The 68,790-nt window shown below is 47.3% G+C and overlaps 6 protein-coding genes, 1 long non-coding RNA gene, 1 other non-coding gene and 2 pseudogenes across 12 annotated transcripts; 4 read left to right on the forward strand and 6 right to left on the reverse strand.

The window, feature by feature from the left end:
• Positions 1-12,676: 12,676 nt before the first annotated feature.
• LOC136456956 (uncharacterized) lies at positions 12,677-15,081 on the forward strand. Its single transcript, XR_010759620.1, has 8 exons — positions 12,677-12,823; positions 13,051-13,420; positions 13,493-13,622; positions 13,707-13,912; positions 13,987-14,280; positions 14,366-14,458; positions 14,532-14,828; positions 14,908-15,081. It is a non-coding gene; the product is annotated as an uncharacterized lncRNA (long non-coding RNA).
• Positions 15,082-19,602: 4,521 nt separating this feature from the next.
• Positions 19,603-20,893, forward strand: LOC136461218 (uncharacterized; annotated as a pseudogene).
• A 4,010-nt stretch (positions 20,894-24,903) lies between these two features.
• Positions 24,904-25,822, reverse strand: LOC136461219 (probably inactive leucine-rich repeat receptor-like protein kinase At5g48380). Its single transcript, XM_066460606.1, has 2 exons — positions 25,438-25,822; positions 24,904-25,328 (listed from the first exon to the last, which is right to left on the reverse strand). Exons 1-2 carry the CDS (start codon positions 25,820-25,822, stop codon positions 24,904-24,906), a joined length of 810 nt encoding a protein of 269 aa, XP_066316703.1.
• A 2,149-nt stretch (positions 25,823-27,971) lies between these two features.
• Positions 27,972-29,411, reverse strand: LOC136456953 (probably inactive leucine-rich repeat receptor-like protein kinase At5g48380). 3 transcript variants are annotated; one of them, XM_066456969.1, is made up of 2 exons: positions 29,327-29,411; positions 27,972-29,029 (listed from the first exon to the last, which is right to left on the reverse strand). In XM_066456969.1, exon 2 carries the CDS (start codon positions 28,984-28,986, stop codon positions 28,204-28,206), a length of 783 nt encoding a protein of 260 aa, XP_066313066.1. In that variant the 5' UTR covers positions 28,987-29,029; positions 29,327-29,411; the 3' UTR covers positions 27,972-28,203. The 3 variants fall into 3 exon arrangements, with proteins under 3 accessions (XP_066313066.1, XP_066313067.1, XP_066313065.1); XM_066456970.1 differs by lacking the exon at positions 29,327-29,411 and adding an exon at positions 29,235-29,326 and having other exon boundaries at positions 27,972-29,024; XM_066456968.1 differs by lacking the exon at positions 29,327-29,411 and adding an exon at positions 29,235-29,318.
• Positions 29,412-31,366: 1,955 nt separating this feature from the next.
• LOC136461220 (inactive LRR receptor-like serine/threonine-protein kinase BIR2) lies at positions 31,367-32,004 on the reverse strand (annotated as a pseudogene).
• Positions 32,005-33,417: 1,413 nt separating this feature from the next.
• LOC136456954 (2-alkenal reductase (NADP(+)-dependent)-like) lies at positions 33,418-40,534 on the reverse strand. The gene is made up of 5 exons (XM_066456971.1): positions 40,233-40,534; positions 39,932-40,109; positions 34,561-34,727; positions 34,390-34,472; positions 33,418-34,022 (listed from the first exon to the last, which is right to left on the reverse strand). Exons 1-5 carry the CDS (start codon positions 40,476-40,478, stop codon positions 33,644-33,646), a joined length of 1,053 nt encoding a protein of 350 aa, XP_066313068.1. The 5' UTR covers positions 40,479-40,534; the 3' UTR covers positions 33,418-33,643.
• LOC136462110 (small nucleolar RNA Z247) lies at positions 35,644-35,782 on the forward strand. Its single transcript, XR_010760630.1, has one exon. It is a non-coding gene; the product is annotated as a small nucleolar RNA Z247 (small nucleolar RNA).
• Positions 40,535-44,025: 3,491 nt separating the features above from the next.
• Positions 44,026-45,700, reverse strand: LOC136456951 (polygalacturonase-like). The gene is made up of 3 exons (XM_066456967.1): positions 45,248-45,700; positions 44,863-45,152; positions 44,026-44,507 (listed from the first exon to the last, which is right to left on the reverse strand). The coding sequence occupies exons 1-3, from the start codon at positions 45,698-45,700 to the stop codon at positions 44,045-44,047; spliced, it is 1,206 nt and encodes a 401-aa protein (XP_066313064.1). The 3' UTR covers positions 44,026-44,044.
• Positions 45,701-48,514: 2,814 nt separating this feature from the next.
• Positions 48,515-53,412, forward strand: LOC136456945 (beta-hexosaminidase 3-like). 3 transcript variants are annotated; one of them, XM_066456960.1, is made up of 15 exons: positions 48,515-48,626; positions 48,810-49,157; positions 49,250-49,324; positions 49,792-49,827; positions 49,926-50,037; positions 50,136-50,206; positions 50,350-50,480; positions 50,632-50,697; positions 50,874-50,974; positions 51,208-51,267; positions 51,361-51,394; positions 51,526-51,624; positions 51,707-51,766; positions 52,119-52,369; positions 53,014-53,412. In XM_066456960.1, the coding sequence occupies exons 2-15, from the start codon at positions 48,855-48,857 to the stop codon at positions 53,178-53,180; spliced, it is 1,566 nt and encodes a 521-aa protein (XP_066313057.1). In that variant the 5' UTR covers positions 48,515-48,626; positions 48,810-48,854; the 3' UTR covers positions 53,181-53,412. The 3 variants fall into 3 exon arrangements, with proteins under 3 accessions (XP_066313057.1, XP_066313056.1, XP_066313058.1); XM_066456959.1 differs by having other exon boundaries at positions 48,599-48,702; XM_066456961.1 differs by lacking the exon at positions 48,515-48,626 and having other exon boundaries at positions 49,055-49,157; positions 49,255-49,324.
• A 225-nt stretch (positions 53,413-53,637) lies between these two features.
• On the reverse strand, positions 53,638-57,192 carry LOC136456941 (TPR repeat-containing protein ZIP4-like). Its single transcript, XM_066456954.1, has 5 exons — positions 55,787-57,192; positions 55,502-55,691; positions 55,389-55,421; positions 54,688-55,305; positions 53,638-54,587 (listed from the first exon to the last, which is right to left on the reverse strand). The coding sequence occupies exons 1-5, from the start codon at positions 57,130-57,132 to the stop codon at positions 53,874-53,876; spliced, it is 2,901 nt and encodes a 966-aa protein (XP_066313051.1). The 5' UTR covers positions 57,133-57,192; the 3' UTR covers positions 53,638-53,873.
• Between the last annotated feature and the right edge of the window lie 11,598 nt (positions 57,193-68,790).

The raw sequence follows: 68,790 nt of genomic DNA on the forward strand, positions 1-68,790 counted from the left end.
GCCTTGCCTTGCCCTGCTGCATGTCTTGCAGCTGGTCCCTTAGGTCTCCCTTCATCTCGGCGCAGCGTTAGGATGAAGTTTTTTTTATCCCATTCAGCATGGAATGGGATTTGCTCGAAAGCATCATGACTCTTCTCCTCAGGTTAGGGCGTGCTCCCGAATCCTTCGGGTAGGGAGCGTCTTATCCTATCGCGCGAGGGTTTGAGTCTGCTTCTTTTTTGTGCATGTTTGTAAGCGACCTGAGGTCACACCCAACTTGTAAGACTGTCTCCAACGGATGATGCATTACGTGACCTATACCTAAAATGCATCGTTCACAGTGAAAAACCACCCTTCAACGGACGACGCAAACGGACTACCTATTTTGCGTCCACGGTGAGAGGGCAGCCAAAACTGCGTCGCCTCGCGCACCTCCGCCTCCGCGCGCGTGAGAAATAGGGCTGCCACGAGCGCGAGCTCCGCTCCTCCATGGCTGGCGGCGCTTCTTTCTCAGCTCCATGGCCGGCCACCGGCGCGAGATCCAATCCGGTGGCTTCCTCCAATGGCGCTTCTTCCCCTCCGACTCTGGTGTGCGCGAGTGCTGCCCTAGACCCAGATCCGGCGGTCGCGCGCGCAGCCCCTTCAGGCGGCTTCGCGGCACCGGCCCCAGCTCCGCCGAGCGCGGTTGCGGGCGGGTGCGGGCGCGGCCCGGTCCCGGCGGTTGAGGGCGCGACCCCTTCGCGCGGGCGCAGCCCCGGCCCTGGTGGGCGCGGTCGAGGGCGCGGCCTCGGCGGCGCCAGGTCGGCCACTGCTCCATCCCCGGCGGCGTGCTTCGCGAGCTCCGGTGGCGGATCGAGGTAGATCGAGGCGGATCGAGGCATATGCGACGGCGTGCGGCCGGATCCCTCCTTCCTCGACCAGATCCGGCATGGAGGCGAGCGAGGAGGAGGCCAGCGTGGAGGTGGGCGGCGCTCGGCGAGGAGGGAGGCGGCCGACGCTCGGCGGCTCTCTTTTTGCGTTCGCTGTTGGAGTTCGTCGATTTTGGGTGCCTTTGTTTTTCAGTGTGCGTGACCCAAACGGTAAAATAGGTCATGTGTTTGCGTCGGCTTCGTTGGAGATAGTCTAATTGCTCATTATGAATTCAAGTGGGTTTTGTTTGGGGTGTTGTGATTCCTTTCTCAGGCTAGGGCGTGTTCCCGAGCACTTTTTGCTGGGCTTGACTTATCCCATCGTGTGAGAGTCTGAATCTAACTTCCCTTATGGGCGTTTATGGTTGACTGAAGCACTACTACAAAAACTTTACTGGAGGCGGACGTTTTCGGTTTTTCGCGGTGGGCAAAGCCGTCCGCCGCGGCCTAAAGGCCACGGTAAATCGTGGCTTAACCGCGGTGGGCGGCCTTGCCCACCACGGATAACCGATTTACCGCGGCGGGCGGTGTAACGTGCCCGCCGCGGTAAATATAATTTTACCACGGCGGGCACGTTACACCGACCGCCTCGGTTAATCGTTTGGAAAAAACAAAAAAACCAAGCCCACCGGCGAGCCCATTGACTGAGCCCACCGGCGAGCCCAATCCCAAACCAAAACCCTAGGGCCACCATCATCGTCCCTTGATCCAGCTGCAGCCGCCTCTGCAGCGCCGCTACCGAAGATGAGGTCGGAAAGGAGGAGGGCGCCGAGCAGCCGCACATCCACGTGCGCCGCCACCGTAGCTCCAACGTCCGTGCCAGCTCTAGATCTGGGAAAGGGGAGAGGGCACAGTGAGGGAGACGAAGAGAGAAGAGTGAGGGAGACGAAGAGAGACCTACACCTGCATTGGCAGCGCCACCGTCGCGGCATTCACCGGATCCGGCCGGGATCCGTCAGATCCAGCTGCCCTCCTATAGGATCCGGCAGCCCTCCACCTAGAACCGCCCGCCGCCGTCGTCAGGGAGGGATGGGGAGGCCGCCTCCCACCAGATCCGGCCAAGGAGGAAGAAGGGGGCCAGATCCACACAAGGAAGAAGGGGCCAGGGAGGAAGAAGGGCGTGCCACCAGTGGATGTCGCGCCGCCGCACGAGGAAGGGAGCCAAGTCCCGCGCGCCCCATGTCCCCAGCGCCGTTGGTGGATGTCGCGTCGGGAGAGGAGTGGAGAGGTGGTGACGATGGAGTGGAGAGGAGACTGCCTCGGTCTCGCGTGGAGTAGGGAGTGGGAAGGTCGCCTCGCCTCGGACTCAGTTACACGGAACGGAGAGGAGGTCAGGCCGACCGGTGGAGGAAGAGAGAGACAGAGGAGTGGGGTAGAAAACCCTAACTCCTCGTATATATAGTTCAAGGTTAAAATCGGGCCTTGCTGGGGATTTTGGGCTTGGGCCTTTTCCGAGGCGGGCCATATAGGATGCCCGCCACGGTAAATCGATTTACCGTGGCGGGCATCTTAAGACGCCCGCCTCGGGAAATAGGCTATTTTCGAGGTGAACGTCTTAAGACGCCCGCCTTAGAAAATAAAAAACGCCCGTCTACGTAAATCGACAGGCATTAACCGTGATAGGCAAAAAGATGCCCGCCACGGAGGCCACCCGGGCGACGTCGCGCAAATTCGATTATGTAGTAGTGAAGGTCACGCCCATTTGGGCGGTGAATGAGCTTTATCGGAGTTACCATGGCCTTAGCTCTCGAAGTGAGGCGCGCCCCTGTGCTTCTTGGCTAGGGTCGGCTTACCCTATCGCATGAGAGTTCCGGTCACGACTCTCCTTGTCATTCCGCAGGGTTTTCCTTGGAGTACCGTGTCATTTTCTTTTGAGGTGAGGTGCGCTCCCAAGCCCTTTGGCCGAGGTCAACTTATCCTTTCGTACGAAAGGTTCTGTCAGGGTTATCCTTGGTGTTCTGTGATTGATCGGGGGCTTCCCTGTTTGGCGTGGCCAGCAAATAGGCCTGTCAGGATTGTTATGGCTCCTCCTTACATGATGCGGTGCGCCCTCATCACTTTCAGCGAGGTCGACTTATCCCATCGTGCGAAGGATTTAGCCACAACCTTCCTGTTGGTGGTCGTGGGATTTCCTTGACCAAGCGCTGGCTCTAGGGTCATGGTTCCCTTGATCATGATTCGAGGATCGGGTTTTTGCCATAAGGCAATAAGGCGAAGGTGTTGACCATGAGAACCCCCTGCTGTTAGCTTGCTTGACCTCGTCCTATGGAGGCACCACCCTCCTATCTAGGTTTTCTATCGATGGAGGCATCACCCTCCCATCCAGACATCTACGAGATCCTAGCAAAGCCTTGGGCCGATGATCACGGTTTACCTAGGGTGGGACGAGAGCCTTCACCTCTTTTGAGGTCACAAGGATCATCGCCCAGGATGAGAGCCTTGACCTCTTTCGAGGTCGCAAGGGTCATCCTTCTAGGATGAGAGCCTTGACCTCTTTCGAGGTTGCAAGGATCATCCTTTTGGGATGAGAGCATTGACCTCTTCAGGGGTCGCAAGGATCATCCTCCCCAGACTGACCTAGGTGATCATTAGGGGTTCACGGCACCTTAACCACGAGTGCTTTTTTGGGACAACATCGTGTCCCATGAAATTTGGCGTCACTTCACAAGGAAGATGTCGCCCTATGAATCCCTGCCCTTTTTTGGTCCAGGTTGGCTCTCCCGTAAGGTGTAAAAACCCCTTATCGGTTTATGAGCTTTTGGGCCAGCCTTTGTTGCGAACTTAGGGAGGAATCGGTCGAGGCTTGGCCTTGACCTCTCATGAGGTCATAGGGACCTAGTTCCACAATTCTTGAGCGTCCGTTTGACCCTAAGAGGTCGTGATGCCTTTTTACGGGCAAGTGTGATTTTTGTTTAGTTTTCGCCCCACGTAGGGTGAGACTATCCACCATAACCTTGCCGGTCGATCGGTGCATGTAATACCCTAGCTATTAAGCATGCATTTGGCATTGGCATTGCATGAGCACAAGCATCATTGATCATTCATGAGCATGATCATCTCAAATTTTCTTTATGATTGTTTATATCACATGTGTTTGTTACTAAATGCTTTACATATGCTAGGGTTTACATGTGACCAATGTATAAAATACTTGTGGGACCCTAGGAGTACCTTTAACATGTCTAGAATGTCACATGGAACAACTTTATTATTCATGACTTGGACCCATTTGGCCTAAGTCATGGTTATAGTGTAAGTTATCATTTTTAAGTTGCATGTTTGACCTAAGTTGAACTATAGCATAGAGTGTTTGCATGGCAGTGCACCCTTAAGCAAAGTTATAGTACTTGACTAGAGTAACAACTTTTATTTTTGGTTCAAGACCTAATTCGGTGCATAGCATGCTCAAAAATAGCTCACAAGTAGCGAGAAATGTTGTTTTGGACTTGCTAAAAAATTTCTAAGTTTTAGTGTTGTTTACAGTTTCAATGTACCTCACTTGGGAGCATTGTAACTGGCTAACCATTGAGAATTTGGGGATGCTTCTTAAAGCAAGTTTGTAGATTACATGTAGCTCTACAATTTCTATTCAGGGAATTTTTGCTAACTCTAACTGGTTTGGAAGATACAGGGGATCAAAGTTGCTCTGTCAGTCGTGTCATCGGGGCCTAATGGCCGTGGACACCGCGCCGTCAGTGGCTGACCGGGGGTAGGCCAGGCGTGCCACATGGCAGCCATACGTTGATGCCACTCTGGCCAATCAGGCCAACGTGGAGGGATAAGTCATGTGCCTCTGCTACTCGCTTCATTTCACTCTCGCACCGCGCTCTCTCTCGCCCACGCCTAAGCAAAGCGAAGCACCGCGCCGCTGTGCCATCGCCATCGCTCCGCCATGCCCGCTCACCGCCATTGCTACACCACCGCCCAATCTAGCTCGCCTGTAGCTCCGCCATCGTCACCTCTTCCACCATGACCCGCTAACCCCTCTTGCCGAGCCAGGGTAAAGGCGCATTTCGCTTCGCCACCATCGCGCCATCATCAGAGCACCGCTGCGCTCGCAGCTCACCGTGGCTCGGCCATTCCACTGCCCTGCATGCCTCCATCTCCTTTGGTCCAGCACCCCGTTAGAGTCTTGTAGCTTAGGCCAAATCTGAAGATGACGCCACCGCATGTCGGTGCCGGAATGGGTCACCGCTCTACGCACCGTCGCCAATGCCATCGTGGCACTAAAGCTTGTTGCCGTCGCACTAGTCAACTGTATCCCTCCATCCTCTCACGTCTTTAGTAGGGTAACCCTAGGTCTAGTTAACAGCATGATAGAGACCTCTCTTCCACCGCCATCTCGCTAGAACGGTGAGCGCACTGCCGTGCACCGAGCGTCATCGCGCGGCCATGCACGCGGACCAAGCTCGTCGTCACATCACCGGAACCCTAGTCACCTAGGTTAGCTCTAAAAGGTTACCACAAAGCTGTAGAGCACCTCACCAGAGCGTATGGTGGCCAGAGCATGCTACCATATCGCCGCGCAACCTCCGCCATCCACGATTACCGCCGGCGAGCTACTTCCGGTGAGCTTCTGGGCAAACCGAGCACACCAACCGACGCGGCTCGACGTGTAGAGTGCAGCGGTGTAGATGCTACCGTTGGAAACCTCACCGATGACGAACTCTCATCGGTCAACCACCGTGCTCTGCTTCTGTGTATCTGAGATGCAGGTCCCACTAACTTCGGGCCCCAGCTGTCAGTCTGTGATGGTTTGAATTTCTTATTTATGTTTTCAGATTTGAATGCTTGTTTAAAAAATTCATATCTCAAGCTAGGAGTGTCCAATTTTGGTGGCACAAATTTTGTTGGATTCATCATGAAGTGTAGTAATTGATAAAAATATGCAATGTACTATTTCGGGTGTTTTTCTAGGAGAATTAAATGGAGCTAAATAAGTGCTTTTAAATTATTTGCAATCTTGTAAAATACATAACTTGAGCTAGGGAAGTGATAAAATTGTGATTCCAATTTTCCTAATCTTGTGTTGACATGCTCTAGCTAGGGAAAATACTAAACTTATAGTGGTTATACTTTGGATATGGTCTTCTTATTTAATCCTAAATAAATGCTAGTTTCTAGTGAAAATAAATAAGGCAAAAATACATAACTTGGGCTCATGAAAATTTTTGTACAATGTTCATGTGTTATGGTGAAGCTAAAAAAAATAATAAATCTGTTGCTTGAGACTTTTCAATAGGGGTAACTATTTTCACTAAAATAAACCTTGCTAGCTTGTAATTTTGTAAAGGATGTTATACATGTTTAAATGGTATGAAATTTATACAGTAGCCTATTTGGAGTGCTTGGAAGCTACTATAATTTTCTGAGAATTTATTGTGCACATTTGGTATATGTTTGTTATTTTACCTAATTATCTAATTATATTAATAAAGGCATTTAAATAAATAAATTAGGCTTGACCAGTATGTTTTCTAGAGTGTATTTGAGGTCTATGAACTATTGATGCAATTGGTGATGTCCAATTTTGAATGCTTATATGCAGTGAAAATATTATTGCTCTATAACTCCATCATAGAGGTTGTTTTGGATAGATTCTGTCACTTGGTGAATTGCATTGGCAAGATGAGATTTGTTGTAAAAATAGTTCATAAAAAAGATGTAGATAACTTCTTTATCTAGCTTGTGTCAAAATTTTAGGGCAATAGGCCAAATGGTTTAGGAGTTATAGCTGTTAGAAGTCTGTTGTTCGAATTTGCTTGTCTAATAGATAGATCTGGATGATTGAATTGTTTAACCTAGATAGATATTAAATCATCTTGTGATTACTAAATAAAAGTTGTAGCCAATTTTATAAACTTTCCAGAAAGTCCTAGATCACAATAATTAGTTGAGTAAAACTCCAGTTATGATCTAAACTTGTTGCTGCTATGTTGTGGTTCAGAAATAGACTTAGTGTGGATTCTTGAAATTTCTAGAGAAGAGATATGCACCTACTCAGTAAATAAGAATTCTACTTGGTTATCATCTAAGTAACTTGATATAATCATCAGCATAGAATCATGCATGTTCTCATGTCATATTATTCACAATTCTTCTTATGCATCCATGATACTTACTTTATGCATATGCATGCAATAGGTGCAGCGGAAGAAATCACGTTGGTGGAACCCGAAGCCGAACCATAAGAGGAGAACCAGGAAGCTCTGCACCAAGAAGCTCTAGGCAAAGGCGAGCCTAAAGTTGATCATCTCCAAGAGTGCCCTGACCACCAGTCGACCACGTTTGTGAAAGGCAAGCCCCGAAGCATTCTAAGTCTCCCATGTTTTACAAAATATTACTTGAGTCCTTTATGTTTGATGCATTAGGTTATAAGAGTTGATTGGAACCACTTGCTGCATATACTTTCCTTATCTAGAAATATCTATCTTGAATCCTATGTAGGTTCGGGATCGACCTTTATGCTTAGTCATACTTAGACCGGTAGAAGTCGGGTAATTTCCTGTCACCTACGAGCTATAGGTGGTGACTTGATTACGATTGGCTATATTGTGCTATCGTGGAACATAACCTGGTGATGTTGAACAATTGGAGACCGGATGGAATCTTATATGTTAGGTGTGGTGACTTATAGTGATTCCGTCTGTGTCATTTAAGGATCGGCCATTGGAGGCCCTCTTGTCATGTTGAACGCATGCCTCTCACATAGTTGGCCGAATAAGTCGTTCTGACTGCGAAGACAAGTAGCTCAACTTAGGCTAGGGACATGAGCAGTTAGAGTGCGTACCCTGAAGGTAGTAAGGATGTGCGGAGAGCCAATGGCTTAAGTCCAAGGGCGGGTTTGAGTCCCGAGCCTCCTAGCAGATTTGTAGTATCTTTGAGGGTGCGGCGCTGGTCTTACCCACGATTTGGACCTGAGTTGTACCAAAGGTGACCCAATGCGACCCTTACGGGAGGAAGTATGTGTGTGTGTTAGGAATAATTCCTCAGCTGGGTAGGAATTAATTCGAATCACCGTCTCTTCCGGATAGTGAGAACTTGATATGAGCCCCCTTCATCATAGTAATTGATGAAAGTGTTGGTTATGTGGATTATGGAAATGCTCAACTTGATACGGTTACTATTGTGATGATTTAATGGTACACAACATGTTTGGCATAGGATAGATGATAATCTAGAGTGGGACAAGAATAATAAACTTGTTATTTCAAAGTTAAAAGATACTAGATAAATATTGGCTTGTAGGCAAATGATGTCAACCAGCTCCACTTATAAGCCTTGCATGATCCTTTGTGTCTCTTATTTTTGGTTTATGACGGGTAAATCTAGCTGAGTACCTTCTCATACTCAGGGTTTATTTCCCTATTGTTGTAGATAACGTGATGTACCACGGCTACTGTAAGCACTGCTTTGCTCTTGCAGTGGATGAGGAATAGGACCATGGGCATGGTCATTCTATATATCATCTCACCCTTGTGCTTTTGTTGGAGATGACTATGAAAACTGGCTATGTATCTAAACTACTGTCGATGTCGTTCTGAACTATGTTCCTTCCGCCACTGTTAAATTGATGTTGTAATAACTATGTTGGAACTTCGATGTATGACAAACTATTTGTGAACTTGTTGTAACATGTGGCTTGTATGTTGAATCATGTACGATCACGGCTTGTATGTTGGTTGATTCGAGATCCTTCGTAATACTCGATGGACTACCGAATTTATATGGGCTCAAGTGTGATGGTTTGACTGTCTCGGTGGTTGCTATTGTACTTATGCTCTTATAAATTAGACGATTCTGTTATAGTGCGCCTCGTCGAGCTCAATGGGTAATTTAAGTGGGAGCCGATACCTCCCCAATTGACGTAGAGTTCGGCTATGCCTCACGCGAGACGTCCCATAAATCGTTGGTCGTCAATCCCATTAGTCCCCGACCACTTCCACAGCGGCTAGAGGGTGAGACGCCTTCCCCTCGGAGGGGGTTAACCCGGGAGACTTCAAAGCGAATGACTCGAACACAAGGGGAGATGGTCAAGTGGCTCCGCACCACTAATAAGAGCCACAGGGCCCACCTCGCCTTGCGCTAACTCTTTGTGGCCTCGAGCCCTACTAAGGCCGTCCTAAAAGAAGGGTCCTTAAATGCGACGCGTGGTCGTGGAGGCGATGGGTCGCTCAGCGCGTCAACCTAGGGGCTCTTGGGGCCTCCTCGGTCGTGTCACGGCTTAATGGCACCCACTCACGTGCATAGTGTGCTGAAGTTATGAATGTGAATTCATAGATTGGGGTGTTTAATTCCTTTCCCTAAAATTTACATCCAATCACATCGGATATTTGGATACATGCTTGGAGTATTAAATATAGACTATTTATAAAACTAAATACACAGATTAAGACTATTTTGCGAGATAAATTTTTTGAGCCTAATTAGTCCGTGATTAGACAATATAGACTATTTAAAAAAATTATGCCTAATTAATCCACCATTAGCACATATTTACTGTAGCACCACATTGTCAAATCATGGACTAATTAGGCTTAAAAAATTCGTCTTGCAAATTAGCCATAATCTATATAATTAGTTATTTTTTTATCTATATTTAATACTTCATGCATGTGTCAAACATCCGATAAAACAGGGACTAAAATTTTCATGCACTAACCAAACACCCCCCTTTGTTTGCCGTGGCCTGAGCAACCGTCACTTCATCTCGTGTCCATCCGCCTTCCTGTCTACGAGTTTCCCAATGCGGTTAATAATACGAGAGGGGAAAATATTGCGTGAGGCAACCGTGGCTATAAATCCGGGAGAAGGTCGAGTTGAGGTCGACAGCCGCTCTTGACTCTCTGTTCCACCATTTCCTTCTCCTATCCTTGTGCTTGGGGACCTGTTCTTCTGATCGGAGGTATGGTTTGTGGCGAGCGTCCCTGGGAGGAGTTGCCGGAGGCCAGGGGACCTCCGTCTCGTCTTCGGCCTTTCCTGCATGATCAGGGGTAAGGAATTTATCTAATTTAGGATTGAAGTTGACCTATGTTGATGGCTTGCATCTCTGTAGGGCTGCTTCTCGGATGGTGCCGGCGTCGGGTGGTTCCGCCGGTGGCGATCGCTCTGGGACCCCGTCGGACGAGGGGTCGATTACTTCTTTATCTTCTTCTACATCCTCCGACTACCGGTGGCGTACGATGAGGCAAGAGGCGGATAGGGCCCACGACCTTTCTTGGGATGCCTCCCATAGGGTGGAATGGTTCCGCTCTTCCCTTGACGCCACAGAGTCATCCCTCTTCGTGTCGAAGGAGGAGACCGCTCGGCGCGAGCCTCGGCCACCAAAGCTGAGACTCGGGTAGTAGGTGAGAATCTTCCTCTACGTCGAGGCCTGACTCCGCACCCAGCGGCTCTTGACCCTACTCGCTCTGTTCCAAAATAAAAGACGTTTTGAGTTTTTGTGCCACAAATTTAATTCGATTTATAGAAAATACGTGTAATATTTATATCTTTAAATAAATTTGTTAAAAAACTAGATAAAAAATCTTTTCGATGATACTAATTACTTAGTATAAATATTTATATATTTTAATATATAATTGTTGGTAGTCGTTTCTCGGGAAGCGAAAACGTCACTTATTTTGGGACAGAGGTAGCATGTTTCTTTCGTTTGGCAGTGACAGCGTTCGAGGGGCTGTTAGCACTTGCTGCCACGTAGCTGCGATCGGGTCGCAATCTCCGTTGTCTGGAGCCATTTTTCGGCTCATGTCCGGCGGGAGGACCGAGCGAAACTGGTCATGGTCAGGGATTTTTCTACCGCTGCGGATGTCGTAGTGGCGGTAGTAGATGTAGAGGGCATTCTTTGTAACGCCGAGCAGGAACCTTAGTGTGTTTTCAAGGCCCGCGTTTAGCAAGTTGGCCTTGTTTCGAATGCTAATCCTCCAACTTTGCCGTCAATTTCATAATGTCGTGTGTTGTCCAGCCACTGAGGTTGTTGTCTGTGTGTGCATTCATGCATGTGCGTGATCGTGTCCCGGGGTCGTTCCTCGGGCTTTTATTTTGAGCTGACCCGTTATCTTTCTGGAAGCGGTGGATGGTGGTGCATCTCTAAGCTTTAGGATGTGGCCTCGCACCGCTAGTCGCCGGTCAGCCTTGCCATCATCGGCGGTGGGTTTGCGTGATCATGGTAGCTGCCGCTGCTTTGGTGTAGCTGGGGAGGTTACAGTCTGCCGGCGGTGCGGCCGCCGCCTGCGACTCGTCGCCGGTCCTCGGTTCCCATAGTGGGACGCCTGGGCGGACCGCGGGTGAACGGTGGGCGAGTACTCGTCGATGCGAGCGAACGTGCTATTCTCAATGCAGCCATCAAAGGTTGTTTCGCGTGTGATTTTTTTTTATTTTTAACACTTTTTTAAAACTATTTTTAAAACTAACACTGTTTTTTTTTTCAAATCTAACACTTTTGGCCGAGCCTATTCCTATGGCGCGGTGAATTCAAGCTGTCGCGCCATGTATGGGGGCACGACAGAGCTGCCATCATAGTAGGAGCTGCCGCGGTAGGAGCTCACATGCCAGGAGCTACTGCGCCGCACATCTTGGTGCGGCAGTGCTATGCCATGACCCACGACGCGGCGACGCCCAACACAGGAGCGCGCCTCGGCCTCCCTCTCCTCACTATCTCTCTATCATAGAACGGATCGAGGGGGAGATGCGCCCGCCACCACCGCCACCGCCGCCCGTGTCCACCCGCCGGCGCTGCCGGCACCGCCGAGGCCAGCGCCCGCGCCTCCCCTCGCGACCACCCGCCTCCCTCTCTCCCCATTCCTCCCTCTCTAGGCTGCTCCAGGAGCGGTGCTCATCGCCGGCGCAGCGGCCCCTTCCCCACCGCTAGCTAGCCTCTCACCCCATCATCCCCTTCACCTGTGCCTCCCTATCCCTTCCTTGCCCGGCCGGTGGTGTGCCGTACCCCTCTCCTTCTGTCTCCTGCTCCTAGAATAAGCCCGCCGGCGGCGGGCATTGCTACCGGCGGCCACCTCGTCGCCATTGGTGGATTTGGCTAAGCCCCAATCTTCCCCTCATTATCAAGGTACTCCCCTTGTGTATTTGTTGATTGAATCAAAATTGTTGTTACTTAGGGTTAAGATGCAAAATTAGTTTGAATGATTAGTTAGTATAGTTAGTAAAGTTAGTATAGTTAGTAAAGTTAGTTAGTTTAGTTAGTATAGGTAGTATAGTAAGTTAGTATAGCTAGTAAAGTTAGTTAGTTTAGTTAGTACAATTAGTGAGTCTAGTTAGTTATAATATTTAGTATAATTAGTTATTGTAGTTAGTCTTATATAGGTGTTAATATTAGATTAGTTAGTATAGTTACAGTAGTCTTAATGTTTGTTCTAACACATCCATTTTAAATTTGAACTAGGATGAGGGATCATCATCCGCAGTACCCTATTCTTCAGGTGCACTACGACAAGGACCACCGAGCCAAGCACCTGTCGGAGCTTCAGGAGGACTTGCTACATCTTAGACGACGCATGCACCAGCTGCACCGCTGGGATGAGCAATACCGACCATACATACAGTGTGTTGGCTTCCTTGAGATCGTCTGGGTCTGCAACACTGGGCTACCGATCCTCGACCCTGCACTTCTCACTACTGTTGTCGATAGGTATGATTTGATACATGTTTGGTGAAGTACAAAGCATTTATTTGTCTCATTGTTTGAATTAAAAAAACTTCTTGTATTGAATTAAAAACCCACGGTTGGAGGCCAGAGACCCACACCTTTCACATTCCTTGCGGCGAGATGACTATCACAATGCAGGACATGAAGATGATTCTGTGTCTGCGGTTGGGGGTCTTACAGTGTCTGGAATCCTTGATAACGATCACTAGATGGACTTGGTGGAGCAGTTCTATGGCAGAAGACCACCCGAGGACGAGGATGCTAAGATAGCAAAGTAAGAATTTCTACGTTCCAAACATATACCATTTTGACACCAGCACATGCAAGTCTTTGGTTGGTCTCTTATATCACAAATATATGTTATGGTCTAAGTCTGTCGTTGATCTATATATTCTGCAAATTATTTTGCTATTTAAATGGAGGGTGTAGTACATAACTTTTATGATGCGTATTGTTTTTTTCTAATTTCATGTTTATTTTTGTGTCCTTCAAAAATTTTAGGACAACATCCGGTGTCAGTTCATTCTAGATAATAGAAAACTTCGGGGCGCCGCTGCACCCAGACGCTCCAGAGCAGGAGATCGAGAGGTATGCTAAGGTGTGGTTGTGGCACTTCTTAGGCACCTTCCTGTTCCCCAACGCATCGGGTAACACCATCAGTTGGGCCTTCCTCAACATACTGAGCTAGCCATGGGAGAATATAAGAGCGTACAGCTAGGGCGGCGCGGTCCTAGCATGGATCTATTATCAGCTCTGCGTTACCTGCTGACATAGTACATGAGGTGCCAACCTAGGAGGTTGCTCCCACCTACTATAGGTTTGGTGTTGGGAGCGATGGCCAGTCGGAAGGCCCGTTGTTCACGGTTTACCTGTAAGTGCGTCGATTTTTTATTTTCCTCAAACTTGATGCCGTACTTGTGACTGACTATCCTATTCAATGTAGGCATGGAATCACGTAGACGTAGGACCGACTGCTCTGTACGTCTAGCAAGAAGCAGAGGTAGTTAGAGGGAACCCCGAAGCGGCGGTACAGGCAGTACTCGAACACGCTATACGTCCTGACATAGCACCAGGTAACGACCACTTTGATACTGCTAGTCGGTGTTGTTGTTGTTTCTATTATTCTCAAAACCTAACTGTAGTTACCTAACTTTCAGGTGAATTAGTGTCTTTGGTCCAGATTCGAGCTAGAGGGGTACCTGAGTCCTCGCACTGAGGAAGAGTCAGACGAGTGGCTTTTTAATGGGCCACTAATTTTCTTCCACGTGGTCGAGATGCACTACCCTATAAGGGTGTATAGGCAGTTCGGAAGATTGCAGCCATGCCCACTGCTACTGTACACAACGAACAGAAATTTGCACGGGTGCGACGACTATAACATAATAATTTAGCAGTCATGTGCATACATACAACCACTATCTTACGTTAAACTTGTAGGTACAATCGAAGGAACATGTACAAGGAGAAGAATTGGGCCGTGATGCATGCGGGGTACATCTATGACTAGGAGAATAGGCAAAGGGTCCTGATCATCGAGAAACTGCCGCATGACCAACACAACTTCGCCCGCTACCTCCAATGGTTTCATAGGAGTACCTCCACACATATGCAGGCGCTCTACACTAACAAGCCAATTGATGAGGACGAAGACAAGGATGACACCACTAATCCATACAATGAGGCGACAAGGATGAAGACACAGCTTCAGAGAGCCCACTACAGAGATACGTGGTAAGAAATTTGAATTTCAATACAACTGCATGTTGGCGTTCCTATGAATTGTAGTGATACGAACTTACCTCGATTGTGTATGTAGGCAACACAGTTGACAAGTCTGTCCAATGAAGTAGCCATGTGACTTCACGAGACCAGAGGAGAGCCGCACGACATTCTACACGTCTTTGTCGATGTACATTCTATTCTCAAAGCCATGATAGTGGTTAAATGGTTCCCATGACTCATTCATCCGTATTTTTTTACAGAAAGTGAGAAGGAGCTGCAAGAAGCTGGCATAGAAGCTCAGCTGCGTGGATACTTCGTGGGATATGCCCCATGATCCGGACCTGTCTAGTTCCTTACGCACAAGCACTATGCCGACACGAGCAGGTTCCTCTGACATGACGACTGCTGGGACCTCTTATGTTCGTACTCCCGACAATTTAGGCAAGGGTCCTGCGGAGCATGACATTGAGGAGGACGAGGATGAGGAGGAGGACTACGATGAGATTGGGATGTCTTAGCTTGGTGATGCACCATTTCCTACACAGTTCGACGAACAGGTACTTGAAACAACCTTTCGCCATATATGTTACAATTACTTAAATATTGTAAGTAACGATGCTTATATTATAATTGCAGGGTCCTAGTTACACTCAGCAGTACCACCGTGTGTACCGCCAGCGAGACCGTACCGATGTTGGGTTCACCCCTAACGTGCTGCCTTCATGTCCGAAGAGGTAGCGATGTTCGTGGTACCCATATACTCCTAGGTCGTAGGAGTTCTTTAAAATGACATGATACACTTGTACTCGGACTCCCATATACTGATGGAACATGTAGTATGTCGAGTAATGTCGAACTTATGTATTAATGAACTTGTGTTGTAGTTATGACTTGTTGAACTTATATCGAACAGAGGTATTGTCGAACTTGCGATGAACTTAGGACGTGTATAAGTTAGTATTGCAGAACTTGTGTATTGATTGTCTCATGCACTTAACCTTCCTGCTGACCTATTGATTAAATCAACACGACAAAATAACTTGGCTCATGTGAGAACATAATAAAAGTGCCTTGTTCCATTTGCTGCCACTTTGACTGCCGCACCATGGCTGGGGGCGCGTCAGCCTTACCGCGCCATGATGCACGGCGCGTCGGACCCGCCACGTCAGCGGTCGCTGCGGTCGTTGACCGCCCAATGCCGTGCCGTCATGCATGGCGCGACAGCTTGAATTTGTCGCGCTATGAAAAAGGCGCGTCCAAAAGTGTTACTTAAAAAAAACAGTGTTACAATTAAAAATAGTTTTAAAAAGTGTTAAAAATAAAAAAAATATCACGTGTTTTGTGATTGCAGGCCCTGGATCCTGAACGTCTGAGTCGTGAATTCGGGACTGAGTTAGGCCTCGTTCGCTTTCTCCGGAATGCGTCGTTTCTGGCCGGAATTATTCCGGTCGTTATACAAATTACACATGCATTCCTGGCCGGATTGGTTCCGGGTCTTCATTCCGAGATAACCGAACATGGCCTTAGTGTTGAAAGGAGGGATTATCCCTCTTGCATGACCGAACTCCGGGATGCAGCCACGGGTGACCGTTCTAGGAGCTATTCCACCATAGGCCATGAGGTTTCGGTCTCCCATGCGAGAGAACGGACTGAGGCCAGGGACGGAGATGAACGTTGGCCCGTGGAGGTTGATGGACTCGGTGTTCCTGAAGCGAATGCGGCCGTCGCTGGCCGTTTCGCGGGTGAACCGTCCATAGACACGAGGAGCCATTACCTCCTTGTTAACAAGGAGAGTGCGCGACTGTCCCTCTACCTAGCGCGCCAACTGTCAGTGTTTTAAAAACCAACGAGTGAATTTATACGTGTGTCACGCTTCTCTAAGGAGGCAGAGGGTAGCACTAAAAAAGACCCAAGGATTTATACTGGTTCAGGCCGGAGCTCTACGTCTAGTCTCAGAGATAGCTCGAGTTCATGTGCTCTAAAGTTGTTATAATGGTGAGGAGAAGTGGAGGTAGGAGAACGTTCCTACGGAGGTGTGGATGCAGTCTGACTGTGTCCAACTGAATCCACCTAAAGTCTCACGTCTAGAGGTGCTGGCCTCTCTTATATAGAGTTCGGAGGCTAGGCTTACATTGCGTAGAGGGTTCCCCTGGCCTGAGGGGTCGAGGGACCGAAGGAGGGGGAAACAAATAAGAAAACTTGGTCGCTACTCCAGCCGGTCTTGTCTTGGTGTCGTCGTACACTTGATCGTGGCTGTCGTCGTCATGTGGTCGTCATGGACTTGCTTCCCACGCTGCGACGTGGCATGGTGTGATGCCACAGTGCCAGCCATAGCGGCACTATTGGCACACTCATGGTTCACCAACCGTCCTCGTCGACATGGGTGTTGTTGTAGTCTTCGTCATCGTTTCCTGTCCTCCTGATGGCGTTGTGGTGATAAGATGGGAGTTGGTAGCCACCCAAGGTGGTTGGCTACCTTTCTAGGTCGTAGCGCCGTGAGCCTAGACCTGATCTGTTCGGGTCGAGGCTCGGGCGGTTTGTCCGCTTCCAAGCGGGGATGGGGTGAGTCGTGCTACCCATCCCGTAGTGGGTGAAGCCATACGGCTGTCCCGTCGGCCTGAGTTGGGACGGTGCAGGGCCGTATCGACTATCACTGTCATGATGGTGTTGTCTCATCGGTGCAGGGACGTGCAGGGTTTGCATCTTCCCCAAGTCACGTGTTCCCTCAGCCTTAGGCGGGGTGAGCTGAACACGCATGTCTGGTTAGGTGTACGTCTATCAGTTCTCGTCCTTTTCCCATCCCTCCCGGGGGGTCGAGACAGGAAACGGGGTCGAGACCAGTCGCTTACCATCGAAGGAAGTGGAGAGGGGTCGAGGCCGACTCCTCTCCCAGCTACGTGACCTGACGCTCCTGGAACTTAGACGGGCCATAGCCGTCTGTTTCCGACTCGTTGGGCCGGACCGAGCATTTACTTATTTGGTGCCACGAGATACCTAGGTATTATAACCCGACAAACATGCTTCTGACGAATCCAGTTAGTGAAGCTGCCATGGACCCAAATTAATAGTACTAGAAGCTAAAGCTACTCCTAGTGCAGTACTAGAAGCTAAAGCTACTCGTAGTGCAGAACGTCCATACTCTCCTGGGGATGTTTGGTTACACCTGCTATTTTTAAGTCGCTATCCCATCGAATGCTTGACGTATGCATGAAGCATTAAATATAGACTAATTATGAAACTAAATGCACAAATTGAGACAAATTTACGAGACGAATTTTTTAAGCCTAATTAGTCTATGATTAGATAATGTTGTGCTACAGTAACATGTGCTAATGATGAATTATTGCGAAGTACCGATGGAATCTGTATTTTTTTTATTAGTTTTCAAACACCCTATGCGACGCTCTGTATAATATTCATGTGACACCATATCCATCCAAACAACCGCTAAATAAACAGCGCATGCAGCAGGAAGTACAGTACAGGTCGACCAGAGACCCGACCCCGCCCACAACAGCAGCCACGCGTGGCGCAGGTCGTCAATGAAGGGAAGCTAGCTAGCGCCCGACGATCGCATGCAGTTGCAGACTTGCAGTGGGAAGCCAAGCCACGATGAGCACCAGACGCCGGCCAGCCATGTCCCATGAGCCATGGACGCAACGTCAAACTCGAATTTACGCCGGGCAGTCAGTCGCCCATGCCCCGCGGCAGTCCCCCACAGCTTCCACTTCCATGGACCTGGACCCTGCTGGTCACCGGCCTCGCTGCGCGCTCCAGCGCCCGTAGTACTAGTAGGAGTAGCTTTCTACTGCTGTGCTGCACTGCGTGCGAACGTAGGCCGAGGACGAGCTAGCTCTCCATCCATCGGAAGCACATTCCCTGCCTGCCTGCCTTGGATACCCTACTACTCCACCTCGCTCGCTCAGCCTGTTCGGGAGGCCGTATCGTATCGTGGATTATTTACTGCTGGGTGGTTTGGTGTGAGAGAAAAATACTGTTCCTGGCTGGAAATTTACGATCGTTTACGAGCAAGCGAACAGGCTGGCCTCACATTCACATCACACACACCGCGGCCGGCTTCGCGCGCGGCGCGCCCTGTTCAATTCATTCGTTTCGTTCTCTAGCAGTCTAGCTCGCTCGCTCTCTCGCCTTTTAATTTATTACGGCTAAATACAGTACAGGCTCGCACGTCCATAAAATGTCGGTCCATCTTGGTTCACTACCACACGGCAGCTGGCCAATAGGGCGTGTTTGCAAGGGTGGCCCGTGGGCCTGGCTGCGCCCCAGGGAGCCCATTCTGGTGTTTAGTGGCGTTTTCTCCTTCGTTAGCCTGGCCCACGCGGTGCAAATTCTACTCTCTCTCATGGCCCTCGGGAAACAGTGAAATCGGTCGTTTTTTGGGAGCCTGGCCCGATGGAGCGACGGGCGAGTCATTGGGGGCGATTTGGATCACCTCCTGCCTCTCACCTCTCACCGCTCTCGTCCTCTCCCGTCTTCAAGCCTAGGGTCACCATACTCTTCGGTACAGCCAACCAAACACGTTCTCAACTAAGCTCGCCTCTGCAGGTACAGGCAACCAAACACGGATACTTGTACCATGTCGACCGAGCTCTCGCTGGCCATAGCCAGGCTAGCCGCCCAGGCCTGCCAGATAGAGGACAGCAAACACGCCCGTAGGCTTTCCCACTCTCTGACCATAGCTCTCTCGCTCGCTTGTGATTCCTAGCCTCTCCGATCCTTCTCTCATTCTGTCGTCTGCCCCTGTCACCCCCGTGCGCTGCGGACCCAAGCAAGCAAATGGAGGTAAGTGAACAAGTCAAACAAGCTTTATGTGTGAAAGCAATCTGTCAGGACTACTAGGCGGGCTCGCCTGAAGACTAAAGCTCTGATGGCCGGTGCGTCGTCTGATGGAAATCCGACAATAGACGTGAAGCGCGGCAAGCAGTCAGTAGTGGGGTGAGTTGCCGTGGCGGCGAAGGCAGCTGGCGTTGGCTGTGTTGGCGGTTGATTCTTGCGTCATTGTGTGGGCCCATGGTGGCAGGTGTGCGCCGTATATAAGGCATTGTAACTAACTGAATCGGCATCGATTGAATAGAACCTGAATCCCGAACCCTCTGTTCTGTTCCCCAATCCAATTGCTGTTCTTGCTTCTGTCCCAAACTCCAATTCCTTCCCAAATTCCCTTCAGTTATCCGACAATTCCTTGGTGGATCGTCACACAATCGTTGTTCGACCATGAAAAGTTGATTGATTGTATTGCTGCTCTAGTTACCTCTATGTAATGATTTGATTGACGAGCGAGGCTGCTATTATGCATGATGCATCATTCCTTCGCGGCGCGTGCCGGCATTCGGAGAGTGGAACTACAACTACTACGGCAGCGCCGAGCTGGTAGCCACGCCCACGGCGGCGGCGGTCCCCTTCGAGAGGTACGCGGCGGCGGTGCCGGAGCTGGAGGCCCGCAGCGACGTGTGGTTCAAGTACTCGCCGCCCCCGCGGAAGCCACCGCCCGCCGGTCAGCAGGAAGGTCCGGAGGCCGGCGGAGAAGTCCTACGGCGGCAGCAAGCGCCCCCGTGCTGCTACGCCTGCGAGGGCGTCCGACGGCGTGGTCCCGTCGTCTGTGCCGCGCACGCCGGCTAAGAGCACCGGCGCGGCCAGGGCGGCGCGCGTGGTGCAGCGTGTCGACGCCGACCTGTACCAGGTGCCCCCGCCGGAGTTCGTCCACGATGACGACCTGAGGCCAAGGGTATGTAGGTCGCAAATATTGTGGCACTCGTTTTAATATGTAATGTAACTATGATTTGTCGATTGATGTCATCACATCTCGCATGCATGCAGCGGAAGCAGCGGCAGGGTAAGAAGGCGTCCAGGAGCCTCTGGATGGGTTGCTTCGGGTTCAGCTGCAGGCCGGCTGAATAATTATTTTCTGTATTTGTTTTTGTTCTACGTATGTATCTACTAGTTGAATTCTACTCCTTTCAGATTGTGCAATATTTTTGTTTTTTTAATTTCTAGACTCTAGAGTATTGTACAGTGTGGAACTGTGGATCGAAAGAAAATCTATGCATGGTACCGTATTCCCAATCATCTTGATACGCATCCCAAAACAATAAGTCTTCTGATTCCGGCTGTTTCAATAATATTTTGTGAGGCTGAAAAGAGCAGACGAACAGGGTTGCGTGCCTCCGTGCTTCAGGTTCAGAGCCGGATGTGGCTACATGAAAATTACGATCCCGCCTTCCTCGTCTGCGTCCTCCGCATCGTACTTGGGTCATCGGCAGTGCAGTGTCCATGCCGTCGCTGGCCTCCCCTGGCAAGCAGCAGCGACAGATCGATGGATCATGGACGTGATCAGGTTGGACATCAGATTCAGATATGTATCACCGTCGCCGTAACAGGCGGCGGAGTCGATAGGTCAGACTTGCCGTTGGAGGCTGTCCCTTGGAGTCCACAGTCTAGTTGAGCAGCAACGACGGGCGATGGAGATTACGTTGGATGGCTTCAGGGAATTCCTGGTTTCAGTGCTTATTGCGGACTCTAATTGGCTGAATGAGAGGGCTCTAACTGACTCCGAAGCATGTAAGAGCAGATTGCATATATGCCTGCGGCTGGTGGGGAAGCATGCCACGCATAGACTCAACATTAGGGCACTTACAAGTTACTCATTCGGTTCACAAAAGAACGTAGCTATAAAATTTATGCAAGTTAAATTAATTTAAATTTGACCAGATTTACAATGAATAGTATTAATATTCATGTCTTTAATTAGGTTTACTATGAAAAAATATTTTTTACGATTAATTTAATAGAACTTATTTTGTATCATATATGTTAGTACTTTTTATATAACTTTGACTAAATTTCATGTCGCTTCATACCTTGAAAAGTGAGAATTAGGTCCTTCTGTTGACGGATGGAGTGCAACTCACCGAATCATTCTAGAATATTTATTGACGCTAAATCCGATCACACACTAGCAAGGGCTTGATTGCCCAAGCATCACACTGCCAAGATACGCAGCGGAACTAGGCCCACTAGCAGGTCAGAAAGATCCGTCAGGGAGACGCACAATGAGGATACCCTCACTACCGGATTCAGGCGCTTTGCCCTCGGTAAAGCCTTTGCCGAGTGCAGCACTCGGCAAAGAGCCTCCAGTAAAAAATCCATCGGCAAAGAATTCTTTGCCGAGTGCCTTTTATCGGGCACTCGGCAAAGTTGGAACCGAAAAAAACCCGAAAAAATAGAAAAAAAATGGAAAAAACCCCCACCGGCTAGCGCCCGCCCATCTCCGGCATTTTTCGCGTAAATTTCGCAGCAACGCGGCCGACAGGATTTGAACCCACGACCTCCCACTGCGCGCGAACCTCCTCTACCACTACACCACATTGTCACTTGTGTCTGGATTCCGTTTTAGTTCATAACATATTATACTAAGCCGAGTGTAAATTGCTTGTTTGAGGCCCTAAACGAATTCAAATAAAAAAATTGTAAACTACAAAGTTTCATAACTTTTCGAGATCTACACTTTTACTTTAGGAAGTTTTTTCATCCGAGGTCGTTTGAAAAGTTCGAATTTTAAAATTTTAAAATTCAAACACAGTTTTACATGACAAGATGATTTCAAATTAAAAAGGTGTCAGTTACAAAGTTTCATAACTTTTCGAGATATACAAAGTTTATTTTGGTTGTTTAGTCATCTGTTCATCCGACATGGTCGTTCTAACATTATTCACAAATCTTATATATCTCTCTTGTAGTTTCATAAACTACAAGAGAGATATGTTAGATTTGTGAACAAATTTACTTTCACTTTGTCATATGAAGAAAAGACCAAAACAAACATTGTACATCTTGATGAGTTATACAATTTTGTAGTTAAAAACTTTTTCATTTGAATTAATTTATTGCTTTAAAATATGCTTTGAATTTTTCTTTGCCGAGTGTAAAAAAAACATTCGGCAAAGAGCTTCTTTGCCGAGCGTCAAAAAAAAAACACTCGGCAAAGGCGTCTTTGCCGAGTGTCCGGAAAAACAACACTCGGCAAACCACTTGACACTCGGCAAAGAGCCGGTCTCCGGTAGTGACTAGGGTCAACGATGGGGGTATCATGCAAATTGAGTTGTCTTTACTGCTCTACACAAAAATTAAGCTCCCGTTGCTGAAAATCGATTCTGCAGTAGGATAATGGCAAATCTTTCGGAGAGAAGTGTTGGACAGTAAGGGGATTTAAAAAGCTTGAGGTACAGGATAAAAAATATGCAGCCTGTTCGCTTGCTCGTAAACGATCGTAAATTTCTAGCCAGGAACAATGTTTTCTCTCACACCAAACCAGCCAGCAGTAAATAATCCACGATACGATACGGCCTCCCGAACAGGCTGATGATAGATTGGTTTTTTGACGATTCGAAAAGCTTGAGGAATATACAAAGCGACAGCAGCAAGCAGTGCGCGAGCTAGTCAACCAAGTTCGTCTGGAGCAACACCGCACCCCCACTCCCGACTCCCGAGGGTTTAGTTCTGATGTGGTTGCTAGTTCAGGGGAGGATCTAGTGCCGTGTTAACCTCTACCGGAAGAAGGTTGTGTCTGGTACTACATCTCTCTTTTTTATTGCTGCCATGCGAAAACATTTGGAACATTGTCCCTATAGCTACCGGGTTAATCCCTTCTATTCTAGATCCGCTGCTACCCACATGCTTGGAAGTTGACTAACGGCCATCGAGAGGGTGCAAAGAAATTTGATTTTGTGGGGTTTAATGCTACTATTTAGGTAATTTGGTGCACTTGTAATGACATTATTTTGAGAAAATACCGAATACTCTATTTGTTTCAAATTATAAGATATTTTGGTATTTCTAAATATATTCATTCTACTACGTTTCTAAACATAGTGTATATTTAAGTGCATAACAAAACTATGTTTCTGTGAACTGATCATAGATCAGTGGAACCTGCCCACCAGGGTTCAAGTCTTCGACTTGGCACTGGTGATTGCATTTATCCCATATAATTTCTATAAAACTCCTGCGTTTCAAAGAGGCCTGCCTTTTTTTTAAGCCTGGAGAAGTGAAAATGGACGTAACAGGCCAGGGCCAGCAGCCCAGCTTTGCCTAGACAGGCTTTGCTGATTTTCCAGGCCCACGCGGTCAAACCGACGGGAGATCGAGGGCTCCAGGTCCTGCCACCCTTACGCCTTGGCAGGTCTTGGCGGCTGACGCGGTAACACCTTGGCTCCCTCGTCCATTCATCTACAGCAATTTCGGAGCTATGGACTGCCGGAGTCTCGCCGGCCTGCCGTCTCGGTTCTTCAATCCTCTAGGCGCCCAAGCTGCAAGGACGCGACTAATTGTGATCGAGAGATCGAGGATTCGCCGTTGCTTGCTGGCTGCGCGTGCACGACTAACGCACAATGCCTAATGATCTGAACCAACAAGGTGAGATTCAAGCTTTGCTCTTTTCTCTTCTTTTTTCATGTAGAAAAATTATGTCTACTTTCATTGCTAACATCATCGGCTCATCCCTCATGCAGCAAGATTGGAGCGCATCAGAGATGATCAAGATCGATCAATAATTTAATACAATCTAATCTCATTCATTAAACGGGATATTTTCTTTGAAGTAGACGAAAGATGATATAATTGAGATATTGATGTCACTTAGAAAGCGTTAGCTAAAATAGTCACATAAGTAGTATTGTAAGTCTCTTACTCTCTTTTATGCTTATGTTTAAAACTATTAGCATGGTGTTTGAACTATGCATATTGTAATTTGTGATTGTTTTCAACTTAATAGTCACATATGGTTTTATCGAATTGTATAAGATTTTTTTGGTCGGCATATCGTTAGAAAAGTCAAAACGCCTTAAAATTTGAAACAGAGGGAGTACTTCTTTTATTCAGGTTATATTCAAGGGGCGTCATACATCATTTTTGAAAAAAAAAGATACTTCTTTTACGCAGGCTATATTCAGGGGTTCATACTGTCTACGGTTTTAGACGCTGCTACAGCATCAGAACACAAGGGAATAAAATATGTTTGGCAAGTAAAGTGGTGGAGTTGTCGCCTTGGACGTCTTCTCTCTGAAACAAGCGTTTGAGATAGAAATCTTTTAAGAATTAGCTGGATACGGATGCAAAGGCTGAATATTTCCATTATATATATATATATATATATATATATATATATAGGGAGAGGCTATTCAGTAGCCGGCTACAAAATAAGTTATTCTGTAGCCACCTCCATTTACTATAATTTTATATACTAATTTACCATAATGTCAATACATATTTACGATAGTTGGGTTACTATAACACATGGAGATATTTACCATAACGTTATATTAAACCACTTAGTAAGGAGTTACTATAATCTCGTAAATTAACATAGTAATTATCATAACTCAAAGTGGCTACAGAATAAGTTATTCTGTAGCCAGCTACAGAATAACTCAAAGTAGCTGGATACGGATGCAAAGGCTGAATATTTCTATTTTATAAAAAAGGCTATTATATGTATAAATTATGGATACGCAGCCCAATCTTTATATTGAATAAACATTCATTCATAAGGATACATGCATAATGTATCACGTTTGGTTATTTGGCCACGTCTAGCAAGAGTTGAGCACTATTATGTCAGGCGCACACAGGAAAGACGTAGGGCCGGAGACTCCCGCAGAACACAAAGCATCGCGGGAAGTAGAAAGCCACCACGAAGCCCACGACGAATCCCACCGCGCCGCCGATGCTGGACGCGTCGTTGACCCTACGCAGCCTGAGATGTATCCGCACCGGCCGCGCGCGTATCCGCACATGGAACCGCCTCTTGCACTTGCCCAGCGGCGCCCCGCACAGCCCGTCGTTGCCGGCGAAGTCTTCGGCTGAGAACTTCTGGAGAGAGCCCGGGATGGGACCTGACAACGAGTTATCCGCAACATTCAGCAAAGCTAACCGTGAAAGACGATCGCCCATAGTCTCCGGGAGCCGTCCGGTGAACCTGTTGTGCTCAAGGCTCAGCTGGTACAGGTACGACAGGTTTCCGACGCCGCTTGGGATTTCGCCTGAGATGCTTCCGTGCGTTAGAGAACAATACAATCCCATGTGCTTATCATTTGCATTTTTATATAGGAACAAAAAGTTTGGAAACAGAGGTTAGTTAATTTGTGCCACCTGAGAAGCTGTTGTGCGAGAGGTTGAGAGATGTGATGAACGGCAACTGCCTGGCGATGTCTCCGGGGAGGGGTCCTGAGAGGCTGTTGTTTGACAGGTCCAGTAACGTCATGCTACTGCAGTTTTGAACGCCTTGAGGGAACGAACCTTCAAGCCCCATGTTGCCGAGGTTCAAGAACAGGACTCTGCTTTCAGACGGATGCCAGCATTCAACGCCGTTGAACTGGCATATGTATCCTACGGTGCCGCTGCTGTTGAACTCCCATGACGAGAGTGCACCGTTGGGATCGAACAGTGATTGTTTCAGGGTCTGAAAGCACAGGACGTCACTGGCGGTACCAGAACACGAGGATAAGCCGCTTAGGAGCAGTATCCAGATGATCATGAGGTTCATCATCATGTAACCGCGCGTAGGCAAAGGCCACAGCTTAGAACGAGCCTGCAATGGTGTATTCAGAGTGTTGGAGTTACAAGCTTGCAGCTAGTGATCTCACAGCCGGCTAGTGGTATCGTTCCCGTCCATTTTATAGTGTGTTTAGCGCAATAGCACTTTAGTTTTATCAACTCTTTTTTGAGTAAATCTTAGAAAACGCGCGTGTTGTATTTGTATGTATCTCGTGTAGGGTGGGACCAAGAAGTAGGATTTTAAACATGAATATAAAACCGTTATACAAACAAATAACAAAAGCAACTTATTCTGAAATTTGTTCTATTCAGTAATATTTGTGACCTTCTCCTTTTATATTTATATTATACCTTTTATTTTATTTTATTTTATTTTTTGTGCAGGAACTATTATACTGCTGCTAAGCGATATTGTTTTCATGGATAAGTAAACCATGCCACCTATTTTCTCTGTCTAGTCTATTGCCGGTCTGCTTCTACCAAACTTCGGCCCTGTTTGGATACTCTAGCACAGCTAGAGGTTAGAGTTAGTTTCTAGCTCAGGACTAGCCCTGAACTAACTCTAGCCTAAGAAATGTTTGGATACAAGGGTTAAAATGATAATAAATGTGCTTTCCAAATTATTGGTGCAGGTGAAAGTAGAGAGAAAACAGTGGACCCCACCTTAAATAGCCCCAGCTAACCCAAATAATCATCTCTTTGGGGGGATAGTTTTTTAGGGTGGGCTAGTTGCAAATAACCCACTCTAGCCCTCCTGTTTGGCTACTTTAGGGCTAGTTGAGCTCCAACTAGCCTAAACTAGCTCTAACCCGTGGATCCAAACAGGGCCTTCGTAGCGTTTGCAAGGTGAGAATGGGTCAGAGAAATCAGTATCATCATTTATTGCTTTGGAGAAAGAAGTTGACGAGCACGGAAATTGGTGAAAAGCTAAATGAATAATTTCTCCTACTTGTAGCGCAAGACTCAGGCCTTTTGTTTGGTTCATCGGATGTTATATATATATATATATATATATATATATATATATATATATATATATATATATATATATATATATATATATATATATATATAATTAAATATAGACTAATTAAAAAACTAAATATACAGATTGAGATTAATTTGTGAGATAAATTTTTAAGGCTAATTAGTCTATGATTTGACAATGAGGTGCTACGGTAAACATATGCTAAAGACAAATTAATTAGACTTAATAAATTCATCTCACGGCTGACGGATTCTGTAATTTGTTTTTTTATTAGTATCCGAACACCTCATACGACACCTCATATGACATCCGATAAGACACCTCTTAAACTTTAGTCCCTACATCAAAACACCCCCTAAAGTTTAGTCCATATCCTATCGGATGTTTGGACACATGTATGGAGTATGAAATATAGACTAAAAAATAACTAATTGCACAGATTACGTCTAATTTGCGAGACGAATCTTTTAAACCTAATTAGCCAACGGTTTGACAATGTGGTGCTACAGTAAAGCTACAATACAAGTGCACACCATCGTGCTGGGCACAACTGTATACGACTCGGGCCTTAGCAGCACACGCACACATCAAAGATTTGGGATCATTTCCCTCTCTCGCCCGTTTGTAACCCTTACTACAAACTTTCAGTGTCAGTAACACGAGCAGTAGCGACAAACTGGACGTAGGGACTTTCTGTCCGAACCAGTATAAACCTCGTGGCCTCTAAACACATCATCCAAACCAGACGCACGATACAAAATTTACTAGTCGATAACTCGAAACGCCGACAAAGCTCTTGACCAGGCAGACCATCTCAACCCCACCTAGCGACACTGCCTGGCCCAGCCCAGGCAAGTTTTCCACGCATAGAACCAAACATGCCCTAGGTTCAGGCTGGGCGCGCACAGGCACAAGTGCACAACGTCGTGCTGGGCATACCTGAACACACTATAAAATCTAAAAAGATTATATATATATATATATAATCTTTTTAGATTTTTTTTGAACGTAATAATTTTTTTAGATTTAGAACAAAGAAAAGTGAGTTTTTAGAAGAAGGTGTCTATTTTGGCTTCCAATAATTTCTAGGAGCATCTCTCTAAATAATAATAACTTGTAGGAATCTTTTTTTACCAAACACTTAGAGATGAACTGTGATAGAGTTGTTCAAGAAGGCGTTTTGCAAGCCTTACAAATTACAACGCTGAAATGTGCATTACAAACAGAACCCATCATTTGCTAAGTTGCTGTGTAGATAACTTTAGTGAAAACGAAGTGCCTTCAAAAGTTTAAGGAACTAGTATTACAATTGAAGTGCTTATTTGGCCTCTGGAGGTTGATGTCAGACAAAAGTTTGAGAGCAAGCAAGCGAATCATATGCGGACGACGTAGGGATGGAGCCTCTGGCAGACGACGAACAAGCGAGGGAAGTAGAAGGCCACCACGAATCCTACCACGAAACCAGCAGCCGCGCCAATACTGGACTCGTCGTTGTTCCTGCGGCTTCTAGCGTCACATTTGGTCGACAACGGTTCACCACAAAGCCCTTGGTTACCAGCAAAGCTCCATGCCGGAAATTTCGTTAGAGGGAATGGAATAGGCCCAGACAAATGGTTGTCCGCAACATTGAACTTTGATAACCGATTAAGAAAACTAAATTCCCATGGAATTTCACCGCTGAGTCGGTTGCGCTGAAGATTGAGTGTGTTCAGGTATGACATATTTGAGACAGCAAGTGGGATTTCCCCTGAAAAGCTATTGTATGAGAGGTCCAGAGTTGTTAGAAACGGCAGCTGGCGTGCAATGTCTGAAGGGATTTGTCCAGAAAAATTGTTACTTGACAGGTCTAAGATGTCCATGCGTGAGCAATTCTGAAGACCTTTAGGAAATTGGCCTTGAAGACCCCAGTTACTGAGACGCAAACCGAGAACCCTATTCTCATCAGGGTGCCAGCATTCCACGCCCGTAAAACGGCATATGAAGCCATTGGTGCTGTTGTCAAAAATCCAATATTTCAGTATGCCGTTGGGATCAATCACTGACTGCTGTATAGTCTTTAGGCATTGGACATCAAGATCAGAACCAAAACATGAGGACGAGCCGCTCAACAGCAGCAACCAAAGGACGAACTTGGTATTATCAGCCATCCTAGACATGGATTCTTGGCCAAAAATTGCAGCTTCTCAATTCCCACCTGAGCTGCTCGAACATGTGTAAGAAACATAGAATACTCAAATATACACCACTTGCAAAGAAAAACAAAGAAGCAGCAGACGGACTACGGAGGCATAGGACTCCTACTTGTTTTGCTTTTCTAGGTGACGCTACTGACTGAATGGGTGTGCAACTGCTAGCTGTTTCTTGCTAGTGTATTGGACAAGATCAGGTGTAACAAGAAACTCACCAGTTCCTCCTCGCGAAGCAGAACTGCAGAAGCCACCACTCACAACAAATCATAGATGAGTGGACAAGATGAGGTGTAACAAAGGAACTCACCGGTTCCTTCCTCCACGCGAAGCTGAAGCTTTAAACGCCGGAGGGGAACAATCAGTGTTGACTTGAGACTTTGCAGCAGGAAGACCGAAGACGGACCCAAGCGGTCTGAGACTGACACCACGACAAAAGTAGGCGAAAAGTAGGCGGTTCATGTTTGCGTGTAAGTAGGGATGAAAACGGTACCGATATTTTCTGACCGTATTCGAAACCAAATCTGTTTAGAGGGGTTGAGATCTGTCTGTATCCGAGTCCGGATATCCAACATCCGATACCGTATCCGTATCCGAATACTCAAATCGCATATTTATGATGTCGATATCCAATCGTATCCTATCCGACATAGTTGACACTATTCGTATTCGAATCCAAATCCGGACGGAAATATGAAAACAAATGTAATATCGGTGATATCCGTGCGTATCCGATCCGTTTTCATCCCTACGTGTAAGGTAAGTTCTACTATGCTGCGCGTGGCAGGGTAAGTCCAGTTCTGCATGTTGTCCGATCGGAGGGGGCGGTAGCCGACGCAGCTGTGCGGCTGCTGTGAGCAGTCGGCGCGTCGATGCCCCTCTGGAGAAGCTTCTGTGGGATGGCAGTGACGACGACGGTGGCGACAGGCTACGGTCCATCATCTTGGCTCGACATATGTGCTAGGGGCACCTCGGGCGAAAGCCTTGGCGACGGTGACGCCTGTGGGCGTCGATTTCCTTGTTGGGGGCGTCGTGTTCTTGTGCCCCTAGCTATGTCTTCCACGGGTGAAAACACGGTCCATTCCTGGACAAGTGAGGACGACGCAATCGGCGTCGTACCCTTCCTAAAGACGTCGCTGTGGAAATTCGTCTCGGCCGTCATGTCTCCTTCGGCGGATGTCCTCCGCCTCTCGGTGCCCGGTTGAAGCATTAAAATACATTGTCATCAGAATTAACGTTTTCTGGAGATACGATTTCCTCTCCAGTCGCAAATGTTGGAATTATTTTCTTTTTCTAAAAAATGACGATTCCCTCTCCAAGACGGCATACGGTGGAACGGGTAGAACCCGCGTCAAGTCAAGATCAAGAGTCAGTCTCCGTTCTCCGGCATGGCGGCTGCGTTGGTCAGAGTTCATGTCAAGATAGTAACAGGCGCGTCTAGTAGCTTGTGCTGATAAATTCAAAATAACGGCTATACTCTTCCATCCAAATATTTTTTTGTTTAATTAACTAATTTTATCTAAAATTCTAAACGCTTTTATGTTTCTATAAATAAAATGCACTATAAAAATATATTCAATGACTAATCTAATAATATTTATTTAGCATTTAGTATTTTTTATATTTTTAAATTTATTTTTTAGATAGAGAAAGATCCAGGTAAGAGAAGGGTGTGGTAGACGTCAGTAGGGGTCTGTTTAGTTACTGCCCCCGCAAGCAGTTTGTCGGGGACCAATAGCAGGGTACCTGAAGAGGAGGAGTTAATAGTCATCAACATTGATTTACCCAAGCGTTTAGTTACGCTGGGAGAGGGAGATCCGACAGGAAGAGGTAAGGAGAGAGAGGGGGGGACCAAACCAAGGAGGGGATGATGCGAGGACCGCCAGGAGCAGGCTGCGCCGGGGGGGGGGGGGGGGGGGGGGGGGCAGCTGCGCGCTATGGCCAGCGGCGGGGCTCGCGGGCGCCGCGTTGTGGCAGGAGGCGGCCACCACCGGGCCCGTCGGCGCGGCTGCGGCGCACACCGGTGGCGCCACCATGTCGAGAGAGAGAGAGAGGTAGAGAGGGAGAAGGAGAGAGAGGGGAGGCGGGGAGGGGACGGGGCGCGAGCGGTGGAGGCGGCACGCCATGAGAGGAGCGTGAGCGAGAGGAGCGGGAGGGGAGGCCGGGCGTGGGAGGGAGCCTGTCTTTTTTTCGAGAAAGGGAGGCATCAATTTATTTGGGGTGAATTGGGACGACGTGGCTTGCTGCTAGCCAAGCAAAGCAATTTCGGGCGACGTGGCTCACTGCCTGAATTCGGGGTGACGTGGCCGCTGTGAAAAACCAGGGAAAAACATTGGTTTGGAGGAGTTAATTAATTAATTAATTGCCAGTCATCCAACGGTGGACCACAGAGCCCTCTGTTACCAGCAAAGTTTGATGCCGGGAACTTGGATAGAAACAAAGGAATAAGCCCAGACAACCGGTTGTCTGCAACATTGAGCGATGTTAACCGAAGAAGCCCATCAAATTCCCTTGGAATTTGACCACTGAGTTGGTTGTGCTGAATGTACAGGGCGTACAGGGCCACATTGCCGATGCCGACTGGGATCTCACCTGAAAAACTATTACGAGAGGTCAAGAGATGTCAAGTATGTCACCTGCCGTGCGATGTTCGAAGGGATGGGTCCTGAAAAATTGTTGTTTGACAGGTCCAGCACATCCAAGCTTGTGCAGTACTCGAGACCTCGAGGAAACTGGCCTTCAAGACCCAAGCTGCTGAGACGCAACGCGGAGACCTTATTCTCGTCGTCGAAGTTCCAGCACTCCACACCTGTAAACCGGCATACGAAACCGTCGGTGGTGTTGTCGAAATTGCATGATGATTTCAGTATTGCCATTGGGATCAATCACTGATTGTTTCACGATCTTGAGGCATCTGATGTCGAGTTCAGAACCAATGCACGGTGATGATGAGCTGGCCGCGCTCAAGAGGAGCAGCCAAAGGAGCATTGCAGACATGGCGTGGAAGCACTAGAAAGCAAAGCTTCACTCAACCAGAGAAATGCTCAACTGACTACAGCTTTTCTTGTGACAACCGGACAACTGACTCCAGCTGATAATAAGAAATACTGTTCCTTCAGGGGTGCCACGGAGCAGACTCCAGATGTAATAAGGGGAGGTGAAATCGCAATAGTGCGTGCCGGCAGGGTTTGAGGAGCACGGCGGAGACGGGAAGATCGGATAAGTGCCACTCTGAATGAATCCCTCCAGATTGCAACAAGTAGGTTGAGGCCTTGAGGGTGGTGGCGCAGGGTAGTTGGCCGGATCTGATCGATCGCGGCGGCGGTTGCCGGAGTGTGTCAGAGGGAAGTGAGGGAGATGGGATGTGATGCACCGGTTGGGTGAACTCTGCTATATGCTCCTACTTTCTGGCGCGAACTTCTGTAGGCGCGCATTATATTGGCTGCTCGTTTGACTGGCACCGCGCCGGTCGTGCGTCGTGCCACACATGTCAGCGTTGGTGTGCCACCAACTGCGCCCGTCGGCCCGTGGCCTCACTGCACTCGGCCGTCGAACCACGGAAGTGCCGGAGGTAGATTGCCACGATGAGCTGAGCGGCCACGCTGACGCTGGACTGGACGCGTCCATGATCCTGCGCGGACCCGGAAGTTGCCACTTGGTGCGCTTCTTCCGGCAAGATGTCGGTGTGGAAAGCGAGCGTTTCGGCAGGTCCACACGCGCTTGCTTCCACGAAGGAGCTGCCTTCGGCCTTCCATCGATAACGCACCGCAGTGAGGCTGGGAGAGTCTCCGGTCCTGGCTTGACACTTACAAGCAGTTGACAGCGTCTCCCTTAGATGAGGGGCAGCCAATGCCTCCAAGTGGTGTCAATCGTTTGTACCCAATGTAAACTAATCAATTTCAAAACTCAGTGGTCAGTGGGGCATTTTGTGATGGATGCCGGCATGCATTCTTGCCGGCCTCCATCCATTATGTGCCAGATGGTGGACAGGAGGAGCCCTTCCTCCCTCCCTCCCTCGCTGAAAGACAAAGGTCGAGTAACCAGTCTGAAACTGACAACACTAGAAAAATAGGTGGTACCTGCCGTACAGGGTCAACGTTTTTTTCGCATAAGGTCAGTGCACTGATGCCATCACATCGTGACTAACAGACTAAGCAATACTATATGACTGGCAGCCAAGACTGGAAATTGAGACATCCTCTGTATTAATGGTCTCCGGAAATGAGCAATTTTCTAAGACTGACACTACCTTGGAAACACTGATGCCATTGCAATCACCGATTTATCAGGACACTGATTAACCTATATGTGACGGGCAGCTCAAACATGTGAAGAGTAAAGACAACGTCTCTCCTAGCTAGTAAGCACTCGAATTCATTCAGAATAAAAAGTATGAATTCATAGTTAAATACTTTCACTTGATATATTCAATGGGACAACGTACTGTCGTACTCAGGCAAGGTCTGAACAAGATCATGCTACATCCAACGGAGCATGTCATCCAACAAGAGATGAGGCTTCCCTTTATTGTTCAATGCAACAGAGGTTCTGATATTACTATGCTCTTCTAATATTGACTAGAATGCACACGATTTTTTTTTTTTTTGACGAAAATGCACACGGTCCTTCAATCCTGCGACACACACACGACCTGCTTCCCAATATTTTTACCACTGAACAGACCAACAAAGGCAGCCAGTCCGCTCTCCAGCCCAACACTCACATCTTCCACATACACAATCTTCCCATCTCTGTAATGCTTGGTGATGTCATCCACGAACTGTGGGAACAGGTGTACATAATCACTCTGGATGAATCCCTTCATCTCTATCCTCTTGCTTATCAAGGAGAACAGGTTGTGGATCCCAGTAGAAGCAGTTACCCCATGCTGGGAAACCATACCACACACTGCAATGCGGCCGTGTGTTCGCATGTTGAGTAGTACCGCATCAAGCATTGGCCCACCTACGTTCTCAAAGTAGATGTCTATGCCTTCAGGGAAGTACCTACATAGGAAAACATGCATTTTTACATCAAGATCACTGTGTAATAATATGATCTGGATGGATTATTTGTCAACTTTACTTGACACGTGACTGAAAAACATGTGCAGATAAAGATTACATCGATAGTTCCACCATTTTAGTAATAATGATAAGATGTCCTATTATATTCAAGAATAGTATGTTCGTCCTAGGTACATAAATCTTTTCCTATTATCAGATGATTGCATAAGGTCGTCATCATTAGTTCGCAAAAAGGTTTATATCCACCAAAAGGTTCATCCATTTCAGTATGATCCAAGTTTGGTTCATCAATTTTTCCTGCAAGCTAAATTAGTTTGGTATGGTTTTTCCCTGAAGAAAATCTGACCTTTTTAGTGCAGCAGTCAAGTCAGGCTCTTCCTTGTAATTGAAAGCTGCATCAAATCCGAATTTTTCCTTTAGGAGCTCAACCTGAAAGATATTGAGGACCCTGGATGACACAACTACATGGGCAATGCATGCAGGTAAGTATGAATGAAGTACTAGTATGAGTTAGTACCTTCTGATTTGTTCCAGCACTTCCCACAACGTAGCAACCATGGAGCTTTGCAAGTTGACCAACAATTTGCCCAACTGCCCCAGATGCAGCAGAAACAAAAACAAACTCCCCTTTCTTTGGTGAACAAATCTCATAGAATCCAACATAAGCTGTAAAACCAGGCATGCCTATACATGGAGGAAGCACGTAATAAGAGACATAAGCCTGGTGGATTAAACAATGACTAGCATAGAGAGGAAAATATTTTTTCATTCCAGTATCTGTCAACCAAGGGTACGGTTTCCCATTTCTTTCAATCACACAGCCCCGTACCTTTGGTGTACTTGTCACAGCATTATGTCTACAAGGTGCGAGGGGCATTGAATTATTTGATTATGTCCTTTTCTTTGTTAAATAATAGGATATCTTCTGTTGATATGATAGGATCCCATGTATCACGGAATGATCTGTTAAGATCATGCATGTAATCTGCTGTCCATATTCACGTATAAATACATGAGCTGAGAGCCCAGGAAGGGGAATCTCATTCCTGTAATTCTTATATGGTATCAGAGAGCCTTCTTCCTCATGGAATAAGATCCAATGACGGCAACATCCGCCGCCAATGCGCCGCTCGCCTTCGGCCTTCTTCCTGTCGTCTCGGAGAAGCTTACTCGTGGCAACTACAACATGTGGCATGCCCAGGTGTCGTCTACGTTGAAGGGGGCTCGTCTCGCCGGCTACATCAAGAACACGGCCGCGCCTCCGCCTGAGTTCCTCGAGGGGGACTCCTCCTCCCATGCCGATGGCAAGGAGCCGGCACCGCAGCCCAATCCGGCGTATGAGACGTGGGTCTCTCAGGACCAAATCGTCCTCAGTTACCTCTTCTCATCCCTCTCCAAGGAGGTCTTTGGCCAGGTCGCAACGGCGACCACCGCGGCGGAACTGTGGGCCGCGATACAAGATCTTCACGCCTCGCAGTCTCGGGCGCGCGTGATGTCTACGCGCATGACCCTGGCCACGGCGTCCAAGGGGACGTCGTCCGTGGCCGATTACTTTGTCAAGATGAAGGGCCTCGCCGACGAGATGGCTGCAACGGGCCGCAAGATGGAGGACGAGGAGCTGGTCTCGTTCATCCTCACGGGCCTTGGTGAGGACTTCGACTCCATTGTGTCTGTGGTGGCGGCGCGAGTCGAACCGATCTCCGTCGCCGAACTGTGTGCGCAACTCGTCAGCTACGAGCAGCGCAAGGAGATGCATGGAGGAGGTTCTCAGTCCTCTGTCAATGTGGCCACCAAGGGTGGTCGTGAAGGGAACAATTACAACCCCAACCAGTCCCGTGGCCGCGGTAATGGTGGTCGCGTGGGTTTTCGCCGCGGCGGTGGTGGCCGTGGCAATGGTGGTCGTGGCAACGGTGGCGGAGGCGGCGGTGGTCGCAACTTTTTGTCTAGCGTCTTCTGCCAGCTCTGTGGCAAGGAGGGCCATACTGTGGTACGCTGCTTCAAGCGTTTCGACGCCACATTCACTGGACCGCCGCAAAAGAGTGCATCGTCGGCGACCACGGCGCCCTATGGAGTGGACACCAACTGGTATGTGGATTCTGGAGCCACAGATCACATAACCGGTGAACTGGAGAAGCTTTCCTTCCACGACAGGTATCATGGAGGAGAGCAGGTACACACGGCCAGCGGGCAGGTATGAAAATTGATCACATTGGTCATAGCATTTTGCAATCCCCAGTTCGTGATATTCATCTAAATAATGTTCTCCATGTTCCTAGTGCCAATAAAAATCTTCTTTCAGTTCATCGTCTTGTTAAAGATAACAATGCATTCCTTGAACTTCATCCCAAGCATTTTTCTCTTAAAGAACAGGTGACGAGGAGAACACTCCTCGAAGGGCGATGTGAGGGTGGTCTCTATCCATTGAAGCCTCGTTTACACACACCATCTCCACAAAATAAACAAGTGCTTGGTGTCTTCAAGCCCACTACCTCCTTGTGGCATAGCCGACTTGGTCATGCCTCTGCTCCTGTCGTTCAGCAGATTATTAGTCGTCATAAGCTTTCTTTCTCTAGTAGTTCGAACAATGGTGTGATTTGTGATGCGTCTCAGATGGGAAAGAGCCATCAATTACCTTATCCTAAGTCAAACAGTGTTTCGTCTAAACCTTTTGAGCTTGTTTTCACTGATGTATGGGGACCGGCACCAACTTTTGTGGGTCGGCGTTCTTATTATGTCAGCTTTATCGATGATTATAGTAAATTCACGTGGATTTATTTGTTGCGATATAAGTCCGAAGTCTTTCAATGTTTCCGTGATTTTCAGAACATGGTTGAGCGTCAATTTGATCATAAGATTCTTGCAGTTCAATCGGACTGGGGAGGAGAATATCAGTCCCTTAACTCCTTCTTCAAACGACTAGGCATAGCTCACCATGTATCTTGTCCACACGCACACCAACAAAATGGATCCGCTGAACGTAAACATCGCCACATTGTTGAGGTTGGTTTGTCCCTTCTTGCACATGCATCCATGCCACTAAAATATTGGGATGAAGCGTTCTTAACAGCTGTTTTTCTCATCAACCGTCTTCCATCCAAGGTCATTGCCAATGCCACACCACATGAGCGCCTTCTCGGTTCACCTCCAGATTACACTTTTCTTCGAACTTTTGGGTGTGCTGTTTGGCCAAATCTTCGGCCTTACAACACCAAGAAAGTACAATTCCGGTCAAAACGTTGTGTTTTCCTTGGGTACAGCAATCTACACAAGGGATTCAAATGTCTTGATCCGCCGACAGGTCGCATATATATTTCCCGTGATGTGGTGTTTGATGAGACGGTGTATCCGTTCGCTCAACTTCATCCCAATGCAGGAGCTCGTCTTCGTGCTGAGTTTTCACTCCTTCCCGATATTCTCCAAAACCCATCGTCGAACCTTGGGGACGCCAATTTGCTTGATCAATGTTTGATTAATTCTGACCCTGCTAATGTTGTGGCAAGCTCCTCTATTGCTGTGGATGAAACAGGAACAAACCCGGCGCAAAATGATGGCGACACGGCACATTCTGGGGGACATTTCGTGTACCCCTCTTCCTCATTGCATAATGACAACGGGGGCACGGGACCCAGAGGTGATTCTCCTGCTCCTCGTACTGGCTCTACTGCGGGATCAGCTTTGGGGTCGGAGTCCTCTGGTCCACAGCCGTCGGGCTCCGGATCTTCTACATCGCCGAACGACGGGCTGGACGACGGGCTGCAGTCTTCGCTGTCGTCGCCTCCCACACTGGATCTGTCGCCTCCAGGAGGTGTGTCAGGTCCTGGATCCGCTACGGCGGGTGCGCCTGAGCTCTTCCCCGTGCCGGCTGCTGCCACTACACTGCCTACACCTCCTCCGCCTCCTCCGCATCGGCATGGCACGCGTCTTCAGCACGGTATCACCAAGCCGAACGTTCGTTCAGATGGCACTATCCGGTGGGGGCTTCACAGCTCTGCTGAGCTAGAGGAGCCCAAGAATGTGAAGGCTGCTTTAGAAGATACAAGATGGGTTTCGGCTATGGATAAAGAGCATACCGCTTTGATGAACAATCAGACTTGGCACCTGGTTCCAACGCATAAAGGCAAGAATATTATAGGATGCAAGTGGGTTTACAAAGTTAAGAGGAAAGCTGATGGTACTGTTGATCGGTACAAAGCATGGCTTGTCGCAAAAGGATATAGGCAGCGATATGGGATAGACTATGAAGATACCTTCAGTCCAGTTGTCAAGGCTGTAACCATTCGACTTATTTTGTCAGTGGCAGTTTTCAAAGGATGGTCTCTGCGACAACTTGATGTTCAGAATGCTTTCCTTCACGGTGTGCTCGACGAAGAAGTATATATGCGCCAACCTCCAGGGTATGAAGACAAAAGGTTTCCAAATTATGTTTGCAAATTGGATAAGGCCCTCTATGGTCTCAAACAAGCACCACGTGCTTGGTATGCACGTCTGTGTGGCAAGTTGGTTCAGTTGGGCTTCACACCATCGAAAGGTGATACTTCCTTGTTTTATTACAATAAAGGGAAGATTACTATGTGTTGGTATATGTCGATGACATCATTGTAGCCAGCTCTTCACCAGACGCTACAAAGGCTCTGCTCATTGATCTGGAAAAGGAGTTTGCTCTGAAGGATCTGGGAGATCTTCACTATTTCCTTGGCATAGAAGTGAAGAGAGGGGTGGATGGCTTAATATTGTCGCAACAGAGGTATGCCACTGATATTGTGCAGCGGGCGAATATGGACAACTGCAAGCCGGTGGATACACCCATCTCTACTTCAGAAAAGCTCAGCATCACAGAAGGGAATAGTCTCAGTGAAGAAGATTCAACAAGGTACAGGAGCGTTGTTGGAGCACTCCAGTACCTGACACTCACAAGGCCTGATTTGTCCTTCGCTGTTAACAAAGTGTGCCAGTTTCTTCATTCACCAACTACAGCACATTGGAGTGCTGTGAAAAGAATCCTACGGTATGTGAAAGGAACCTTGACCATGGGTCTAAAGATCAGGAAATCGAACTCAACTCTTGTCAGTGCATTTTCTGATGCTGACTGGGCAGGTTGTGTGGATGATAGGAGATCAACTGGAGGGTTTGCAGTGTTCCTTGGTCCGAATCTTATATCTTGGAGTGCTAGGAAACAACCTATTGTGTCACGGTCTAGCACTAAGGCAGAATATAAAGCTTTGGCCAATGCAACAGCTGAAATGATGTGGATTCAGAGATTGTTGACAGAACTTGGAATACCACACTCTCCAGTTGCTCGGTTATGGTGTGACAACATAGGAGCTAAGTATCTGTCAGCTAACCCGGTCTTTCACGCAAGAACAAAGCATATCGAAATAGATTTTCATTTTGTGCGTGAAAGGGTAGCACAGAAGCTCTTGGACATCAGGTTCATAAACACCGGTGATCAATTGGCAGATGGGTTCACAAAGCCTATTACGGCATCAAAATTGAAGGAGTTTAGATTCAATCTCAACCTTGTTAGTGGCTGAGATTGAGGGAGGGTGTTAGATAATAGGATATCTCTGTTGATATGATAGGATCCCATGTATCACGGAATGATCTGTTAAGATCATGCATGTAATCTGCTGTCCATATTCACGTATAAATACATGAGCTGAGAGCCCAGGAAGGGGAATCTCATTCCTGTAATTCTTATATTCTTATCCCTTGTATACAATAAATTTGTTCAGCCAAGGTTAGTCTTTCCAACAAAAAGAGTTCATGCACTTGCTGCTGCTCAACAGCCTATCGTGTTTTGGTACTCCACATCATTTGTGTTCTCTATGCTTTAGAATACAGCTGAAAATTTTGAAACAGAAAAAGCATAAGTAGGAGTAGGAACTAACCAAGAAGGCCCAGATGATAAGAGAGTGGTATGTCGCTTTGCTGAATCTTCCTGAGCTGTTCGGGCTTGGTGATCAGACTGTAGTCCTCCCAGCCAGTCATCCCGGAAACAATGTCACCGGCACTAAATCCTGGATGAGTGGAGTCGACCACCCTCCCCACGCCAAACCCTTCAATAGGCTTCACAGATCAAGAAATTGCTCAATCAGCGCACAAATCGTCCACCCCCCACTTCGCAGCTTGCAGCTTGAGCAACTAACCAAAGAGCCCAAGCTCCCCAAAAAAAAAACGAGGGAAGCTCACTGATCCAGGCTTGAAGGGCGGGATATAGGAGCCGTGGAAGTCACGCATCCTGCCGCGCATGTACGGGTCGCAGGAGAGGTAGAGGTTCTTCACCAGCACCGCGGGGCCGCCAGCGCCCTCGGGGACGCGCAGCTCCATGGCGCCGCCGTCTACGAGCTCCATGTCGTCCTCCCTGGGCGCGCGCTCGATGTACCCGCGCAGCACCACCTTCCTGTTCCTCACCACCGCCTGCCGCTCTTGCTCCATGCCGCCGCCGCCGCCGCCGTCGCCACACGCCCGGGAGCACGTCGGTTTGGCCCGCCACGTTCTTCTGCCGGGAGTTTCCTGTGCGGATCCAGAAGGATTTTGTGCGCAAGCGCAGGGCCGCCGAGGTGGGTAGGTGCGCGGCGCGGCGCGCGTTTGGACAGCGGAACGGCCCGCGCCTCGGTGTGGCCGTTGGATTCCACGGCATGTTTGGGCAGGACGGTTGCGATGTGTGCTGACTGCTGAGGGACCGTAGGTTGACTGTCAGACAGGCTGCTTGCTATCGTCCATGTGTGTGGTGTGGTGTGTTTTTCTCTATGAGAAAAGTCTATCTCATCTCTTTCAACTATTAAAAAAGTCTAATTTGTCTCTCTAAATTAGAAAACATGCCTTCATAAATTAGAAACCGAATTTTTAGACTTCGCAAACGTTTGAAACTATAAGATTTACCTTTTTGAACGAGACAAATTGAACTTTCTCAGTGGTTAAGGATATCAGATGTACTTTTTCCTTCTTCCCGACTTGCACGACGCCGTGGGCCCACGGTGCACGGCATGCCTCCGTGTTGGGCCGCTAGATAGAGCTGGCCTCGGCAAGGTGTTCCACAGGCTTCGGAAGCACGACGCCACAGCGAGCAATCATATTATGGGCCTGAGTGTAAGTTCATTAAACCGGCCCAAGCTCAGAAAACTTGTGATCCACGAATGGCTCACTATTTTTTTCTTAAAAAACGAATGGCTCACTATTGAGCTGTGTGCCGAAATAATCAGGGAAATTTTGTTGCAGCTAGTGCCATGGTTATTCCAAACATAATTGACCCTGAAACTCTAAAAGCATTAGCTTATTTGGAAGCTCTAGCTCTTGTTGAAGATTGTGGTATCCGCAAGCTATTAGTGGCATCGGATTGTCTAAATGTCGTTAAGATGTTCTTGACGACATTTAGACAATCCGATGCCATTAACAGCTTGTGGATACCACAAGCTTCATTTTCCAGAGGTTAAAGTCTTGTCAATATGTACTGTTCGTACACGAAGGTAGGGAGTACAATAGGGAAGCTCATTGTCTTGCTAAGTATGCATGTACTCTTGGAGAGGGTTGACATGTATGGTTTGGCTCTCCACCTGTATTCCTGGATGTAAACTTTAAATGATAAATATATTCCCTGCCTTCCTTAAAAAAACATGAAAATAGCAACTTGCCACCTCCTCTTTACTGTTTTGACTTTTGAGCATGACCTCCTCTTTACTTATTTTGCTTTCTCCATGATTGTTTCTTAGTCCATGTGTTAGCCATACCATGTTCTCTTGAGACATTAAGAAGCATGTGCTGAGTATTGTTTACCTAGTTATTAGATTTCTTACGGTAGAATTATTCACTTAGATTCAAGTTCTCGATTTGACATAGGGTGCTCACATTTTCTTAAAATAACATGATTTACTGGCATTACTTTTTTCACATTGAAAGCAAATATATGTTTGCAATAAAATATATGTCACATATTTCTGCCTTTCATTTCATTCATCTTACCATACTTCTTATTTCCTCTTACTATATAACCTTGCATCGCGGGCTCTCACCAGTCGTGATGCAGGTAGAGTAGGACACGTGCGTTACCAAGCATGGCTTAAAAGGCTTTTCTTGTAGGCAACGTGTCCGTAGACAACGAGATGTATAGAGTGACTTCATCATCATCTTAAAATCTATTGATTGCAGATGCTCGTAAGGATAGAGTGTGTGTATGTATTCATAGAGATTAGGGGCGAGGCAATGTTATGTGTGGGTGGTGCACTGGCATCAGGCAAAAAAACATTATTACTACTAAGTACCTTATTTCGACCATATAAATTAGTTGAAATTGCACATGTTTGTATAGGGTTGTGAATACTGTGTACCACCATAGATTGTAAGCTAGCGTTCGTCCCTGATAGAGATGAGTGTGCATGTATGTAAATGAGTATTTTGCATCTTATGATTTGCAAACATTGGGAGCATAGTTAACACGGCTATCTTTTAGTGGTAAGAGACGTGTGCGTCGAGAATGAAGCGTATGTAGTGACTTCATCAATCTCGAAACCTACCGACTATTAGCACTAGTGGATCCAAACAAGTCCTAAAAGAAAACGTCCTATTACTATATAGAAATTGTTCCACCAATAGTGTAAGGAAGAGCACAAAAGGGGAAAAATATATTAAGGAAAGGCAGGCTGATGCTCGGTCAACTATGTTTCTGGTAGTGGAATCAATTAGATTTAGCCCAACCTGAAGAAAACTAATTAAGCAGTACTCATGTGGCATATAACAACGGGAGAATTCCTTATTTGACACTGGGAAAATGAGTCGTTCCTTTCTTGGCCCTGAAATTTTCTTCGTTCCCTATTTGACACTCACTTCAACTTTTGTTCCTAATTTGACACTGCCGTCAAATCCGTTAGCTAACGGTGTTAACTGGCCGTTAAAAAGACGTTTTTGCCCCTAGAAAAAAAACGGCGAAGCAAATTTGAGAGGAAAAAAAATCTGCGCCCGCCTCTGATGCATGCGCCCAGCTACAAAAAAAAGGTGCAAGTTTTTTTTTCCTCTCAAATTTGCTTCGCCGCTTTTTTCTAGGGGCAAAAACGTCTTTTTAACGGCCAGTTAACACCGTTAGCTAACGGATTTGACGGCAGTGTCAAATTAGGAATAAAAGTTGAAGTGAGTGTTAAATAGGGAACGAAGAAAATTTCAGAGCCAAGAAAGGAACGACTCATTTTCCCAGTGTCAAATAAGGAATTATCTCTATAACAACCCCTTATTAAGTGTCATATTGCCGGCCGCTTATAATAAATAGACACACAATAAGATACACTAGTAGACATCAAACTTAGAATTTGATCATTATCATCTGCTACTCATCTTAGATCTTTTATGTATACCACTCACTCGTCTTTTTTTTCTCGCAAAAGGACCCGTACTCTACAACAGGTAGATCTAGCTTGCACTTTCAAGTTTGTGTAGGAGCAAGCACAATTCTTTACTTTTTTAAATTGAACTAAAATGGCATGATGATTTTGATATATAAAAAAAATGAAAGATACTGTATTATTATTTACATGTCATCTTTAGGGCTACCTGCTAGACATGTCTTAGGTCCATGCTACACAAGGAGAACGACAAGCCCAAAGGTGAAATGAGCGTGTAGTGTGCTGGAGACCGCAGGCTACAGCAATGGAGAGTTCTGCCAAAAATAGGTTTGCTGTCTTTTAGGAGGTTTTCAGCTTAGTTTGGTGTTAGAATTGTGCTCTGAGAGCTTTTGTTGAGTGCATAACTTGTACATAGACCACAATAATAAAATTATTTTTCTAAAAAAACTCACTCATCTAATAATCATAATGCAAAAATATGAAGGATTAAAAAAGATCCAACAGATGTTAATCATCTACTGTCAGAAGCTCGTAATGTTCGCGCAGTCTAAGCACTCCCTACATACTCCGTACATAATACAGTCGACGTATGCATCTATATACACGTGACGATGCATGCAACTAATATAGCTGCTGTGTCCGGCAATGCAAGGTCGATGGTCGTCTGATGATTCAGAGGCAGCTCGGAGGCAGCACGAGGCCGAGCGTGGTCCCCTGCACGTTCCGGCAGTAGGACTTGGCGGCGGCCCGGTTCTGGTACGTCAGCGCCACGTCCTGCAGGCTGATGCCGCTGCAGGGGTTGCTCCGGCTGCAGTCGAAGTTGACGGCCACCGGCGTCGCCGAGGAGCCCCGGATGCCCACGTACCGCACGTCGCTGATCCTGATGCTGGAGCTCCTGCCGGCGCCGGGGCAGCCGCTGCTGTCGGGGCAGTAGTTCTGGTCGATGATGATGGGGTTGTCGACGCCGGACATGGTGGCGTCCGCGAAGGTGACGCCCGTGACGAAGCCGCGCTTGGAGCCGCCCCACGTCTTGATCCGCAGCCCGTTCATGGTGCCGGTGAACCACGTCGTCTTCACTGTCACGTTCTGCACCGCCTCCACCTCCATGCCCTGCTGCTTGCCCAGGCTCCCGATGCTAATAATAGTTGAACAAGTCACAAAGCAGAGTCGATTTCACTATATTAGTGGATGGATTAGGTGCAAACCCAAACGCCATGCATGCGAGTATATGCGAGCTAGAGTATGAAGTGGGCCCAGGTCAGGTCTGTTTCCACTAATGCACTAAAACGTTGCCACCGTCTGACTTTCGAGGCCGTTTCAGTCAAACCAGTTTATGGATTGATTTCCATAAACCAGCTCAAACTTCCATTCCCATGCTTTGATTTTCTCGATTTAATTCCTAACGTGGGCATTTCTGCCTCATTCATGCAGACAAATCACCGCGCATCGCGCTGACGCACTGACGACTGACCGAGACGACGACGACGTACCTGATGCCGTGGCCGGGGCCGCAGGCGACGCGCTCGATCCAGAGGTGAGAGTTCCCGGGGCCGACGGAAATGCAGTCGTCTCCGGTGCTGATCCTGGCGTCGTACACCGACACATGGCTGGACATGTGCAGGTGGATCCCGTCGGTGTTGGGGCTGTCCGCCGGCGCCTCCACCGTCACCCCGCGCACCGTCACGCCGTGGCACTGCAGCACCACCACGTGGAACAGCTCGCTGTCCACCGACCGCACGCCGGCCACCACCACGTTCTTCGAGTTGGCGATCGTCAGAGACTGAAAAGCAAGCACGGCGAGCCAAGTTAGCAGGCGCATTACATTAGCTTGTGCTATCGATCGTCAGGTTTCGAGTTTCGACGACGACGACGTACCGACGTGGGGTTCGGACAGTCGCGCTGCCCGCGCCGTCTGCACGCCCAGAGCGCCCTGCCGCTGCCGTCCAGCGTGCCGCCGCCGGAGACGACGAGGCCGTCCATGTTCTCGAACGTGATCCACCGCCCCGACGAGCCGCGCGCGCCGTAGCGCGCGGGGGCGACGACCGTGCCGGCGATCGCGAACGTCACGGCGCGGCTGCGGCACGGGCCGGTGAACGTGGCGCTCCGCACCAGGTACCGGCCGGGCGGCACGTACACGGTGGCCGGGCGGGGCGAGCGGCAGGCGTCCGCCCACGCGCGGAGGAAGGGTCCCGCCGCGTCCGTCGCGCCGTCGGGGCGGGCGCCGTAGCGCAGCACGTTGTACACTGCGCCGCCGGCCGGGTCGGGCAGGAACAGGAGGGCGGCGTGCAGGTGCACGAGCAAGCTAAGGACGGGCTTGGCCATGGCCATCTATGTGTGTTCCCGCAGGCTGACAGGTGATAGTTAGGTATGTGTTCGACGATGTGCTAGCTTGTACACGTGTATTTATAGTGTTGGCATCTATCGGCCGCCTCTGGTTAACATGGGGGTAGTAGTATTTGGGAATGAATCAAGTGGGCGAACAAGAGTTTGAGAGCGTGCATCTTCTTCTAGAAAAACAAAGACGGAGGAGAGAATTTGAGAGAGTAATTAAAGTACACCAACGGTTCTTAAATTTGTGCGACTGTGCATCTATGTTCCTAAACTCGCAAACTGCTAATTTATTATGATGACTATGTTATCCCGGTCCTAATGATATGTTATCCCGGTCTAAGTGCTCGTTTAGATCCTCAAACTTGTTCGACGGTAGGAGGTAAGCAGTCAAGTGCAGGATTTAGAAACCTAACCTGGGAAACGAGACCATTCAGGTTGGTTAGTAAACTTTTACATGCGGCATTGACCATTGGAGGGTGAATAAAGTATGGGTTTGGTGAGTTCTTGGAAACAACTCATGGCAGGCTAGACACTTCCCATGTGTGCATAACCTGTTTCTGCCGAGCCATAGATAGTAGCATTAGTAGTAGTAATAGTAGCGGCGAGCAAACACATTGTCTACAACTACAACTGCCATCGTCGCTTTGCATTGCGAGCTAGCTGGAGCTGAATATGGTCACTGAATTGTTGAAGGATGCATGAATTCATAAGCGGTGCAGGGTTGGAAGCTTGGAGCTCACCACAAATAGACGTCAAAGTTTGGCGTATTTCTGGCACTTATGCACAAGTGCAACTATATCAGTCCCATCAGGGTGTATTTCCGCCACCGTCAGCTCACGCAAATTATTGCAGACCATTCGAGGAAAGAGCTCCAGAATTCACAAGAATATAATGGCTGACATCGATCGACATGTGGAGTTTGAAACTGGCTGAACTCTACAGAAATCAAGAAACAAAGCCATTCCCAGACAATTCGTAAATGAACACCGAAACTTAGCCTCACTTCCATAAAGTGTTTCAAGAATTAATAGCGAAACCAAAGCTACCACATTTCCGAATCTACAGCCATTTGAAGGCACAGTTGGTGGACCATTTACCAACCTGTCTATCTGCATTTGGAATCAAGATAGGAGGCTCAGGCAATTTGGTTTCATCGACCTTGCTTTCTACTACTACCATCGGCAAAAACCGGCTACAGGACAATTCATCTTTTGACTATCTGAAACGACCCTCGTGGAAATGCAGGTAGAAACTAGGAGCATGCTTTATTTATCATAGAACTAGCAGTCCAATGACCTAGTAGGCTAGTACGAGTGTTGGGTTGGTCATGTGACTGTTGCAGGATAGCAAATTTGACTACTCTCAGCTAGCAGTGGTGGTGGGTTGGGCACATCCCAACCCAGCCTAGGCACACGTTCGAGCTCCGTCAAATTCAACAACTACTTCGGTCAAGCAAACAAGACCTTGGTTTGGCTTCGCTGTTCACCAAAACCGATCACCATCACCTACTGTGTGATCATGGCAGACCTTTTTGACACTATCTTTCAACATATACTGGAAAACGCAGAGTATTATTTGCTAATTGCGCTAACTATAAATGTAGCGTCAAAGGTTTAACCAGTAATGTGCCAGGTAGCAGTACGATCCAGTCTTAGCCTCATGTGCCAAGTCAGCCCAACTTTGTGCAATAATAATATCTCGGCCCAAAATGAGATAGCCGATTAACTCAGTCCAAGTTCGTGCGTGCCGTGACCCGTGACAGTGTGCGCACTCTGTCCCACTGTCAATTTTTTTTAGAAAAAAAACACGGCCAGCAGGTCATTCACAACAATTTCTTACGCACCCTTTTCATGTTTCATATACTAGCAGCACGTAAATTGCGTGTATCAACTCCTCAAGAATGGCTTACCTCCGCTATGGAGGAGCTAGCTTCAATCCTTGCTGTTACGTTAGAAAGAGGTTCAGCTCGGATGTGACATCTCGACCCTGCTTATTGCATAGTCATGCTCCAAGCCAGCACCACCTGATGGGAAGAAGAAGAACCAGATACAGATACCTTAGTCCGTTCTTGCAAGCTACAGTATTTGTTTTCGAACTGTTAGACAGAAATTAATGGCATTTTGTCTGCATGCGCCATCATTATACAATTAACCAGCAGCTTTCGAAAAAGAAGATTAAACCAATAGTGAGGGGGGAAGGCCAAAAACTGAGTGAGCGCAGCAACGTGACGCTTCGGTGGACAGTGAAAACGGGCAACAGCTTGTGATCAACCTACCAACCAGATCCTTGTCACGCTTTTTTACTAGCCACAACCCGCGGCACCTCCCCGCTCCCGCCATCTGGCCAGCACCTCCGGTTCATATTGTGAAACAAAAAAATATTAGCACGGAAAAGCAGAACGTGCCCGTTTATGCACGTACAATATTTATCAAGAAATGTATGCACAGCATTTGTGTAATAGAATTATTATATATACACTACTACTACTACTCCCGTTCGGCTTAACTAAAAACCGGCTTGTTGGTTTGTTTTTTCAGTCGGAACAGTATTTTTCTCTCACAACAATTCAGCCAAAACAATGTTTTTCAGCCAGTTTCGGTCAAGTTTCAGCAAGTCGGGACCATAGCGAAAACATTGGTCCTGTATATGGAGCAGAGTTGCTACCAAAATTAGCAGCATCTGTGAGCTGAGCTGACTGCCTGCCCATCCGTACCTGATTTGGGTCACCCAAGTGCACCAGACCAGGGCCTGTGCATGCCTTTTCTTCCCTCCATCTAACCACTCCTTGACCCCGGTTTGCAATGGCAAGCTGCCGCTCCTCCTCATATACCTCCTCGTCGCTCGTCTCTGTCCTAAGATAGGAATCAAATAATCTTTCCATTGGTTCTCTTCCAAACAGGTGTAGGAAGAGAGAGAGAAAAAGGTACTTGTCTCGCGCTTTCAGATTGCTGCGTTCTTCCTCGCAACTTCTCATTTCCCATCATTTCTTTTTCTCTGAGGTGAGGCTGGGCCTTCGAGCTCGCCAGGAAAAGATTGTGTCACCTGTAGTAGCTGCGGGATGCCTGTCAAAACTCACAACTCATTGATTCTTTTCTTACTCTACTAGGTGTTTGCAGTTTCTGTAGAGAAGGATACGAACCACTCTGCAAAGATGGCACTGGCTCTGAGGCTGCTTCTTGCATTTCTGGTGATCGGATCCTGCATCGCTGCTGACAACATCGACTTGTGGCCGATGCCACAGTCGGTGTCCCATGGAACACAGAAGCTCTACATCAAGAAAGATATCACAATGTCAATGGTGGGAAGCACGTATTCTGATGAGAAATCAATCTTGAAGGACGCCTTCCAGAGGATGGTTGATTTGATCACACTGAACCATGTCGTTGATGGAATAAACCCAAGTTCTTCGGTTCTCACTTGTGTTAATATAGTTGTCCATACACCTGAAGATGAGGTAATCTGCTCGCTTGATCCGATATTTTTATTAGTTCATACAGATTGCAACATCTGTTTATGTTGATACTTTGCACTCGTCATCTTCTGTAGCTTAGCTTTGGGGCAGATGAGTCATATAACTTAACTGTTCCAACAACAGGAGATCCACTGTATGCACAGATCGAGGTTAGTAAAGAGTTCAATGTATAGTTGCATTGTCTAAAAATACATTAGAAGCTTACTCCTATTCCCTCCTTGAAGATGAATTCAGAACTTATTTGCACCATGCAAGCCTTCAGAGTATTTTGTAGCATCTAGCATGCATAATGTCGTCCTAAACCCTCCTAAATAGACCTTTCCCTATTAAATTTCTGAAATACAAATTAACATAATACACCAGATGGACGCTTACAAGAAAAACACAAGTTATGTCTGTAAATAAGTATCATGTAATGTCAACTCCGCTATGAAATGTAAACTCCACAACATATCTATGTTCTACGTGTTATGACATGGGGATTGGGATAAGCTGTAGGTTGCAAGAGTCAAGAGAAAGTGAAACAAATGCAGAAATCGCACTTAGCATTTACTATATACACAATGCAAGGCCCTTCAATAGGTATGAATTGATGACCCCTTACAATATTTTGTAGGCTCAAACAGTTTTTGGAGCACTTCAAGCCTTGCAGGTAATTACTTCATGTGGTTCATAGAGTTACAAGCAATAAGTGTAAGAAAGATGCCTCACAATCATGCAGTCCAACACTAGTTTTTCTAATCAATGCAGACGTTTGGTCAGTTATGTTACTTTGATTTTACATCACGGCTCATTGAACTCAACTCTGCTCCTTGGATAATTACCGACAGACCCAGATTTCCTTACCGGGGATTGCTTATTGGTTAGAACCAGCATTTCCACCTTTTACACATATCAAATGTCAACAATGTGGACGTCCTGTGAGTGATCACAACACCATTAATTTAAGCTTACTTGCAGATACCGCGAGACACTACCTCCCTGTTAAGATAATCAAAGGAGTGATTGATGCAATGGCTTACAGCAAATTGGTAAGTTTGATATTTTGAATTTGCATTAAATTTTAATTGCTTGACCCATAAGTTACAAAAAAGGTTTGAATTTTTATTTTAACTGTCTATGCTCGCTAAATAGTTTCTTATTTGTTACTTGTTTTATTTCTTTTGTCACACAGAATGTTCTCCACTGGCATATCGTGGACGAGCAGTCATTTCCCATTGAAATACCTTCATACCCCAGATTGTGGAACGGTTCATACTCTTATTCAGAGAGATATACAATGTCTGATGCTATTGACATTGTACGGTGCGTTCTATTTTCATTATCAATATCACAAAACTTTACAATACCAATATTATACAAGCATTGAAAATTTGGAGGTAACTGCCTTCAAAACGATGGAAACTAAAAGAAACTTCACTGAGAGTGAGTATATTGGTCAAATTGCACTTTGCAGGTATGCTGAAAAGCGAGGTGTAAATGTGTTGGCTGAGATTGATGTTCCTGGCCATGCCCGCTCATGGTAAGAAATTTCATTATGTTCTAAAGTCCAATGTGTTTCAAAATTACAGGAAATCATTTGGAGGGCAAAACCATTTTTTATTGAAGTTATTAAAATTAATCTGTAAGATTTCACAAGTGCAATTTGACTAATATGACAAAATGCAAGGCTGGAATTGTGAAAATTATACCTTTCAGGGGTGTCGGCTACCCATCATTATGGCCCTCAGAAAGCTGCAAAGAACCACTTGATGTCAGTAAAAACTTTACATTTGAAGTCATCGATGGCATTCTTTCAGGTGGTACATCTTAACAATTTTGTTGACAAAATTGAAGTCGCTCCTAAGCTAGTTATTTCAAATGATCACTATTCTGTGGGAATGGCATGAAAGATCAAGCTATTATGAATTGGGAACGGCTATAATTGACAGATTATATGCATTGAATCACTAATTCACTATTGGAAAAAAGTAAATATCCTAGTATTCTACACAGCAGTCTAACAGAGTTCACAATTTATGTTATCTTTCAGATTTTAGCAAGATTTTTAAGTTCAAATTTGTCCACTTAGGCGGTGATGAAGTCAATACAAGTAAGAACAACAATTGCATTTACAACTGATATAGTGCAGTGACCAAACAATAGATCTATCGATCACACATTCATTCTTTTCTCTGAATTTCAGGCTGCTGGACCACAACACCCCATATTGAAGGATGGTATATTTCTATGCGCTAAGTGAAATTACAATTTCACAGCTAACCTGATGTTTTTTATGACTATATGCATAAGTAGAAAATAAATTGGTCATGTTGTACCAGTCAATTAATTCAAGACAATCCTTTTATAGGTTGAAAAATAACCATATGAACGTATCAGACGCATACAGAGATTTTGTATTAAGATCTCAAAAGATAGCGATATCACATGGCTACGACATCATAAACTGGTACCCCTATTCGACAATTTTGCCAGGTTCCAGTAAGTTACTAGCCATTAAAAATTTAACAGACAATGTTTCATGCTTACAGGGAAGAGACATTTAACAGTTTTGGAGACAAATTGGACCCAAAAACCGTGGTGCATAACTGGTATTTACTCACTTTCTGCTTAATTTATGACATGGGGAAGGTTTTACTTGCATCGATAGCACAATGACTCCCAGTTTCACACGATGCTCGCCCTGGAGTTTACAGGTGTTCAGAACATGAAGGGGCATAACATTTCAGGGTTATACATATTCAGTGAAATAAAGGGTTTAAATAAAATGGAAAACAAGACCAAACTTGGAGGAACCAGCTTTATATTAAGAAGAAATTAATTAATTAAAGGGTTTTAGATTCAGTTAACATTTTTCATGCAATTTGTACTCCTAAGTTCATCCTGGCTCTTCTTTCTGCTACCAATAGTTAACTGTTAGCAATTTTGCCCATAAATTAATAGGCTTGGAGAAGATGTAGCACCCAAAGTGGTTGCTGCTGGGCATAGGTGTATAGTAAGCAACCAGGATAAGTGGTACCTGGATCACTTGGATGCCTCATGGGAAGGATTTTACATGAATGAGCCCCTAAAAGGTATCAATGATACAAAGCAGCAGCAATTGGTCATTGGTGGTGAGGTTTGCATGTGGGGTGAGGAAATTGATGCCTCAGACATTCAGCAAACAATTTGGCCACGTGCTGCAGCAGCTGCAGGTAACTGACTGAAAAGGTTGAGTGTCCTGATTAATGCCTGATATATTTCAAATTGAATGGATAAAACATTATCCAAACCAGAGTATTAATTGCAAGCTATAATCACCTATATTATTTAGGGGACATAAATATAGTGTGACACAGTACTCCAATCAGTTAACTTTGAGCAGAAATATGGTATGCTTTGAATGATAAAATTCCACCCAGTATATACATCTTCAATATTCATGTTCTCATATAGTATAGTAAGATGTCATCAAAATTCCTAGCATAAAAGGTTAAATATGCATGCTCACTGCTCAGATATGACATTGTTTTATTATAAAGAAGAGCATACTGCATAGAATAAATTCTCAAAGGCACGCACAATTTAGCATGTTGCTGAACAATGATAGATGACTGCTTTCATAATTTCAGTAGATTCTGTATAGCGATTGAGTTGATGTACACCAAAATATTATTTAAGGGCATGATCCACAATAACAGAAGCAGAGTTTACAAGCAACCTTGTAATCTATGGTAGTATGAAATTTGTATGCCACTCACAAATACTCATCTGCCATGCCAAGGAATGCATGGTTGCACTGCCATCTGTATGAACGATTTTTGACTCACCAATCCTCTTACATTGCATATCCTTGAAGAGAGACTGTGGACTCCGATTGAGAAGCATGCAAATGACACAAGATTTGTTACATCAAGATTGGCGCGCTTCAGATGTTTGCTCAACCAAAGAGGAGTAGCTGCTGCACCATTAGCAGGTTATGGTCGTGCATCACCATCAGAACCTGGCCCCTGTGTAAGGCAATAAATGTCCATAACTAAATGGAAAGGGGTATTCACAGAGGAAAACCTGCCGTTCCTTGACAGAAAAGGATTCGCTCTTACCCCTGTTATACATTCAGCAGAGTGTACATCAGATAGTTGGTTTAGGGTTGTGTAGAATGTTTCATGTCCATTTTTTGCTCCTCTCCAATCCAATTTCCTCCCGCAATAATTTGGATGCCTCTGAAATCTATATGGTATGGTAATGAAATGTAATAGCTTCATACGGGGTTCACCAATTAGTTGTCTTGCCCCCCCCCCCCCCCCCCCCCCCCCCCCCCCCACACACACACACACAAACAAAAAAAAAATCACCTCAGAAAACCTGTTTCCAGTCAAAATAAATTTTAACGCAAACAATCAGCATATGTGTTTGCACATGATCATACTAAAATTGAGGGACGCTCTCACTGCAAACGCAAAGATCATTATACTTATAGAAAAGTCGCCCAGTATAAGACAAAAAATAACTTTTCCTTGCATATGAGCATACTTAAATTCTAGGACATTTATACTGCCAACAAAATAACCACATACTTCTCTACAAATCATGGAAAATTTCATCATAAAATGGAAGCACATTTGAGTGCACATCAATCATATGAAGAATATTGGTATTTATGGTTCAAACAAATGTTCTATTTATCTGCAGCCATGAAATTCCACCGTTCACAAATTTCTAAACTAGGACAGGTTGAGACATACTACCAGTACCAGACATGCTAGTACTTGGTTCCCCATCTTGCTGGCTACATTCATCAGGTTCTTTACCAGATAATTTCTGAAATTTCTCAAAGCATTCCTCCATCCCTGGTATATACAGCTTCATTCTGTCAAAATGCCGAGCAAGATCTAGACCCATCTTCATCCATTTTTTAGCAACAGAATGTTGCCCAAGCCGCACAGGTAAATATGACTTGTTCCATGCAGTTATTGCAAGCCACCTCCCTTCCTCAAATGGATATTCACCATCTCTAAGTCCAACCACAATCTGGTAAGCTTGTTGAAATACATCATAGGCTGCATCACTCATGCTACCACTGAAATCCTGGAGACCAGAAAGGCATACTAGTTTTCTGAGGGCAGCACTGATTACCCCATAGTTTGGCGAGTGAGAGGCAAGGGCAGTACTGATGCTGGCCTTCAGGAGAAACTCAGCAACCTGGAGGTTTGGTTGGGTGCCTTCAGAAGCCATGTCTCCAAGTATGAGAAGATGACCTGGTGTACATGCTTTAGATGCTGCAAAGCTCTTGACTAATTGGAGCTGCTGAGGGTGTGCGCTAGTGTCCAGTCTATTGAGAAGCTGGTAGAAGTTGAATGTATGAAGAAAGGGCAGGTTGTTCTCCAATTGATCAGAGGTCACCGGAGCCGAAGGCAGAGTCAAGGGTAATAGCTGCAAATCAGTACAAATGAATCAAAAGAATGTCCAAGAAAAACAAATCCAAACACACTGGTATCAGCAACTCTTGATAATTGGCAAGCTCCATGTTTACCTTGCCAGCTCTTCTGAGCATCTCAATGCCCTTTTTAAGGTCAGAGTCTGACAATGGAGACTTGTTTAGTTCTTCAGCCTGGAGCATGCAACTGACACTCATGATCAATGATTTGCAAATCAAGAGAAGGTTAGCATCATCTTCCCCATTACCAGAGCTGAAAAATTCAGCTGCAAGCTCAAAGAATTCAGAGGAATAATCATACTTCTTCTCTTTTACCACCTTTAAAGCCATATTCCATGAACTGACAGCAAACCAATTCAGTTCACGCAGCCCTACAGTCCCCTTTCCCAAAAAAGTTTCCACACCAAGCTCATCCATCCGTAGCTTGGCACGTCTTGAGTACTTCAGAATCTCAGCCTCAGATCCTGGCTCACGAAGGAGGAGGGCTATCAGGTTACGGAGGACAGTGGCCTCGCTCATTGACAATGGCTTTCCAGCAGAGTAGAGGCCTAGAAGGAAGGTTAACGAAGCAACTGCCACACGGAAAGACTTGCAGACGATAGCTTCATGAATCGAGAGCATCAGGAAGTGAGGGTTGAAGTCAACATAGCCCACCATGGTCTTCATCAGCTTGATAGCCTCATCATCCTCCTTCTTGTGCAGAAGGATCTTAAACTAGAAAATGCATATGTATTAGTAAAAAAGTGCTAAAACTAAAATGGAACCCTGTAAAACTGACAGCATGTACAGAGCATTACCTTCAGAAAGGCACAGTGGATATTGGGTTCAACCTACAGGTATGCATTGATTCAAGCATAAGAAAGCATCACACAATATCATCTAACAAGGCAACGGGGAGAAATATCAATACCTTTTCAGCCTCAGTTATGAACTCTTGGGCTCGATCAAGATGACGAAGTGCCATATGGCAAAGGCAAAGTACTCGGAAGCATTTTGCACGGCGGGATCTGCTTTCCTCGTCACGGGAAACATAAAGCATCGACCTCTCGATCAAATCCGCACAGATCTCGCAGTTGTTTGCATGGAAATGCTCAGAGCCACTGTCCAAAATTACAAACAACAGCTTCAGTAGGTGCACACATTTTCTTACAAAGTACTACTGTATATGAGTTCAGTAGTGTAAGAGAATACAAACCATGTCCATAGCAGTGCATGCATTGTGTCACGCTCATGGGTGTTAGCAGGGCCATTGAACAGCGCAACCACCCTCTCATCTGACACGAGCTCAGCAATCGCTCTTGCACGCCCAGCCCCGCCGCCTGCACCCTGAACCACCGTTTTCAACACCCTCACTGCAGCAGCTGCAGCACTGGCGTGGCACCGTGCGGCAAGTGCAACAAGCACCTTAAGTGCAGCATCCAGCCCCGCACTGGCTAGGTACAGCTCGGCTGCCGACACGCACAAGAATTCGGGCGCTTCCTCATTGGCCATGAGCCTACCGAGCTCCCTCTCGGCGTCCACCAATTTACCGCTGCTGAGACACGCACGCAGCGCCATGAACGCAATGCTGGAGTGCTCCTTCCCCAGCCCTGGTGAGGCTCTCGAGACCCTGGTACAGTGCAGGGTGCCCTCGTAGTCGTTGGCTTCGAGACGCTCGGCGGCGAGGAAGCGGAGGCATTGATCCTTAATCAATTGGAGCTTTGGGGTTGCAGGAGTGGATCTCGGGGTCGTCGGAGTGTCGCAGCTGGGGGAGGCCGCGGCCTTCTCGCAGAGATCAAGCGCTTCGGTTAGGAGGGTCGACGCGTCGATGGCGGGATCCGGGGATTTTGTGGCGAAAGCAGCCTTGCCAAGGAGGAGGTACGCCTCGGCGAGGGCTTTGACCCTCTCAGAAGACGCCGCGGCGAGGGGCTTGGACCGGCTTAGCAACGCGACGGCGAGGGCGTGCTTGCCCTGACTCGACGCCGCGCGCGCGCGCGCGAGGTTGAGGTCCAGCAGGATGTCCCGATCCTCCTCCGTGTCAGCTGCGCAGACCAGCGGCGTGGCCTTCTCGAAGCAGGCGGAAGCGAGGTCGGCGCGGCCGAGGTCAAGCCAGACCAGGCCAGTGCGGTGGAAAAGGGACGCCGCCTTCACAGTGGCGTTGGGGACGCCTACCGGGAGGCCGGCGATGAGGAGGAGCTCCGGCGCCGCCTGCCGGATCTCCGTCTCCGCGACCGCGGCCTCGGGCCCCCTCGCAGGGAAGTTGTGGTTGGCGCGGTCGACGCACGCGTTCCAGAGGCGGAAGGCGAGGTTCCATACCTTGAGCCTGAACGCTCCGTTGAGGCCCGAGGAGGAGGACGAAGTGGCGGATGCGAGGGTGGTGAGGAGGCAGCGGAGATCGGCAGCGAGCTTCTCCAGGGAAGAGGAATCGGAGGCGTCGAGCGCCTCGACGTCGGCGACGATCCTGTTGAGGTCGGTGAGGAGGGCGGCGTGCGGCGGCGGCGGCCGGTACTCGGGGGAGAGCTGGGAGATCCGGTACTCGGGGGAGAGCTCGGAGATCTTCATGGGGTTTAGGATTCGGCAGCTTCCGATCGAATTGAGTGGTGATTTCGAGCGAGAAGGGAGGCTAGGTGTGGGGGGTGGCGGCAGTGGAGGCTGGAGAAGGAATTCCAGGACGGCAAATTGGGGGAGGGGGGAGAGTTCGAATTTTGAAGTGGTTGCCGACTTCTGGTGCCGGCTCCGTTTTTATACCGGGAGCATTCTGGAAGATATTCTCCACCTAAAAATGCTTCCAAATTCCAGAGCCAAATTCGAATACTGAACGAACGAACTGGTTGCATCAATATTCTCCACCTAAAAATGCTTCCAAATTCCAGAGCCAAATTCACTCAATTCACTAGTGTTTTACTGGCTGCATCAACGTTTTGACGCTTTGCTTTTTTTTTGGACGGACGACACTGTTTCTATTGGTATAGAAAAAAAAAAGATTAGGACAAGACGACTAAAAAGAAACTAATGACTCGTTTGGTAGAGCTCCAGATTCCCACAGAAATGTTTCGAATTCAGATTTTTTCAAGAAAACGTTTCTGACGATGAATCGAAATCACTTTATAAAATCGTTTGGCTGGCATTTCGGATTTCGATTAAAAAATCATTTAAATAAAAATATGTTAAAAAAATCTAAATTTTTTTGTGGACGGAGAACAACTTAAATAAAAACCATCTTAACTTTTTGCACTAAAAAAGAATTAACTAAAAATGAAACAAAAAAAAAAGCAAGAAGCAATGAGATGAGAATCCGTGCGAAACTAGCCTCCAGCCGTTTCACATGTGTACGTAGAAATGGTAAAACATTTTGGTTTCAAATCACTTGCTGAAAAGACGGTTTGAAAGTGATTCTCACGAGAAACTGAAATGTTTCTCCTATCAAAAGAGGCCTTATAAAACAAACCATCAAAAAGACCAAACAGTCAAAAACCGAACTGGCCGCAGCTAAGCGTTACCGACCACCGCTAGGCGCTAGACCATGAAGAAGCCACAAATGCTCTTCCAAATACACAATGGCCAACCACACACTGCTACTGTGCTACACATGCTAATCGCTCCGTGCAAATCTTTGTAGAAACCATCCTGGGTCTCGTTGAATAAAATGTGATAGTATATCACTCAAATCTAACCAAAAATAAACTTGTCCAATTAAGAATGGACACTGTGATTTAAAAGCTGAGTCTCATTTGCAATTAAAATGTGATAGTGTACCACTCAAATCTAACAAAAATAAGCACGTGCAACTAAGAATTGAATTGTGATTTCAAAGCACTAATTTAAAAGGGAATCGGTGTCTGCTGAAACATGTGCAAGTAAGGGCATGTTTGGCGCAGCTCCATGGGTGTAAGTGCATCTAGCCATTGAGTGGCTTTTGGTGAATTGAATGACAACACCATTAAAGGTCTAACAAGTTTGCTAAGTATTAAACAGAAAATTGAGTTTATTGCATACACTTGTGGATTGTGGAATGAGAAGTGTATATAAGTTCAACAACAAGGCAAACTTGATGATATTCCACATAATGTTCAAATCAAGGCCAAAATTGTGTATCGTTGTGTTGGAAGATCATAGAAACAATATAGCTCAAGAGAAAGACAACAATGTAAAGGGAGTTGATGAAATGGCTTCTATGTTGTGGGATATCATAGTATCATGAGGAAGCAAACATATTTGGTAAATGGTAAATGAGACATGAGTTGATGATTTTGGATTGGTCTTAATAATGGCTTGCTTTGCATGAACAAGAAGAATTTAATAGTGGATTAGCTTTGATCAAGGATTGAAGAATGGGTCAAGAATGTATAAGTGAAGAAATACCAAGCAAAGGTTTAATGACAAAGGACACAACTCATATTGGATATAAGTCGATCTCTATGTTGGTTTGCTTGTATGGATAAAGATTTAGAAAATCACTTTGCATTAATATGATCAAGCTAGAAGTATGAAGATAGAGATTAAAGTAAGTGTTAGGAATGTCATGCTAAAATAAAGAGGATATAAGGAATCGTAAATTGACTTAACCACATTAATGTTGATCCATATATGTCTCTATGTGAGTCTAACTGAAGCTTGATTGATCTGAACTTTCATATTTAGAAGATATTCAAGCAATGATTACAATATTAAAGAAATGGTTTTTCAATGGATGCTTAGTATGATGTGACTGGAGTATGGCTTGATAAGGTGAAGATAGCAAGAAAAGGGCTTCGAGGGACTAAGTGGAGGTGAAGGGCAAATGATGGCTTGAGGACCGAGGTACTATGGCTAAGGTGAAGAAGAGAGTACTTGCATTAAGTCGAGGAACTAATCAAGCTATGTGGAGTCATATTGTGTTGAGGATCAAATCATTAGTGGAAGTGACTTGAAGCAATGGACTGAACTCACATGTGTAGGAAAGATTCAAGTCACATGCTCCACACGTGTTTGCTCGAAGAGATGAGACAAAGATAATTGCAAACCTTTATGAAGTAATATTGAGTAAGAGGACAATACATTTGATGGTGGAGCCCCCAATTACAAAAGGAAGCAGCAACCGGCTCAAAGGCATTTCTAATTCATTTATTTATATATTGAAATTGAGTTTAAGAAAAGTCGTACTATAAAGAGGGATACAATGCACAAGCTTAAATTTGCAAACAAGTGCTCAAAGGTTCTCCACCAAAATATCCTCAAAACCTAGCCACTGCAGCAAGCTTTTCACTCTTTGCCAAATTGGTTGCCTGGCTTGAAAAGCACTGCCGCTCTCCAAGCGGCACTGCCGCGACTTAAAAGTTATCGTTGGACAGAAAGGGGTATGTCTATCTCCTTCCTACTTTCCCCAACAGTCATCTCGGCCATTCCCTTCCCAAGTGCAACCTGAGTAGCTCTCTCTTTCTCCTTCACTCACCATTGGAGCTCCTCAATCTTCTCCATTGCTTCCCTTGCAAATCCATGAGAGTTCGAGCCTCCAAATTGCATTAGAGAGCTCACCAATCTGTTCTTCATCTCTTAGAGCACTTGGTTCATGTTCAAGCTAGTGGATTATGTTTGTTACTCTTGGAGCTTGCTCCTACCCGGCTAAAGCGTCGCTCATGAAGCTTGCCAACTTGTGTGGCAGCCCTGGGAGGTTTGTAATCACCCACAATCATCTAGTGAAATCACCCCTTATGGGAGACCAATACTAGGGTACCCGAAGAGGATGAGCTAATGGTCATCAACATTGATTCATCCGAACAGTTAAGACCACGACTATAGCTCCAACCGACCCCCAGGTGCATAGGTTTCGCCTCACCCGACCACTGGGGGCGGGCTCTGCCTCGCCCAACCTCTGGGGGCGGGCCTCGCCTCGCTCGACCTCTGGAGGCAGGCCCTGCCTCGCCCGATCTCTGGGTCGGGAGCTCCACCTCGCCCAACCTCTAGGGGTGGGCCCTGCCTCGCCCGACCTCTGGGTTGAGGGCTCCGCCTCGCCCGGCCTTTAGGGAAGGGCTCCGACTCGCCCGACCTCTAGGGGCTGGCCCCGCCTCACCCACCTCTAGGTCGAGGGCTCAGTCTCGCCCAGCCTCTAGGTTGGGGGCCCCACCTCGCTCAGCCTCTAGGTCAGGGGCTCTGTCTCGCCCGACTCCTTAGGCGCGGCTCCTGACGGAAGCCCGTACCACCACCAACTACTATAGACCAGAAAGTATAACCCAAGGTCAAACTTCTAGCACCGTGCAGGGAGCAGGCACATCTCAACATGACCCATGCCCATGACATGTCACTCTAGGGAACTCACATCACCAACAGTGATGGATATGTGGTCACTATGTTGCCTACTCCTTGTATGGCCACTGACCAGCACGCTGGTTCATCGTGTCACCCACCAGAATAGAATGGGACATCACGACTTGCTGACAACGCCGGGGCATGGCATCAGCGGCGAATAGGCGCTCGGTGTGGAGCCATCCCTATCACTATCTATAGTGTCAGTGGGACCCACATAAAGGAGAAGAAAGGCCCGGTGGTCCTGGAAGCCTTCCTCTCCTTGGCTCTTCTCCCTTTTCTCTCTATGTAACATGCTCTTCCCCTTCGTCCATAAAAGGAAAAGCATGACGCCCCAGGAGGGGGGACAGCGGTTCACCACTCTACATGGCCGTAGACATCAAAACACATGCCCTAACACGCCTTAGGAGCACATGCACATCAGAGACTTAGGATATGTCCCTCTCTCGCTTGTTTGTAACCCCTACTATAAACTTTCAGTGCTAGTAACACGAGCAGCAGCGGCGAACTAGACGTAGGGACTTTCTACTCGAACTAGTATAAACCTTGTATCCTCTAAGCACACCATCTGAGCCAAACGCGTAATACTAGAAATTTACTAGTTGGTAACTCAAAACATCGACAGTTGTCGTGCCAGGTAGGGGCCTTTTGCGTGTCTCGACATCATCACCAGGCTTTGGATGGTGAACCATGGCATTAGCTGGGTTCCAGACACACACGTGCGCTTCAGAAACCTAGACTTCATCATCACAGTGGAGGGAGAGCTAGCACAGGCTCCCACCACCACCTAGCTTCATCACTCCACCAGCCTCAACGTGATCGATGAGGCATTTGAGGAGCTACGGCTGCACGCACCACAAGCTTGTGCCCCCAGGAGCGACTAGCTCCTTGACTTCGACTATGAGAGGCTTGAGCGCTAGCTCGCTGCCTTCCTAAGACCCCGACCATCCTAGGATGGCATGCTAGCTTGCTAATGCCTTCCTAAGACCTCGACCATCCTAGGATGGCTAGCTCACTAGAGGGGAGCCACTCACCCCAGAACGTCTCACCCGAGGTGCCACGATAGTGTTTCTATTCGGCCTGCACAACACCGCGGAGACCGAAGGTCACCTCGTCATGCAGCACATGCATTTGTCACTCAAGAACGGTGAGTTCGTGGGTATGGCGGACTACGTCATGGAATCGTTCCACGACCTCCTCATGGTGGACTCGGAGTCCCTCTCTGACTCTGATTCTAGTAGGAGAAGCCATCACCCGTCGCTAGAATGATTCATGGTGGAGACCCCCAAAGGGCACGTCGAGAGCGTCCACGAAGGAGGGCTGACCTGCCACACGACCACGACGACAACAACGACAAAGGTGCAGGGGATTTTCCGCACATGCAAGAGGAGCACCTACGAGCGCAACACCAGGAGCTCGAGGAGGCATGGCTTAAACTCGAGCAAGAGATCGCACGTCGGGGAGATGGTGGATGTGCTCACGCCAGGGCCCGTGAGGTGAACCAGAGGATCGTCTAGGATGACGGGGGCCTTCTATGTTTTGCCTAGGCGAGCCAGAACATAGGGGCCATAGTAGCCTTGCTCTGATGGCTTCCTGAGCCTACGACACCTAAGGACCGATGGGCTCATCGAGAGATCCGCATGTTACTCGAGCGTGCCGCAGTGCAGCAAGCAGAGAGCTCCTTGTCCTGATGATGTGAGCTTGACGTTGGTCACCACGTGCCCTAGGGGTAGCATGACAAGGACATCTCTATCCACCAGGCACCGTGTGATGATGGACAGTGGGTTGTGGTCTCGGTGCATGAGCACCTCGGCCGCAATCATGATGCCCACAGGCGTGCCCATAGCGGTGAGAGAGAGGGTCAGCCATGGCTACCACCCTTGTCATGGTGAATGCTATGATAGCAGTGAGGACCGAATCTCGAGCCCCAACCTATCGAGGCCTTAGGCCTTTGCTCGGCACATCCTCAATGTGCCCTTCCCGCCATGATACCAGCCATCGACCAACATCCCAAAGTACTCTAGGCAAACAAATCCCGAGCTATGGCTCGAGGACTATCAGCTTGCTTGCTAGGCTGGTGGCATGGATAATGACAACTTCATCATTCGCAATCTCCCCTTATTCCTCATCAACTCGACGCGAACATGGCTAGAGCACCTTCCGCCCAATTGCATCTACGGTTGGGCGGACCTAAAGGAGATCTTTGTTGGCAACTTCTAGGGCACCTATGCACGCCCTAGAAACCCATGGGACCTCAAAAACTACTGACAGAAGTCTGGAGAAACTCTCCATGAGCACATCTGGCGCTTTTCCTGATAGTGCAACGAGCTGCCCAACATCACCGACGCTGATGTCATCGGAGCCTTCTTATCTAGGACCATCTGCGAGTCCTGGGTCCACAAGTTGGGCTACAAGGGTCTAAGGACCACCAAGGAGCTCCTCGACATCGCCACTAGCCATGCCTCTGGTGAGGAGGCGGTCGAAGCTATCTTCGACCCCTCCAAAGGCAAGGCAAAGCGGAACGACGGCACTGGCAAGGGCTCCTGCAACCATCCCCACAAGAAGAAGAACAAGCAGCGATATGAGAGCTCGCTCGTGGCCACTGCTGACCATAAAGGGGGTCGGAAGCCCATCGAGGGCACCCCTGGCCACTTTGAGAAGCTACTCAAAGGACCATGCCCGAACCATGCCTTCCCCGTCAAGCATCTATACAAGGACTATGCTCTCATGAAGCGGTTCTTGTCTGGCAGTACCCACAAATGGCAGCTAAGAAGAGACCCCAAGCCGATGGTAGACAATGCCGATGGGAAGGATGACAGTTTCCCGGCCCCTAACGGCTGCCTCATGATCTTTGGGGGGTCAGTGGCTTACGACTCCAAGTGTCAATAGAAGCTGGTGCGCCATGAGGTCTACATGACCGAGCTCGCCATGCCCGCATTCCTTCGGTGGTCAGAGTCTGCCATCACCTTTGATCGAACAGACCACCCTAACAGCATCCCTCAACTAGGGAGGTATCCGCTCATCATCGACCCGATTATCGGCACAAAGTGTCTTACCAAGATGCTGATGGACAGCGGTAGTGGTCTCAATATCCTGTACGCCGAGATGCTCGACGCTATGGGCATCAACCGAGCGCGCGTCTGACCGACCGAGCACCTTTCCATGGCATCCTGCCTAGGAAGCAAGCCATGCCTCTCACACAGATTGGTCTGTCTATCACCTTTGGGAGTCCGACCAACTATAGGATGGAGACCCTCACTTTTGAGGTGGTAGGATTCCATGGAACTTACCATGCCATCCTTGGACGGCCATGCTATGCGAAGTTCATGGCCATCCCCAACTACACCTACCTAAAGCTGAAGATATCAGGCCCACGAGGGGTCATCACCTCGGCACTTCTTTCTAGCATGCCTACGAGTGTGAGGTGGAGTGCTATGAGCACGCCACGGTGATCGTCGCCTCCACCGAGCTTGCAGACATAAAAGAGAGGACCGCTAAGGAGCCTTCGGACTCCAAGTGGTTGGCTAGGTCCTTTGAGCCTACTGAAGGCATCAAGGAGATCCCCATGGACCCCAGCAACCCCAATGGCAAGGTGCTCCAGGTCGGCACCACGCTTTCCTCTAAATAGGAAAGCGCGCTCGTCAACTTTCTCCTCGCCAACAGGGAGATCTTTGCATGGAAACCCTTGGATATGCTAGGCATTCTAAGGGAAGTGGCCAAGCATGCCTTGAAGATTAGGCTAGACTGCAAGCCGGTGAAGCAACGACTATGTTGCTTCGACGAGGAGAAGCACAGAGCCATTAGCGAGGAGATTGCGAAGCTTTTGGCGGTCGGATTCATCAAGAAAGTGTATCATCCTGAGTGGTTAGCCAATCTCATTCTTGTAAGAAAAAAGAGTGGGAAATAGAGAATGTGTGTTGATTACATGGGTCTCAACAAAGCATGCCCAAAGGATCTATTTCCTTTGCCACGCATAGATCAAGTAGTTGACTCGATCTCAGGGTGTGAAACCCTCTGCTTCCTTGATGCGTACTCTAGGTACCATCAAATCATGATGAAGGAGTCCGACCAGCTCGTGACTTCTTTTATCACCCCCTTCGGATCATACTGCTACATCACAATGTCGTTTGGTCTAAAAACACGAGGGCTACGTATCAGCATTGCATGCTCAAGTGCTTTGGTAACCTCATCAGTCAAACCATGGAGGCTTAAGTGGATGACATCGTAGTCAAATCCAAATGCACTGACAAGGTTGTGATCGACCTTGAGCCGACCTTCGTGAAGCTCTAAGCAAATGACATCAAACTCAATCCCAAAAAATGCGTCTTCAAGGTTCTGAGTGTGGCATTGAAGCCAACCTAGAATAAATCTCGGCCATCATGAGAATGGGCCTGATACAGAACATAAAGGGGGTATAATGGATCATAGGGTGCCTCACCGCAATCAGCCGCTTCATCTCGCGCCTCGACGAACGGGGCCTCTAAAAGGTCCTTGTGTGGTTTTGGTAATTGAGTGACAATCGTAGTTAGACTAATTGTGTTTATGTGAGATACACAGGTGATTAGTCCATAGATACATATGTGTGAGCAACATATGCCATGGAGGTGGAAATGGCTCAGAGATGTTGCAAAGCTCACACATGTGATGATGAAGGAGCTTATTGCACATAAGACATGACATTGAGTCATGTGATCAAGGTGGAGAAGATCAAGACAAGACTTGGCTTGATGGACCGGTTGCACACATGAAGGGTAAGTCGGAGGCTTTGGAGCGATGGACCACGTGGCGGTGAAGCTTGAACAAGACTTATCGCCGATGGATGAAGGCAATAGTGAAAAACAAGTGAAGTCAAGATCGATGAACCAATATGATCACATGATGATATGAAGTGGATCATATCATTGTTGATCATGTTGGTGCATGTGTTGCATCGACATTGGAGGAGATGGAATGGAATACGCAAGGCAAAGATATAACCTAGGGCATTTCATTTCACTGGTCATAGGTGTGTAGAGAAGTTGGTGACTGGGTTTAGGATAGATGGTCGTACTATCAAGAGGGGCAAACTTGTTTGCATATCGGCCATCTAGTGCCACTCGTGTGATCTAACTTTGCATCGTCGCTAGGATCGAGTGGCATGGCAAGTTGAGTGGCTAATCCTTTGGAAAATGATTGTGAAAATGCTAACACACATACACATGGTGGTGTACACTTGGTGGTGTTGGCACATTTACAAAGGAGATAAAGTTAGAGTTGATGTGGATCAACTCGGTGATGAAATGGAGGTGAGAAGGGTTTGAAACTTCACCGGCGGAGTGTGTCCATAGAGTATGGACAGTCCGATGAAGCCACCGGTGCTCTATATAGAAAAGATAGGGTTTCATAGAACTGATCAAATGCTATCCTTGGCAGGACCGGTGTGTCCGGTCAGTGGTAGTAGTGAGCACGCGGTCTTGGTCTCATGACCAGACGCTGGCGCGAAGAGTGATCGGACGCTCAGGGTCTATGTCCGGTCAATGCTGACGTATGGTGATGTATGCGGCACTAGAGTTAGGCGTGTGGGCACAGAACTGATCGGACGCTGGTCTGTGTTCGGTCATGGTGGACCGGACACGTCCGGTCGCAAAATAGAGGCTCGGGGAGCTCTCTAGAAATGACCGGACTTAGGCGCAGCAGCGTCCGATCATTCACTATGCAGCGTCCGATCACAACTTAACTGTTGAGATCGGGTGGCTTTGGTTGAACATAGAGTGACACGTGGATGGTGTAGAGCAATCGGACGTTGGCAGGGTGCGTCCGGTCGATCTGACCGGAGTGTTCGGTCATCCCAAAATTTGCCCAGTGAAGGGGTAATGGCTAGTTTAGCCCATGGGGCTATAAATAGAAGGTGGTCTCGGCCATGGCTTGGGCTAAGCACCTTAGGGGACTTTGTGTCCATGCTTATGAGTGCTTAGAAGCCCTCCATCTCACATATACTTGATAGTGATCATTTGATTGTGTGAGAGAGCGATTCTAGTGTGATTGCATCGTGAGGTCGCATCTAGTGGCACTAGGTGATCGAGTTACAAGCCGGTGGTGCTTATTACTCTTGGAGGTTGCCACCTCCTAGATAGCTTGGTGGTGGTCTCCATCGAAACCCGCAAGAAGCTTGTGCGGTGCTCCAGAGAAGAGCTTTATGAGGGGCATTGTGCTCGCCCCATGGGAGCTGCGAAGAGCAACTCTAGTAGAGCGAGACACAAAGGGCGACAAGTGGTCCGGTCGGGTCAAGTGCTAGAGCTTGTGGTAAGCACTCCACATGGGAAAGTGTGACTTATGGGTCACCACTAGCAAGAGGACCAGCGACAACCTTAGAGCTTGTCTCAACATGGACGTAGAGTGTTGGCAAGCACATGAACATCGAGAATAAATCACCGTGTCAACATTGTCTTCATCATCTTCTCGGTGGTTTGCTTTCTGCGCAACATAAGCTTGTATTACTTTCACATACATTGTGCTTGTGTAGTTGCTCTTGTATTCAGTTAGCTTGTGTAGCTCACTAGTTACCTTCTTACTTGTGTAGCATAGAAGTAGCTTCCTTGCGTGGCTAATTTGGTTTGTGTAACCTTGTTAGTCACATTGCTTAGTTTGTGTAGCTAAGTATTTGCGCTCTCTAATTTGGCATTGATTACCTTATTATTGAGCATTGCTAGTGAGCTTAGGTGGCTTTGTGCTTTTGCTTACTAGCATGTGTTGGAGCTTCTTTGTTGCTTAAAGTACTAGTGGCATAGGTTTGTGTGGCCTTGCTTCTAGAATTGGTTAGGTGAGCTCTAGCTAGCCCGACACTTTTGTTGCTTAATTAGTATTTTTGAAAGATGCTAGAGAACATAAATAGATGGGTGTAGTCTTGGTTAGACCAATAGTTTTAAATCCGCACTTGCTTCGATTAGCCGACGTGATTAATTTTAGAAAGGACTATTCACCCCCTCTAGTCCACCATCTTGACCTTACAACCTCCCCCTTTATCGGCTCCTGAAGAAAGCCGACCACTTTGAGTGGACACCTGAGGCCTAGGAGGTGCTTGACAAGCTCACAGAGCTCCTGATGAAGGCCCCAATCCTGGTTCCCCCAACCATCGGGAAGCCACACCTGCTCTACATTGCGATCACCACACAGATGGTCAGCGCCGCACTAGTGGCAGAGCGGGAGGAAGAGGGGCATGCCCTCAAAATACAACGTCTCGTATACTTCATCAGTGAGGTCTTGTCTGACTCTAAGACCCGCTACCCCTAGATCCAAAAGCTCCTCTATGCCATCCTCATCACCAAACAAAAATTGCGCCACTACTTCGAGTCACACCCAGTGACGATGGTGACATCCTTTCCTCTCGGCGAGGTCATTTAGAATTAGGATACGACAGGAAGAATCACCAAGTGGGCTCTCGAATTGATGGGTCAAAGCATCTCGTATGTTCCACAGACAGCCATCAAGTCCCAGGCACTAGACGACTTTGTGGTGAAATGGACCTAGATCCAAATGCCACTAGTGGCCGTCGATTAGGAGTACTGGACCATGTACTTCGATGGTTTGCTGATGAAGAAGGGCACATCATTGGTCTAGTCTTCATCTCACCCCTTGGGTTGTGCATGAAGTACATGGTCCACCTCCACTTCCCCATGTCAAACAACATGGTAGAGTAGGAGGCTCTTGTCAATGGCCTACACATCATGATAAAGTTGGGCATCCGATGGCTCGACATCCAAGGCGACTCCTAGCTATTCATCGACCAGGTCATGATAGAGTCAAGTTGCCACAACCTCAAGATGGCCGCATACTGCCAGGAGGTCCACAAACTAGAGGACAAGTTCGACGGCCTCGAGCTCAACCACATCCCCCGATGGCACAATGAGGCAGCTGATGAGCTAGCAAAGATGGCGTCTAGCCAAGAGATAGTCCTGGCTG

The sequence above is a fragment of the Miscanthus floridulus genome, chromosome 6 (genome assembly GCF_019320115.1).
Source record: "Miscanthus floridulus cultivar M001 chromosome 6, ASM1932011v1, whole genome shotgun sequence".
Classification (NCBI taxonomy): domain Eukaryota; kingdom Viridiplantae; phylum Streptophyta; class Magnoliopsida; order Poales; family Poaceae; genus Miscanthus; species Miscanthus floridulus.

What these genes read in the sequence shown, in the direction of transcription:
- LOC136461219 (XM_066460606.1), bottom strand. Translation starts at nt 25,822, where the DNA reads ATGATCATCTGGATACTGCTCCTAAGCGGCTTATCCTCGTGTTCTGGT. An exon ending in CTCGCACAACAGCTTCTCAG is followed by an intron (nt 25,329 to 25,437) that starts GTGGCACAAATT and finishes GAAGCATCTCAG; the next exon opens with GCGAAATCCCAAGCGGCGTC.
- LOC136456945 (XM_066456960.1), top strand. Translation starts at nt 48,855, where the DNA reads ATGGCACTGGCTCTGAGGCTGCTTCTTGCATTTCTGGTGATCGGATCC. An exon ending in GATGCTATTGACATTGTACG is followed by an intron (nt 50,481 to 50,631) that starts GTGCGTTCTATT and finishes TGCACTTTGCAG; the next exon opens with GTATGCTGAAAAGCGAGGTG. An exon ending in CATCGATGGCATTCTTTCAG is followed by an intron (nt 50,975 to 51,207) that starts GTGGTACATCTT and finishes GTTATCTTTCAG; the next exon opens with ATTTTAGCAAGATTTTTAAG.
- LOC136456941 (XM_066456954.1), bottom strand. Translation starts at nt 57,132, where the DNA reads ATGAAGATCTCCGAGCTCTCCCCCGAGTACCGGATCTCCCAGCTCTCC. An exon ending in TCCACTGTGCCTTTCTGAAG is followed by an intron (nt 55,306 to 55,388) that starts GTAATGCTCTGT and finishes TGCATTTTCTAG; the next exon opens with TTTAAGATCCTTCTGCACAA. An exon ending in TGCTCAGAAGAGCTGGCAAG is followed by an intron (nt 54,588 to 54,687) that starts GTAAACATGGAG and finishes ACTGATTTGCAG; the next exon opens with CTATTACCCTTGACTCTGCC.
- LOC136456954 (XM_066456971.1), bottom strand. Translation starts at nt 40,478, where the DNA reads ATGGAGCAAGAGCGGCAGGCGGTGGTGAGGAACAGGAAGGTGGTGCTG. An exon ending in TTATCATCTGGGCCTTCTTG is followed by an intron (nt 34,728 to 39,931) that starts GTTAGTTCCTAC and finishes CTCCATGTATAG; the next exon opens with GCATGCCTGGTTTTACAGCT. An exon ending in GTGCTGGAACAAATCAGAAG is followed by an intron (nt 34,473 to 34,560) that starts GTACTAACTCAT and finishes AATATCTTTCAG; the next exon opens with GTTGAGCTCCTAAAGGAAAA.
- LOC136456953 (XM_066456969.1), bottom strand. Translation starts at nt 28,986, where the DNA reads ATGTCTAGGATGGCTGATAATACCAAGTTCGTCCTTTGGTTGCTGCTG.
- LOC136456951 (XM_066456967.1), bottom strand. Translation starts at nt 45,700, where the DNA reads ATGGCCATGGCCAAGCCCGTCCTTAGCTTGCTCGTGCACCTGCACGCC. An exon ending in ACTGTCCGAACCCCACGTCG is followed by an intron (nt 45,153 to 45,247) that starts GTACGTCGTCGT and finishes CTTGCTTTTCAG; the next exon opens with TCTCTGACGATCGCCAACTC. An exon ending in GGCCCCGGCCACGGCATCAG is followed by an intron (nt 44,508 to 44,862) that starts GTACGTCGTCGT and finishes AACTATTATTAG; the next exon opens with CATCGGGAGCCTGGGCAAGC.